Here is a 72,089-nt window from a genome sequence, read left to right on the forward strand (position 1 = left end):
TCCTACCAGCATGGCTCCAGCAACTTCTGCTCCAGGGAAGCAGATCTCAGCTAAGATTATGTGGATTTGCCCACCTCTCCAGATTTTGAGGTGGCAGTTAGCCCTGTGACCTCAGTTCTTCAATAGGTCCAAGAAAAGTCGTTGATTTTTTAGATATTTTAGGGGGAAGGGGCTTTTATCTTCTTTGAGCATAGGAATAACGATTTCCAAGTTCTTTACAAGTCAGGATTGAAACCAGAAGAGATTTATTTTTCAGGAGGTTTTTCAAATTTGAATTAAATTTCTTTGGTGGTTATAGAACCATTAAAGAAATTGAATTTGTAATTTCAAAGCTCCCCAAAAAAGAAATCTTCCAGGCCCAGATGGCTTCACTGGTTAATTCTACTGAACATTGAATAGTCCTATAACTTTGGTTTTTTTTTCAATGCTCCCCCTGAGTGACTTGACTCCTTTGTTGTAGATCCAAACTTCTCTTTCCATTATCACACATTTTGTTTCAAGCTAAAATGTATTTCTAGTTTGTATGTCTACTTGTATTTCGTATGTTTCCAGTATTGACCACTAGAATATGGGTTACAATTGTTCTAGCATTGAACACTTCTTAATTAAGCACCATATTCACTTCATATTTCAGCATATTTTCTTATTCTTCCATTTGAAGCTTTATTTTTCTTTTCTGTCTCTTTCTCTATATACTTGGTGGCTTTGCTAATAGAGTTTGAAACACATACAGAAAGAAACAAATGATCTAGTATACCAATTGAGTTTGAGAGTGCCATGACGCAGCTCTGTTGAATTTTCACCAGCATCAATTTTTTTTTTAAGTCACTAGCACAGGCCAGACATGGTGACTTATGCCAGTAATCCCAAAACACTGGGAGGCCGAGGTATGTGGATCACGAGGTCAGGAGTTCTAGACCAGCCTGGCCAGCATGGTGAAGCCCTGTCTCTACTAAAACTACAAACATTAGCCAGGAGTGGTGGTACACACCTGTAATCCCAGCTACTCAGGAAGGTGAGGTAGGAGAATTGCTTGAACCTGGGAGGCGGAGGTTGCAGTGAGTCCAGCCTGGGTGACAAAGCGAGACTTTGTCTCAGGAAAAAAAAAAAAAGAAAAAAAGAAAAGTCACTAGTACAACTCTTAGTCACTCTCCTGCTTTGCCATTGAAGGGTTGGTTTCTTTAACAATCTATATGTGGCCTTGGCTGCCCTAAATCATAGCTTGTGCCATAATTTAAAAATTATGCTGGGATCTGTGAAGGCAGAAGCCATGTCCTAATCCTTAGCTCCCTGTCTCCCTCTCTGGGCTTTAGCATAGTCAGGCAAAAAAATAAATAAATAAAAATAAAAGAAACAGGAACCTGAGCACAGTTTGGGGTATAGGTACATCAGCTCTGCCCTAGGGCCAACAAAAATCTTGGGAGGTCCCCTAGGCCAGGGTTCCCAAAGCAGGCTGTTCATCCAAGTCACCGAGAAAACTTGTCAAATACAGATTCCTGGCCTTTGGTCCAAGAGAGTCTAATTCAGAAGACTGGGCCTCAGAAGTTTTAACAAGACCTCAGATGTCATTCTGCTACATTACCAGTTTTAGAAACCTACAATCCACTCCATTCCTTCATCTCCAGGAAGCAGGCTACCTGAACAGGTCTCAAAACCTGCAAAAAAGCTTCTTTTTCTAGAGATTTTTTTTTTAGAAAATTACCTTTGGTTACTCTTCCCTGGTGGGATTCAATTCATAAACTTTCCTGAGCAGCTTATTCAGCTCCTAAGAATACTCCAGCCCAGTTCAGAGGCTGGAGTCACTACAAGAGATGAGAAGTGTGCTTATGTTTCTGGGTAAGAAGTGTGAATGCTATTGTGGTATAATGGGTCCCCAGCTCCACAGCCAAGATTGATCGGGAATTTTAAAAGCAGCAGGTGGAGATGCTGCTGTATTCACTGGGACTGGACCTGAGTATTTCGATAGGTGATGCAACTGACCCAGCGGAGCAGGCTAGACCCTCCCAAAAGCAGTGGCTTTTTACATATCCCACTGATACCTCCCTTAGCTCTCATTGGCATATCCCTTCTGGCTCCAAGTCCATTTCTCCAGCCTTGCCTCATTTAGCTCCCAGCTTCTGAGCATGGCACTCCTGGCCCAGCATTCACTGGACAAGCTCCCCTGTCCAGAGCAGAACTTCTGATGATGGTTTTTGCCAACAGATGGAGCTTGTCAGAGAAATGAGTTTTCCATCTTCTTTTTCCAGTCTGGATCAAATTCACAAAAGCAGCACCTGCTTCATCTCTTTTCTGTACTTTGTCCTGCCCTTGGTCTGCAGGAGCAGCTGGTGCCCAAAGGTGAACTCAGTTTGATTACAGAACAGCGTCCCAGCTGCTCTAGGAACCCCAGAATGGAGTTCCAAGAAAGTGAGACTTGTGACTGGCTTAGATGTGTGGCTCTGCTCCAGAGGGCTGTCATTACGTAATACAGACTCAGCCACGCCCTGCTTCCACGGTGGAGCACAGCTGGATAAATGCCATGAAGCAGGGAGGCCAAATTCCATGGGGCCAGGTCATTAGGTGATCTGCCTTCCTCGCCCTCTGGGAGTAGGATATCACATGACCCTGCATGCTTCCAACAACCACTGAGAAGCTGATTATCCTGGATAATCAGTGTAATACCTTTGGGCAGGCAAGTGGCCCTCTCTCTTTCTTTTCTGAAGTTATTTGTCAATCTGTCACCCCACCAAAAACCAGAGTCCTAGGACTTAGCCATTCCCAGATATGACAGTCTGGATTGTGAGGCTTGTTTTCTTTTTATCTCACCCTCAAGACTACAACGTACAGTTGGGCAATCTGTGTGCTGCACCATTCCAGAGGGACCCATTTACACAGACTGAGATACATGATGCAGCGCCTTGATAACCTTAATCCTTCTCACTTCTTGTCTCACCCTGAACCCTTCTGACCCATTTATGTCGTGTGTCTCTACCATAGGTCAGCAAACTCTGACTCACAGGCTAGCCACATGGGGGTTTTGCAAATAAAATTTTAGTGACATAAAGCCACACCCATTCATTTACATCTCTGACTGCTTTTACACTAATACAGCAGAGTTGAGTAGTTCCATCAGGGTCCATATGGCCTGCAAAGCCTAAAATACTTACTATCTGGCCTTGTACAGAAAATGTGGGCTAACCCCAGCTCTAAACAGAAGGAATTCAGCATCTTTATTCTTTTATATAGTTGTCCAAAGCTCCAACCTATACCATCTAGACTAGGGCCTCCCCAAAGCCCCAAAATCACCACGGAGGTCAGACCCACCTAGATTTGTGATAGGCTTTCATCTCTTTGCAAGTCAACCATTCCGGGCTCTATCTCCTCATGGGGATAATAACAGCACCCCTCATGGAGTGTTGCGAGGATCAGCCAAATGGCCTATGAGACCCTCAGCTGTTTTTTCAGGACTTCTTACGTGTGGAGAAACTGAGGGCTGACAGGTGATTTCTCACTGCCGGGGCTATTGAGCAGGTCAGAGGAGAGAGGTCATGAGAATGTAGGTGGCAGGCAGCTGTCACCCACTCAGTGATAGTTGTCCTCATTTCCTCTTTGTCTTCTTCCTCTCTCCTTTCCCCTCTCCCAACTTGCCACCAAGCCTCCTCCCTATCCCTGCTTGAAGATGAGGCCAGGGATCCCTGATAGGCTTGGGAGATGAACAGGGCATTTTTGACAGATGTTTGGGGTCATAAAAGCCTCCCTGAGGGCTGAAGGCTAAAGATAGGAACATCAACTCTCACCCTGGAAAACCCTCACACTGAAGGAGTGACCAGGCCTGAGAGGTCACATTCTCCACCGTAGATCCTGCCTCCCTCAGCCTGTGTCACCTTTGCTTGGGTGATGAACCTCTCTGTTCATGGAGCCCCTCATGGAAAACTAACAGGAGAGGCCTCCAGCTCAGGGTGGCCACAGCTGACCTCAAGTCCACAGAGGGTCCAGGACTGGCATAGGGGTGGAGACTTCTGTTCTTTGGCCCAGCATCTCAATTCCTTGCCATGGCTCTCATCCCTTGTTCTGAAAAATCCAAGACCAACCTCTCTGAGATTTCCCTGCCCACTCAGTAGTAAGGGGGTAAAGAGACACAAAATAAGCACAAGTTCAAAAGTCAGGTGGGAGGAGAACCACTGAGAAGGCTGGGTATGGATGAAGCAGTGTAGGGAGGGGAGTGCAGAGTGTTACATTTTGAACCATAAACCCCAGCACACAAGGTACCAGGTTAGCAAAGCCCTGGCCTTGTCCTATGGGAAAATGAGAGCATCTGCTCTCACTCCCCAAACACTGAGAAAGGCAGGGAGCTGGACCCAGGAGAGCTGCTGACAGCAGGGAGCTGCCTCCTCCATCAAGTTTACCAGCATGGTGAGAGGTGGCTGGGAGTACAGAAGAGGGGTTTCCAAACCTACCAGAATGCTGGCACCTGCAGTCTAAACACACCTGCTAACGCTGACCTCAAATTATTGCCTTCCCCCGGGCCTGATCTCCATCATACTTCTTAGAGGAGTTGGGACAGAGTGAGCCTTCAGCCCAGGGGACACCAGATTTCTCTTTATAGTATATAAACAATTGTGGTTTTGGCCATTACAACCTAGATTTGTGATAGGCTTTCATCTCTTTGCAAATCAACCTCTCTGGGCTCTGTCTCCTCATGGGGATAACAGCACCCTCATGGGGTGTTGCGAGGATCAGCCAAAGGGCCTGTGAGACCCTCAGCTGGTTTTGGTCATTATTTTTTTTTGCTTTTGCACCAACCTAATACTTTATCTCCGTTGTGCTCCTAAACTCTTCTCTCCTACAAATGTCTTCAGGAATTTTAGGCCCCATTTTAGAAATTCAACATAATTTCCTTCAATAATTATTCAGTGAGTACTCACTGTGGGCTGGACATGAGCAGGTGTTTCTACTTAGAGGTTTCAGCATCACCTCAAATGCAAACTAAATTTTCTGGAAACTAAAGACTGCATATTTATTCAAATATATTCAGTGCTTTAGTTTAAGGCAAGCTTGTCAGCCCATGGCCCGCAGGTCACATTCAGCCCAGGATGACTTTAAATACGACCAACACAAATTTGTAAACTTTCTTAAAGCATTATTAGATTTTTTGGCTTTTTTTCTTTTTTTCTTTTTTTTTTTTTAGCTCATCAGCTATCGTTAGTGTTAGTGTATTTTATATGTGGCCCAAGACAATTCTTCTTCCAGTGTGTCCCAAAAGACTGGACACCTCTGGTTTAAGGCATCCTCTCTGTTTTCACACCTTACCACCCCCCATTTTCATGATGACATTAAACCCTTAGGAAAATTCAAGAAATCCTGTACCCATGAGCCCTTTCTTATCAGGTGGCTTTCTTGGATCAGGGTCTCTAGTATTAGAGCCTATGACAAGAATTCTTGCATATTGGGTCTTGGGGGCTCTCAAGAGAAGTGAGAAAGAGAAACAGGCTGGAGTGAGGGAAAGAGCTGAGTAAGGTTGTAGTTTCATCTGGAGCCTAACTTCGGCTAGTCCCACAGGTGCCCAGGAACATGAATTGCACCACAGACTGGGTCCTACCTGAAGGCAAGGGGGCAGGCTTTCTGCACCCACATGTCAGTTAGTCATCAGCTGCAGGGGTGTGATCTCCCAGGTGAGAAAGCACCTATTTAGCCAAGGGCAATTCTGCAGAGAAGGAGACAATTATGAGCCACCAGGGGCCACCTTCCTGACAGCTGGGGGCAGTTGCACCAGCCCAGTAAAGAGCACCAAGGCATCTACTTACAGCATCCATTCATAGGCACCAGAAAGCACATTGCAGAGGGAGAGATGCCTGAATTACTATTCATCCAAGCTGAGCATTCCACAGACAAGAAAACTGGTGCAGACTGGGTGGCTTGCCAAGGCCACTCAGCTCATTGGTGGGGGCGCTGGGACAAGAATCCAGACTTCCTGGCTCTCAGACATGGTTTTGCGGAATGAACCCTGATAAAATAGTAACAGTGTTAATGAATCAATTCTCAATCATGTCATCTTAAAGACGTTCGCTGAGGGAGCTAACATGATGCAATCACCACCCATTTGTACACAGATTTTAAAATTTATGCCAGGATGGTTGTGAAAATATGTACCCCAAATACATTTTTGCCCTTGAGTAAAGGACATTTAAAGGGAAGTACTGTACTATATTTACTTCTCAAGAGAGAAATGTGACTCAAATATAAATTGCTGCGGATGGCAGGACTATGACAACAGTCCAGATGTGAAAGGCAAACGCAAGGGCACCCTGTGGAAAATTTTGTTCTGGAATGTTTAAGCTCTTGTTTTATCTTTCATGGTGCGACATTTTGACCTTTTAATATGCAAAACTGCCAAACCCATTTTACAATGCAAATTAAAAACAACCTGTTAATGGTGCCAAACTATTTTTTTAAAACTGCTTTTATTTGTAGCAATTGATACATTCACTCAGCAAATGAGAAAGCCCAGCCCTGGCCACCGCCTTGACTCCAGCCTTGGGACCCTAGCCCTGGCTACCATCTTGACTGTGGCCATGCAAAGATCTTGAAACAGAGGACCTAGCTCAGCCATGCCTGAAGTCTTGATCCGCACAAACTGTGAGATTATAAATACGTGTTGTTGTAAGTCACTCATTTTGCAATTACCTTTAAATATTGTGTTTACTTTTACATATTTAAAATCAATTTTTAAAAATACATTTTGCTCTAATGAATCAGTATCTAAAACATCCGCTGCCCTGGGTCTAAGATTGCATTTCACTTTTCCCTTACCCTTGACCATTTCTTTTATATTGTTAAAATTATCAAATTTTAATGTGTATGATTTTTAAGTAATTTTTTTTTAGATGCAGATTTTGCTCCGTTGCCCAGGCTGGAGTGCAGTGGTGCAATCTCAGCTCACTGCAACCTCCACCTCCCAGGTTCAAGCGATTCTTCTGTCTCAGCCTCCCAAATAGCTGGGACTACAGGCGTGTGCCACCACACCTGGCTAATTTTTGTATTTTTAGTAGAGACAAGGTTTCACCATGTTGCCAGGCTGGTCTTGAACTCCTGACCTCAAGTTATCCACCTGACTCGGCCTTTCACAGTGCTGGGATTACAGGCATGAGCCATCATGCCTGGCCCTCCCCTCTATTCTTAATGGTATTCTAAAAATCATTACTTTAAGCTTCATAAAGAATATTAAAGACAACTTTTTTATGATTTACTAGGATCATTTTTTGTTTTGTCTTGCACCGACCCCTTTTTTGAGTTAATGCTTGCTTTTTTCCAGAAGAGTTCATGGGTGGTGAGTTTTCTCAGCTTTCTGGGCATGTGCACTGTGCATTTGCACAGGGCCCTGCATTCAGAGGGGTTCCACACTTACTTTAATGCTCTGCAGTTGCCATATTGAAATTCTTAATTTTTTAACAAGGGGCCCCACATTTTCATTTTGCATTGGGCCCCCAAAATTATGTATGCAATGTTGTCTGAGGGTTTGCATGTTCAAGTACACTGTTATTTTGTTCTCACTCTTTTTTTTTTTTTTTGAGACGGAGTTTTCGCTCTTGTTACCCAGGCTGGAGTGCAATGGCGCGATCTCGGCTCACCGCAACCTCCGCCTCCTGGGTTCAGGCAATTCTCCTGCCTCAGCCTCCTGAGTAGCTGGGATTACAGGCACACGCCACCATGCCCAGCTAATTTTTTGTATTTTTAGTAGAGACAGGGTTTCACCATTTTGACCAGGATGGTCTTGATCTCTTGACCTCGTGATCCACCTGCCTCGGCCTCCCAAAGTGCTGGGATTACAGGCGTGAGCCACCGTGCCCGGCCTGTTCTCACTCTTAATGATAGTAAACAGAATATAGAATTCTAAATTCAAAATCATTTTTCTTTGTAAAAATTTAGAACTTCGTAGGTAGTTCCCATTTGGAGGATAAACCATTGAGTGCCAGTCTGTTGAAACTTTCTAAGGCTCCCTCTGGCAATTTGTAGAATTTTCACCTTAGCTTTAGCCAGGGGTCCTTGGAATTCTTAGGAGGTTGAAATTACACTAGGTGATATCTATGCGTAAACTTTCTCCCACAATTGCTGCTCACCACCTGGGGCCACAAGGAAATTCACTTTAAAAAAATGGATTAGGGCTGGGCATGGTGGCTCATACCTGTAACCCCAGCACTTTGAGAGGCCGAGGTGGTGAATTACAAGATCAGGAGATCAAGAACATCCTGGCTAACACCGTCTCTACTAAAAATACAAAAATTTAGTCGGATGTGATGGCATGCACCTGTAGTCCCAGCTACTTGGGAGGCTGAGGCAAGAGAATCACTTGACCCCAGGAGGTGCCGGTTGCAGTGAGCCGAGATCACGCCACTGCACTCCAGATTGGGCAACAGAGTGAGACTCCCTTTCAAAAAAAAAAAAAAATGGATCAGGCCAGGCACAGTGGCTCATGCCTATAATCCCAACATTTTGGGAGGCCAAGACAGGAAGATCATTGAGCCCAAGAGTTCGAGAACAGCCTGGGTAAAAGAGCAGGGCTTCATCTCTCCAAAACTTAAAAAAATTAGCCAGGTTGGTATGCGCTTATGGTCCTAGCTACTCAGGAGGCTGTGGGAAGATTGCATGATGAGCCTAGGAATTCAAGGCTGCTGTGAGCTTTGATTGCACCACTGTATTCCAGCCTTGGAGACAGGGAAAGATCCCGTGTAAAAAAAAAAAAAAAATGATTATTTTCTCTTCTCCATTAAATCAAAACAAAACAAAACAAAACTTAAAGTCTCTCTTTCTGAAATACCTATTAGATGGAAGATAGATCCAGGAAGTCCAAAGTCTCCACCAGTGCTTTCATATTTTCTACTTAGCAAGGTTTCCTTGACTTTTCCTTCCAGATTACCATCTCCAGGCATGGCTACTCTCATCAGCCAAGAGCATTCCTCGGGAGAAGGCTGGTGTGAACTAGTTGGCAGCAAACACCAAGAGATGCTGCCCCAACAAAGGCCATCCAGGTGGGACACCAATAGCATCTGCTCCAATAAGTTAACTGAGCCTTCAGTTCCTTCTCTGTGAAATAAGTGTACCTTTCCCACTGAGTCGTTAGAAGGATTAAATCAAAGAGCGTCGAAAAGCTCAAAGCATGAAATAAGTGTTCCATAAATGTCATTTTTTATGAAAGATGAACAGAATTTAATCACCAGCTTCTAAGTATTTCATTTCAAATGCCACCTCCTGCTTCAGCTTTCCTGATCTCCCAGGCCAGATGCAATCTCTCTCCCTCTCCAACAATACAATATGTTTATTTTGCAGTATAATTAACAAGAGCACACAAAGGAACCATTGACAGAAATAGACTCCTAAATAGCTTATGACCCAGTAGAAAGGAGTCTACACCTTACTAATTTTCATTTCTGGAATCCCTGCAGCATGGAATACAATGCTGGCCTATACCAGCATTTATTTGAGTGCCTTCTATCATAGAGCAACTCGTATTCATTCTTAACATACCTAATTCTGCCTTGCTAAGGCACTGATTGCTTTGTGAGACCTCAGTCAAAACTTGGCTAGACAAATTATCTACCTTTGTCACACCAAAGATCCTGCCCACTCCAACACATGGCAGGCCAATCCTACACTATTATTTACATTTGGCAACAATATGAAGAAAGAAATACAAATAAAAAGAACTCTAAAGGGAATATTTTGGTTCCAGTGTCCTGGCTGACTCCTCATTAGCTGTGTGATCCTGGGCAAGTCATTTAACCTCTCTGGGCTTCATTTTCTTCTTTGGTAAAATGGAGATATATCTCAAAAATACCTAGTCATATCTCTCACTCTCCCCATAAACACATGTTACCCTTAGGATGAAATCCAAAATCTTACAAGGCACAAAGAACAGATGGTAAAAATGAGATGTTTGTGGCGCCTTTTCTAAAAGTACTGTGCTTTCTGTGTCGTCATCTGCGGGATGTCATCATCCTACAATCATCCAAGAGGAGCTTTCTTCCACTTCTCACACGTCAAACTCCCCATGGTATATTCTCTGCCACCCTCACCATGAGGTCACTACTGTTGTGCATCCTTTCACCCCAGTCCTTACTGGGGAGGAGAACTACTGCTTTTCCACAAGGATGGATCTTCTGGGAGCTGTCTCAGGCTGTTATGGTTAGAGTCGCCACAAAAACGTTAAAAGCTCGTATTTGAAACGATGCCAGTTTATTCTTTGTTACTTCTTGCTGCTAAGTCTCTTTCCCAGCAAACATGTTAGAAACCAGGAAGTCCTTACTTTTATATGGGATTCTAATCCACTCAGCAGATTAAAAAGAGCAATTTGGAAGTGCAGTGAGAATGCCCAATGGCTTAAATGCTGAGGGAGGGCCTCAGTCTTTCTGGTAACCAGGAAGTGCATGGCTTTACGTGTAAGGCTCACTGGTATCCACTCTGGGTTCTCAGGTCTTGTTCTTTCTTCCTTAGTTCTCAGATCTATCTCTGTTAGTGGAAGTTGCTTAATAGGTATGTGTGTGACACCTGATTTACTTAATGGTTGGCTCCTGCCCCCACAGGTCAATGATTAATGAACAATGAGGCAGACATCACAGCAGTAATTAATAGTCACAGGGCAGTGACCTCAGAATCCCAGGTCCCACTTCATCAGTCTCTGGACAGTAAATAAGCCTCTTATTCGCGTCATCTCATTATTTCCAAATTCCTCCTTTATCATTTTTTGGAGAGTGGAGGTGTGGAGGAAGCATATCAGGAACATCACCTCTTAGAGTTATTTATGGGTTAGTTTTAGGGAACCATGAATAGTTTTCATCAGCAATGTAGAAGTTTAAAAACATTCATCACTCAAGATTGTTGCTGACTTGTTCATCAGTCTTATCCTGTAGTTGGTGCCCTGGGGTACTGAGTGATGCAGAATATTAGGGTACGTTACCATCTGAATTTGTTAGAACATTGCTAATTTTCCCAATTTAAGAGAATTTGGCGTTTTTCAAGAATTTTGCCATGTTGTTTTTGTTGGCATGGTAAAAATCTGCAGCGCAGCACTAGGGCTATTGGATTACAATGAACCAGCATGGCTCCAACGTAAGTATGAATTCAATCCCAGAGAGGACTGAGTCCTCAGGAACAATGGGCCAAGAAAATGTTGCAAGCTCTGGAGCCACTGATAGGGCAGAGCAATGCCTATGAGGTCAGCAAAACTCAAAGAGAGAAGGGCTTACAAGGAAGCTGTCTCATAAATGAGACAGAAATGGTGGTTTCCAGACAAGATGCTAATTGCAACGTACATTTTCATTCCACCTACATTTGGGGCCTCATTCTTTAAAACTAGTACAAATGTGGCCAGGTGCAGTGGCTCACAGCTGCAATCACAGCACTTCGGGAGGCCAAGGCGGGCAGATTACCCGAGGTCAGGAGTTCAAGATCAGCCTGACCAACATGGCAAAACCCAATTTCTACTAAAAATACAAAAATTAGCCGGATATGGTGGCACATGCCTATAATCCCAGCTACTAGGTACGCTGAGGCAAGAGAATTGCTTGAACCCAGGAGTCGGAGGTTGCATGAGCTGAGACTGCACCATTGCACACCAGCCTGGGCAATAACAGCAAAACTCTGTCTCAAAAAAAAAAAAGTAGTACAAATACAACACCATTTTTTCCTGCATTGGCTAATTCTTATTTACATTTCTAGAGTAAAGTGAGTATCTGTAGACTGCTAGATGTGGCCACAGAAAGCTGATGGTAGGGTCAAGTACAGAAATAAAATGTAAGCATTCTTTCAGCATGGTAAACCTCCATCTAGACAAGTCCAAGGGACACTGGAAATGATTGATTCTCAAAGTCTGTGATCCAGGAGTTCTGCTTCCAGTACAGTGGAATAAGATCCAATGGGGACTAACCCACCTGCTAGACAGTTATAAAGTGGCCAATATCAAGAAACCACCTGAAGATACTAGATAATGAACACAGGCAGAGATTCAGGAAGGGAGTTAACATCTGAAAGAGAGACCAGCAATTTCACAGCTTTCAGTTTGAGGGAAAGCAACTCAGGGTTGTAAGGTGGGGAGAACTGTAGTAGAAAACCAGCAGCCCTTCTAGCTTCAAGAGCCAGAGTACAGAGTTCAGGGTAGCCACAACCACTGCAAAATGAGGGATGAGTCCTGGAAAAGAGAGCGGGAGAGGGTGCCCTAAAATGTGGATATAGTCTCTCCCCAAATTTCTGCCTGTCTAATCTCTCCCCAAATTTCTACAGCTAAGGATAAAGTGTTAATAATTAAACTGAGATTTCAAGTTCCACCAAGAGACAGCATTTGTCGTTAAAGTCCAACCAAATGAACTGCCCGATAAACCACAAAAGAAAAAATTGAACATTCCCGTGTCAGATGTTGAGGGCAGGGGTGCTTGTTAAAATGCAGATTCCCAGGCCCCACCCACAGATCTGCAGATTTAGAATCTCTTGGGGGTAATGTCTCAAGTCTGCATTTGCAACAAGCAGCCTTGATGACTCAGGCACACTAGAGTTTGAGCCTCGATGCTCTGTGAGTTGGTACAATCCACATCTCATGCTCAGATGTTCGCTGAAGCAGGCTGCACTTGAGGGCATGGTGTTCTCACTTTAGCTGCCAAGGAAAATGTGTCAGTTGCTGGCATCTTTGGTGCTGGCCAACTAAAGCTAAGAGGTCATTCTGCAACACAGAGATGCTCCCTCCTTTAGATCATCACTGAAAACTTTGATAAGGAAGAGGCCATAGAGACAGGACAGCTGTCCCTCAGCAGTCTAAACAGGAGAATCAGGGCCTTTCATCGTATTGTCCTCAATATCTGGCCTCCCTTCTCTGCCATCTTGTTCTCTCCATATCCTCTGACCCTGGTGCCCCTCTCACCCCATGGAAAACAGCATGTCAAGTCGTGAACAGATATATGTTAAACATCCATTGGGACATTCATAAGGCCCAACGGAAATATGGTAAGCTGGTTGGCACAGGAATATGAAATACCAGTCATTTGTGTCTGGTATCTTGGTTTCAACATTTTATCATTTCCATTGCTGCGACTTCCAATTCTAAAAACATTCACAGGTTAAAAACTAGGAAACGGTCCATAATGAACATGATAAACAATGCACTTTCTCCCACCCTGGTCACTGTGACTAATATGTCTTATTTCTTTTGAGGAGGAGACAGGTCAGTTTTTCAGACCTGTCCTGGAGACACTGTTCAGAATCATACAATATGGCAAACCAGCTAAAGAAATCTCAGCCTTCACATCTGTTAATCAAGTGACCCTTCTCTCAAATGAATATAATATTTTAATTTAAAAAAAAAGTAGTATTGGGTTATTCTAAATTTTCAAGCAATAGGCACCTCATGGAAACCTTTTAAGCTTTATAAGTGGACATACAGAACATTTTTTAAGGATTAAAAAACATGGTAGAATGCATTCCTTATCCATGTCGCTTAGAAAAACTACTTGGTAAGAAGTTCTAATTTTTTAAATCTGGGAGCTAATCTAATTAAATGATTCTAAAGCCAGGCTACAGCCAGCAAACAGGCAAATAAATGCCAACTAGTTCTAACTTAATATAACATTTTTAAAAATTAAGGATTTTAGGGAAAACAACAGGAGAGATATAATGGTGCATGTGAGATGGGGAGACATAGAAAAACAGGCGAAGCTTAATATACAGAGAGATATAGAGACGTATATATTCTAATTCAGTTGCCCCTTTCAACAAGTTTAAGCAAAAGGACAAATAAAAAGGGCAGTTTTGTACTGGGACTGTGTTTCTTAGTTGGCGAGAACAGACAGACCCGTTATAACTTTATAGTTCTAATACTTAAATTACTGAGACTCACAGCCTACCATATATTCAACACCTGTCCCACTTCTCCTAGTCTGAATCTGTACATCCACACACAGATAACAGCATAGTAAGACCTTTTGGTTATTTTCTTACCTATTTCATACTAATCAAGGTTTTTCTGTATTTTACATTTCCTTTTTTTTTTTTTTCTTTGGAGACAGAGTTTTGCTCTTCTTGCCCAGGCTGGAGTGCAATGGCCACAACCTCTGCCTCCCAGGGTCAAGCGATTCTCCTGCCACAGCCTCCCGAGTAGCTGGGATTACAGTCATGTGCCCCTACTCCTGGCTAATTTTGCATTTTTAGTAGAGATGGGGTTTCTCCATGTTGGCCAGGCTGGTCTTGAACTCTGACCTCAGCTGATCTGCCCACCTCGGCCTCCCAAAGTGCTGGGATTACAGGCGTGAGCCTCCGCGCCCAGCCTATATTTTATATTTTCATTAAAATATAATGAATATATAAGGATCCAAGGTTTACAAAAGCATATCCAACTGAAGAATTGTCCCTCTCCAAAGCTAACCTACTGTTGACAAAGTCATGTACATATTTATTCTCCTCAAAATGTCTATACATATATACGGGTGTGTATGTGTTAAGTATACCTTTGTATAACTTTGTGGACACACTATTCTGTATGCATGTATATATTTACACATGTGTGTGAATATATACAAGGAATATTCTGCATTTTGGTAGTTCTGTTTTCCATTAAAGATATTTTGGAAATTTTCCACATTGCCACTTTTATATAGATATCTACCTCAATTTTTAAGGCTGCATAATACTCCAGCGTATAAATGTAGCATAATTTAATCAGTTATATGATTTGTGACTTCTAATATTACCATATTGCAATGAACATCTTGTGGATATCTTTGCATATTGAAGCTGGAGTATCTGTGGGATAGAAACTTGGAAACAAAATTGCTGTCAGTGGTATGAAGCACTTACAATTTTCCCATATATAGTATTGTTAAATGACTTGTCAAAGGGGTTGTACCTATCACAACCCACTTAGAGTATATGAGAGTATTCCTATTTGCCCTTAGCCTTGCTGATACATCACCCCAGCTGTGCTCTCCTGCATTGTTTTCCCCCTTTCTGCTGGATTATTTCCAAGGGTTCCCTCCAGCTATGACCCACTTTCTGCTCGCTCTTTATGCCTAGAGAGTTGTCCATACTGGCATGCTCCAATCTCTTTTCCCATTCTCTTTTATTCTTTAAATTTCTACTATGGAAATCATTAGACATGCATAAAAGTAAAGGAAATAGAATAGACCCTACAGAAGCCCCTATGTGCCTGTCAACCAGCATCAACGCAACATTCTGCTCATTTTATCTATTTTCTGACAACTGACTTTTTTTCTCCTGGAGTGTTTCCAGGTAAATCCTAGTTAAAATGTCAACCATGAATACTATACTATGTGCCTCTAAAGGTGAGGGCTTTAAAAAAATAGTCACTATCCTATTATTTCACCCAATAAAATTAGTAATTCCTTAATATCATCTGATACCCAGTCCATTATAAACTCTTCTCTAATTTCTTTCTCTTTTTAAATTTCTTTTACTTTCTCGAATTCAAAACTGTACTTTTAAGTTTGTTTTGTTCAGGATCCAAACAAGGTCCTTTAAGTTTCTCCAAGTCTTTAAGTCCTACTAACACTTTTATTTTGCAGCTTCAATTTGTTGAAGAAACTGGATTGTTTGTCCTATGGAATTTCCCACATTCTGGATTTAGCATATTAATGTGTTCTTCAATCTCGTGTGTATGTGTGGTGTGCTTGGAGATAGAGTCTCACTGTATTGCCCAGGCTTGAGTGCAATGCCACGATCTTGGCTCACTGCAACCTCCACCTCCCAGGTTCAAGCAATTCTCCTGTCTCAGCCTCCCAAGTAGCTGGGACTACAAGTGCACACTGCCATGTCTGGCTCATTTTTTGTATTTTAGTAGAGACGGGTTTCACCGTGTTGCCCAGGCTGGTCTCGAACTCCTGAGCTCAGGCAATCTGCCCGCCTTGGCCTCCCATGTAATCCTGTGTGTTTTTACTTATCATTAGATGTAGAGGCTTGATTACATTCAGGTTCAATTTTGTTTGTTTTAGGCAATAATTCATCATGGTGGTGGGTTCTTGCTTTGCAACACATCAGAAGCATGTCTCATTGTTCCTTTGTCAGTAATACTAAGATTGATCACTGGGTTCAGATGTTATGAACCTGAGCTATCCAATAAATGTTTCTCATCAACTTTTTATCTCATGCTTTTAGCAGCTAGATCTGTTACTTCATTAGAGGTGGCAAAATGGTAATTTCCTAATCTTATCATTCCTCTTGTATTTACCTGATTCTTACATGAAGAATTTTCCCTTATCGAAAGAAGTTGGGATAAATGATTCACTTTACCCATGAGCAATTTTCAAAATATTGAATTGGCACCCTAGTAACCTCCAAAGGTGACCAATTAGTTTTTAAAATAGCATTAAGATCTCAGGGCCGTTTTATATATATCATGTTTCAAAATATACTCTTTCTGATGCTCACACTAACCCATCTTTGGTCAATGGCAATCCTTTCAAGTTAGTTAGCTCCTGGGTCCTTTTGACACGACCTTACTCTGATTGCTTCCCTGCTTTCTGACACAAAGTATTTCAGACTCATCTGTCCTTTCTCTGCCCCCTTTCAGTGGGACAGTCTGGGTGGCAAGGGTGGGCCTTACTATTGAGCTATGATTATTTCTAGGCCTTTTCAGTGAACAAAGCTATGCAACATGTATTTTCCAGAAATAAAAATAAATCACATGATTATTGATTGTATTGTGTCTCTTTTCTCTTCTGCTAAAAATCTTGGCTCTTGATTCCAGTGACACAAGTAAATATTTTCTTTATCACATATAAATACCCAAATGACACTACCAATATCATTGATAAAAATAAAACTATTGAATGCAGTTTAAGATTTATTTGTAGTTGTTTGGTCTGTAGTGTATATTCCATTAGCAAAGTACAGACAAAATACTAGGCGTTCAAGTCACTTGAAGTAATTCTTCGGTGGGGCTATACCATCAACTTGACAGACTGTTAAGTCTGTTTTAGTTTTAAGAGTTGCTTTTTCAAAAAATGTTTATTATACAAAACATTGACAAGGCCTCAAAGTAAAAGGTACACAAGATACAGAAATAGTTGCCATCCTTGTATAGCTCCCTACCACCACTAATAAGGGGATCATTTTATTAGTTACTGGTATAACTAATCCTTCTATTGCTTTACAAAAAAAGCAAATACCTATATTTTTTTCCATTTGTCTCTTTGTTATACAACAGATAGCACACCATACATTCTGTTCTGTAATTTACATTTTTCATTTCCTATATACTGGGGATTTCTCCAGATTAGAACTACAAAAATAGTTCACAGTCCTTTCTACAGCTGTGCAGTACTCCATTGTATAGATACACCCTAGTTTCTTCCATCAATTCCCTATCAGTGGAGATTTGGTTGGCTTCTGTAGCTGTTAGAAATTGTGCTGTAATCAAGATCTTTGTGCAAATACCATTTTATATTCTTGAAAGTGCATCTCATATTCTTCGAAGTGGGTCTGTCAGGTTGAAGGATATACTCATTCAATTTTGCTGGTTATTAACAAATACCAACCACAGGGATATGTACTTTTTAAGAGTGCTTGTTTCCCTACTGTCTCAACAGACTGCATTGTCTAACTTGGATTTTCCCCAATATGACAGGTAAGAAAGGTATTTCCATTATTTTATTTTATTTTGCATTTGCCTGTTTATGCATATCCTCGTATGTTTAAAGGTCATTTGCATTTTATTTTCTGTGAACTGTCTGTTCATATCTTTTTGCCTATTCTTCAGGTTCCTCTCAAAGTTTAAAATTCTTCATATATAGGGCTACAATTAGCCCCTTGCGATAAAGGCTGCAAATATTTTCAGCTATCCAAAAAAGTTTGTCTTCTTCTCTGTCACCCAGGCTGGAGTGCAGTGGCTTGTTTACTGTATCCTCAAACTCCTGGGCTCAAACAGTCCTCCCACTTCAGCCTCCCAAGTAGGTGGGACCCAGCCCAGGACTTTTTTTTTTTTTTTGTAGAGCCAGTTTTACTAGGTTGCCCAGGTTGGTTTTGAATTCCTGGTCTCAAGCAGTCCTTCTGCCTCAGCCTCCCAAAATTGCTGGGATTACAGGCATGAACCACTGCATCTGGCTGAAAATTCTTTTTAGTTAAATATATAATTTTTTCTTTTTATTGCTGTTGAATTTTCAGTCCTAGAAAAGTTTTTTTCACTGTCAGATTATACAATAATTAATCTATGTTTTCTTCCAGTTAGGGGTTTTCATTTTTAAAATTGGGTCTTTGATCTATTCAGATTTTATCCTGTGTACTCTGAAAAATTGATTCGATTTCATTTCTTTTCCAGATGGTTAACCACACTTGTCTCAACACCATTTTTAAAGCCTTTTTCTCTATGAATGAGATGCTTCTTTTATCATAGATAAAATTGCTAGACTTTCTCATATTATCAACAGTATGTTATAATATTTAATAAGGTTATCCCTCCTTCCACACTGTTTTTTTCTAGTACCTTCTGGTTATTTTTGTTTATTCCTTCCAGTACCTTGGTATAAAAAAAACTTCTTGCTTTATTGAAATCTGGTATGGCCCTTTAAATATATATTATCCGTACGAATGAAGCATTTCAAAAGTGTTCTCCAAATAATATACTACAACCAATCCTAAGCAATTTTTTTTTTTTTTTGGAAAATTAGTCTTAGAAGAAAAAATATAAAACAGAAGTTATCTTAAGGAAATGCACAGACACAGGTAAAGCTATGTATGGTGGCTACAACACCCAGAGAAGACTTCCCTAATAACAACAGCAGCATTTACTGAATATTCACTGGGTCCATGGTCCTGTAGTTAACTATTAAACAGAGACTGGTCCATATAAAAGACCCAAGAAAATATACAGCTGTCTTGTTTTGGCTATCACAGTAAAATTTATTCCATAAAATAAAAGCACACTGTGCATAAGTAAGCAAAGATCAAACGCTGTAATAGATTTTTAAGAAAACATTTAGCACCCACTGTATTATTTAAAATGTGAAGATTGTGAACTTCTCTTCTAGTTCAATCTTCATAAAATTACACATACTACACCTCAGGGTAAAATCTAACTTTAAAAAGAGTTGTAACATCTTTCAAATAAATCCAATTCAGTTTGCAGGAAGATTAAGTTTCACTTTATATTTGGGCATATCTTTTTCTTGAATCACTTGGCACATCTGTGGCCAGAAACTCTATTTACTAAGTAAACCAAGGAACTTCTTCCCTCCAAGGGCTGGGACAAAGATTCCTGCACAAAAAGCTTCCTGTGTAAGTGAAACCTGTCATTCTCCCAGCAAAGGATAATTGAGATTAGAGAGTATATAAAACAAAAATACAAAAATATTACCCAAATTATTTGTACCACATACAGGTTTGAAACCTGGCCATCTAAGATACTAACTAAAAAGACTATTATTGTTCTTAACTTAGAGAAATCAGACAACACATCATGATTCTCATGTTGCCTTCTTGCACTAACCTAATCTGACAAGTGAGACAAATTGTTCATTGGGAAAATGTTTATACTGTGCTTCAGTATAATTTGCTTATTCTTTAGTAGGCGAGAAATGTTGAAAATAGAACATTCAGTCTTTCTGGCAGTTAATCAACAGTGATAAAACCTTACATTTCCTAACAACTACAAATTCCCTAATTAACCATTTTAAAAATGCAATAACCAAAACCATTAAACCATTATTTGCTCTAGTTCATTGTTATTTATTTACATAGCTACCTTTCTCCTAGACAAGAAACGTTAGCCAAAGATGCCTTGTTGGTGACAATCCTATTCAGTTTTTATTTATTTATTTAGTGAAGGGTTTTCTCAGCAGCCAGTTACCACATGGAGCTTTTTCACAGTTTCAAAAAAGTTTTCCTCATTTTAAAACTGCAAAAAAATGTACACTTGATTGCATTTCCAAAAAAAAAGTTCAATCAATCTTTTAGCATTTTTGTAATATAACTTCAAATATGTAATGATTTAATTAATACAATACTCTTAATAAAACAACAACAAACCCAAGTGCTAAGGCTAGACACAGTGGCTAACACCTGTAATCCCAGCACTTTGGGAGGCCAAGGCAGGCAGATCACAAGTTCAGAAGTTCGAAACCAGCCTGGCCAACATGGTGAAACCCTGTTTCTACTAAAAATACAAAACTTAGCTGGGCATGGTGGCATGCACCTGTAATCCCAGCTACTCAGGAGGCTAAGGCAGGAGAATTGCTTGAACCTGGGAGGCGGAGGTTGCAGTGAGCCAAAATCGTGCCACTGCACTCCATCCTGGGCAACAGAGTAAGGCTCCGTCTCAAAACAAAAAACAAAAAACAAACAAACAAACAAAAAACCCAAGGGCTAGCTCATTTCTGGTGCCATAAGACATAACAGCACCACTTGTTTTTATATTTTAGTGATTAAATGTATACAGTTTTAGCACCAATCTATGAAAGTTAGATGTTAACAAAAATAAATTACTTGGCTTAATAGGAAGTAACAGTCTTAATAACCCCTTAAGTGAAGAAATTTGTTCCACTTGCTGCATCAAAGTAGAAAATAATAGTATTAAAGGGGGAAACAAAGGACAGCCTTTTAGTTGAGGCTTTTCAGTACATGAATCGCTGAATTATTGAAGTCATGTTCCTTGGAAGTGTAGAATTATACCACATATAGAAGGTTCCAAGGAGCTATGTTGTTATACACTGTATGTCAGGATAGTCCACATTTAAGATGCTGAACATGGCTTAGCAGCCTTAAATATAAAAAGGAGGAAAACCCGAAAAAGTTATGCTAGTGATCAACTCCCATCCTTTAACCAAAAATCTGTCTTGTCACTTCATTTCAAAAACAAAGTGAAATATTCTAAACAACTGACAAATTTTGACATAAAAACACATTGAATTCAGATTATCAGTTATTAGACACCATAAATACATGATTAAGAAGACAAAATAAAGTGCACCTTTACAGTATAACAAGAGACTCGGAAATCACTTCCTAAATTGGCAATATAGATTGCAATATAGAAAGTATCTGACTAGCAAAGTTAGATTAAAAAATTTTCAGCTGAAAAATTAGTTTTTCAGTACATCAGAGGGACAAATAACCTTTTATTTGAAGGTATTAAATTTAGAGGCTTGTATATTTCAATTTTGTGTAGGAGAAAGGAAAGCCATTCTTCTAGAAGGCACTAACTGGTTTAAATGTGCGAGTGAGTTCATAAAGAAAACACGTGCAAAGTATAATCAAGAAGGCTGTCTGGTTCTTGTGTTGTATTCATTATTCTTCAGCATAGACTATGCATTATTGCTGAACAATTGTATCAGTCACCAGGTTTTCCCATAAGAGCTTTAGCGTGTTCAGTCCACAGTGTCGCAGATCTCCTTTACTTTCTGGTTGAATTCTTCTGGTTGATCTGCATATACATAATGTCCTGCCCCAAGAATAGCCTGGATAAGAAAAAGTATTCAGATGGTTAGTGAGTAAAAGCATTTAATAAAACACAATGATATATACTCAAAGATACTTAGTAATAAAAGTGAGAGCCACTATGTTTAAATAAAACACATGATAAAAAGTAATAATCTATAGTAAATGTTAAGTATTTCCATTAAAAGGATCTGAGAATAGAAAAATCTACTGAATCTTAGTACAATTTTAATATGCAAAAAACACTAAATTGACCACAAATAAATGGCCAACAGAGAAACTAAAAAAAGTGAGAGTGTGCTGCCTTGCGAGGTGGGAATTACCTGAGCTACTAGACCAGTACCTCTGTCCATCTCTCCTAATGCTGTGGTTCTAGGGACAGGAGTTCACTCAGAAAGGTGGTTCACTGTTTGTACATGAAGATGTGCGCAGGCCAAACACTGCATCCATCACATATACCCCGACTGAGGTTGCAAGTATAGCTCAGTTGACCTGCAACACGAGGATGACCTAAAAATCTCTTTTAAGAAAGATAATAAAACAGACTTCACCTATATCTAAAAAACCAAATCAAGCCACACACTTACTATTGTCTTCACATATGAATGTGGTCGTAATGACTGGATGCTGGTGCCAGAATTGCCATCTATGCAGGATCGGGCGCCAAAGATCACTGAAACTGGAATGTCAGGGTGCATTTTACCAATTCGCTGGAGCATTGGCCTTTTTGCCCATCCATAAGGAATAGTCATATTCTTGAAAGCTGTCTCACCACTTTAATGACAAGGAAAAATCACAATGTATGATTTTTGGGAATGAGTATGCATTGCACTGTCACTTCTATCAAAACACATTCATACTTAGCTTTTCCAGCACTTAAGAAAACCCTCAGCTTAAATAGAAAATAATTTACAAGACAGTTTAAGGAACAAGTTAGATAAGCAAGGCTGCTGTATGAACTAACTAAGTTTTCTTCTAAATCAAAATGTACAACCCCAATTCTCCATTATTATTTACTGTGGAGATAGCAGCTAAAAATATGTTTTTTCACCCTTACTTAAACTGATGTAGAAAGAAGGTAGCTTATCCCCAGGTTCATGGCACCAGCATTTCACCTGCAATGCCAAAACCATTATCAAGTTAAGAAGAAACTCAGATGATGTATTCTTGGGAACTCTCAGGATAGGTCTATTTTGCTGTTGCTCCACTATTCTTATAGAACTAGACATCATTCTAATTTGCCTTTTATGAAGAATTCAAGTCTCACCACAAGAAAGGTAACAAACTAGGACTACACGAACACATGTAATCATGAAATGAGAGCACATGAAGAGTAAAACTTAGACCGATCAGGAAATTGAATGAGGTTCCTGGGGCAGACCCCTAAAACAAAACTGTTGAAACAAATCAATAAAGTGTGTAGACCGAATCCACCAGACCTGACTGTCTAGCAAGTCACAAAACCTCAATCTCTTGAGGACCTTGAACCTCCAGCCTCCCTAACTCTTGGCAGAGAACCTCTAACCTACTTTATTAAAAAGACTGAGACTACAGCTACACCTATAAATAGCTGCCATGGCCTCAATCTTTTTAATAAAGTAGGTGTACATATTTTCTGCCAAAGTGAGGGAGGAAATAAAAGGGAGGGAGGCTGTCTCTGCATCTTGCCTCTTAGCCTTTCATCCAAACCTCAGGTCTTAGAAAGAATGAGATATCACTTCTCTGTCTTCATGTATGCTCCATGGCCCACCTATACAGAATCACCAGAGTATTTGTTAGAGATGCAACCCAGAAATGCTAATCTGAGTCTTAGAAATAAGCCTCAGGAGTCACATTTTAACAAGCACCCCCAATAATTCCAGTATACAACATAGCATGGGAACTGTGGCCCTCATCTTTGCACTCTATTCTTGATGCTCCTCCTAGAAACTTTAGGGCCTTAAATTCAGCCTCCTCCTAGCTCTCCACTGTCGTCAGGCTCTGTTTTCTCCACTGGTACTTTTCACCCAACATTCATAAGTCATATTTAAAAAAAAATACATTTGGCCCTCTTGCTCCCTCTGGCTACTATGCTCCATTCTCTTTCTCTCCTTCTAATCACTGTCAAAATACAGGCAGAATCCTTCACTTACTCCTCACCCTCTACAGCTGCATTTCTAATGCAGACCTACAGATGTTTAGAGTTGTTCAGGAGTACAACCATCAAATTAACTTGAAAAATACTATACAGGATCTCCCATTCACTTGGGAGATTCAATACCCTTCAGTGTAGTAAAGGTTATAAGAGAATTAATAGTAAAGACAACCACTTACTTTTGTTTAATCCAGCACCCTTTTCTCTCTCTCTCTCTCTCTTTTTTTTGATGGAACATTTATATTCAGTTTGGGAAATACTTCTTTAAATGTGAAATTCCTTAACTCTCAACTCAAACCATCTCCTGGAGATGCCCAAGACCAATGCTTCCTTAACTTATTCATAAGAATTTGGGGGGAAGCGTGAACATCTTACTTTTTAATCTCCCATCAGAACTCAGCACATTTTTTTATACAGGAGGTACTCTAAGAATAGATGAATAAATTAAGACATATTAGACATTTTGTCCTTTTAAATTCATTTAACTACTGATAAAAATCTTCTGAAACACTGATATATTTTCAAAAAAAATAGTATAAAACACACACACACACACACACACACACACACGGTAAATTTACACTCCTAACCCTCACCTTGGAGTCTGCACATTACAGTGGTAGATGTATTCTGTCACAGTATCGTCCTCAAACATTGAAGAATACTTCCGTTTGAAATCAGGCCTTAAACGCTGCACTAGACTTAAACCTATTTAACAGGAAATTAAAAAATGTATGTTTTAAATTATAATTAACTTATCAACTAAATAATATAGAGTTTTAGTGCTTGCCTGTGTAATGAATGTTATGTGCACACATACCTATAAATATATATTGCAGGTGGGAAAAAGCACACATTCTGATAGCTGTCCTCCTCAAGTTCCCCAAGGAAATATTAATATAAAAATTAAAGAGTATCGTATTTTGACTTACAGATGTGCTTTAGGGCCTCAAAAACATTTACGTTAGAAGGCCAACGAGTAGCTCATACATAAAATTAATGTATTAACTTGTATTTCTTCCATAATTATAACACATTAGCATCTAAATGAAGTAAATTGGTATATATAAACTTTTCTGTATGAAAATACATTCAGTTTCTTCTTGGGACACTAGGAAGACTCCCTGCTATGGTCATCCATGGTGGCACCCACAACCCCACTCTAGAAAAAGTCCAGGGCAAAGCCCCCAAGGGAAAGAGGATGAAGAGCAGAAGCTTTCTTCTAGTCACAATTTTTCATTCTGAGGCCGCAGAGACTGACTGGTCTCCCTTTCTGCTGCCACTACCCCATGACTCCAGCAAGGCTTTACTTCTCTACTTGCCCTTTAATCCCATCTCTGAGGAATTATACAGCTCCACCAAGAAATTCTGTCATGCAGTTGATTCTGTATCATCGCCCCACCCTCAAGTGCAAGCAATAATGGGAGGCTGAGGGCATGGCTTTAAAGAGCCTCTCCTAGGTGTCCTCCCTTGCCCATCACTGTCTCCTAATTTCTCTTCATACTTTACTTTTCCCATAATTGTTATTTGTGTGCCTGTGATCTAGTAAAATCCATTTATATTTCAAGACTATAAAGACTAAATGAAGCTCTTAAGTAGTTTACCAGAGGAGGACCAGGCATATAAGGAGTGGCTCTACTGGGGAGGGCTGAAAGACTTCAGGTAGGCAAAATGTGCCATCTGCTGAGGCAGTAAAGTGTGGTCACCAATTCAACCCCCCTACCCTGCTCTAAGTCCTGCAGTTCCACTGCTCTCCCAATCCAAAGAGAAGGCACTAGGACCAAAAGGGGCCAGGGCTGGGCAAAGGAGAACAGAATTTATAGTCACCTGCATGACAGTTAATCCCATACCCTCATCCACACCCCCATGCCTCTTCTCTTTTTTTCTAACAGAACCCATTTTTTTTTTTTTTTTCCTGAGACAGGGTCTTGCTCTGTTGCCCAGGCTGGAGTACAGTGGTGCGCTCTCAGCTCACCACAACCTCCACCTCCCAGGTTTGAGCAATTCTCATGCCTCAGCCTCCCCAGTAGCTGCGATTACAGGTGTGTGTTACCACGCCTAGCTAATCATTTTATATTTTTAGTAGAGACGGGGTTTGCCATGTTGGTCAGGCTAGTCTTGAAGCCTGGCCTCAAGTGATCTGCCAACCTCAGCCTCCCAAAGTGCTGGGATTACAGGTGTGGGCCATGGCAGCTGGCTAGAACCCATCTTTTCTGTAGTATCAATTAGGCAGCAATGTGCCCAGGAAAGCAGGCCCTGGGAACAAATCATGACTGATTAGTCATAGAAATTTCTTCTTTGCTGGTGGAAGGACTAGGAGTGTACAGAGACATAATGGGAGGTCGGCTGGGGCCTTCCAGGGAGAATTTTCTTCCCTGACAAAGCATTATGGAGAGAAGGACCATTTTCCATGCTATTCCTTCTTTTTGCTCAGGATGCTGTTTTGTGAGATGGTGCTTAATGCCATGGCAGGCATCAAACCCCATGAGGAAAAAGGTCAAGAAAATCACAGACACAGACCCAAACCTTAACATCAATGAGCAAACAACTAGAACAAGTGCTAAAACCTATCTCCAGATTGCTTCTTAGGGAAATAATAAAAAGCCTTAAATTTAAGCCACTGGGTATTCAATTACTTACAACTAAAAGTACTCCAAACTCATACAAGTTGTACGGGGGAAAGGCCGAGGGTCAAACCATCATTATCTGTGACAGTGAGGGAAGGAAATTCCCATGGCTATGGGGCTAGACAGAGCAGCTGAGAGTGAAATAAAAGTCAATCAGGAACTAAACACTGGTACCTCAAAATATGACCAGAAATATGTATCAGGAGTCTCCAAAATGTTGTGGAAAAAATATCTTTCCAACATTCTGGATAAGGGAAATCTGTGAGTATGGTGGTATCTTTTATCCCCAGGGGATCTACCAAATGGTATCATCAATTGGCCAAATGCTCTCCAATGCTCACCAGCAGGGTAACATGCTACACTTCTCCCAGGTGCTGGGCTAGCAGAGCTCCTTATATACTCCCCAAAACACTCTGCTTGCCTGGCTTTTTTCAGAGTATTCAGGACTGACTAAGGGCATCCTCAGCATTCCCCTCCTTCTCGCTTTACTAATTACTTATAATGTTTCAATATAAAGACTCCCCTTTGAGGAGAAAAGCCTAGTTACAATCCTCTTTGTGCAAGACATGGTACTTATTAAAGGAAGAGGATAAAAAGGGTTCAGTCTTGTTTGTTTTTAAGATTTTGACTAATGATAGTGAATACTCCTCTACTGATAATCTATAAACATTTTGCTTTCTTAGTACATAAGCACTCACCAAAGGGTCCTGCAATCCTTAGGCCAGCTAAAGGGTTAAAGGGAGTCAATATTGCTCCCAAGGCTCTGATCCAAACTGGAATTGGTCTGTCTTGATCAGCAAGGTCTGGTCGTTCAGGGAAACCCCAAGGCTCCACTAAAATGAGATGATTAACCCTGTTGGGGGAAAGAACAGATTTAAGTTCATTTGGTAAAATCACCCTAAGACTATAAAGAGCTAACATGATTTATAAAATAAAGGTAGAGTAAACCACCTTCAAAAACCTTCACGTTAAAGACTAGTGGCTAAAGAGTCACATCATGCTCTTATTCTGTGTAAACTTATGTAGATCACTAGCCACTCAGAAAAATCCAAAGACTCTATGTATGTCAAGGTTGACAAAGCAAAAATGGCTCAAGATCACTATCACATTCTTATAAAATAGCCTCATATACCAAAAATCATCATCTCCCATGAATCAAACATCCTAAAAATTTAAGAGAAGTTAAGGATTTAAAGTGGGTTCAAAAGTGCTTTAAATGAACTTTTCATAAACACAAAGATAACGTAAGGTGGACTGAAAATACTCCCTATTTTGGGATTCTAGAATTGTTGAAAAGGAACATGTCTGTCTACCTTACCCATGGTATCACGCTATACTGACATTAGATTCTGTTCCCAATTCTTCCCCAATTTTCTTCTTCATTGACCAAGAGATAGAAAATCTTCAGTACCACTTCATATAAAATTATTTCATATTGTTAATAATTTTAATATTTCCATCTTATGAAACTTCTTCCCACTGAAGGAAAACCAGAACTATCAGCAGTACTTCCACGTAGCTGCATCATGCTTTATACTTCATAAAGGTTCTAAACGAAGTACAAAGATCCTTCTGACACAAAACAATGTTCAGCTGTAACCAAACCAGCCAAGAAATGCCAGCTAAAAAATCTCCCAAGGATAAACTGACAATGATTCTAAAGTCTTTTCCTAAGTTATAACTGAAACAGAAAGGCAAAGAAACGAAAACATGGGCACAGATGGTATTATTCCTCATATAAAATCTATTCAATTATTGTTGTCAGTATACATAATGAGTTAGTAACAGGTCCATACTCTGATTGCTTTTTTTTTTTAAACACAGAAAGCTTGAGAGCACAGAGCTCTATGATTCCTTGGGGAATACTGGGTCCAATCTTTCATCTCAGACCAGAAGGAAGCTAAGATATACTATGTGGCCTGCTCTGGTATATAACATTAGTTCATGTAGAACTAAGGCTGAAACCCACATTTCTCTACTCCAGCATGCTAACAGATGCCAATAAGCAATTTTCTAAACATAGGCTAATCAACATAGATGTATTAGTAAAGGTAAAACTTAACCTTTATCAACTCTCAAGGCCAGTCCTAATACTATATTCTATATTTCATAGCGCTGAGAACATAGGTAGAATATAGTCATAAAGATGTATGAAGATATGTGATAAATGAGTTTCATATAATTATGAAGTATACCTTCACAGTCTAAAAATTTCATATGAGAATATTTTATAACAGCATATCAGAAAGAGGTTGGAAATGAGTGTTTTGCTTTGTTTTTTAATGGCAAAAACTATCTCTTATATTTTGACCACCTCCTGAATTCCTTCTATTACAGCCCACAATAAGATCTGGGGAAGGGGAAGGGGAAGGGAGAGGCCTAACAGAGGTATGAGTGGAACTAACAAGACAGACACCTAGTTGAAAGCAGCAAAGATTCATGTTAAGAAACAGTCACTATTTTTCACTATTGACTTACCTCCTAAGGAAAAAAATGAACTCTTTATTAAAACATACCCTACCCTAAGCAAGTGTTAAATTTTTGTCATAAATTTGTTAATGAATCTTGCTCAGTCTGCTCTAGGCTCTTTCTGACCTGCTAACTCAAAAACAAGGAGGACAAAGAAAAACTTGACGGAAGTCTCATCTATCTCTAGGTAAGTGACTGTTTTTGCCTTAGTTCTGGCTTGCCTTTAAAATATGATCTTCAAAATTTAATCCCTAGGTGAAAATGTCAGTTTAACAAATTATGCAAAGTATATATACTAAGGCAGATGACCTCTTTTGTTTCTTTTTGAAAAGGAGCAAACTGTCCCTACAATTGCTCAATTCTGTCTTCATAACCTAGCATGATGCTTAGCACATGGCAGATGCTTGGTAAACATTTGGGTTAATATGCTTTTCTACATTTTCTTTTGGTCCTAGTCTATTAAGGATATACAAATTTTATAAAGCATAATCATAGCATAAGCATATCCAGCTAACTATTTCTAGATGACATCAGAACATCACTGCTATTTATTAATCTCATTATTGGGTAATAAAATCCATTTAGGTGGTCAAGAACCAGTCTAGTTTTTTTTTTTAAATAAAATTATATTGTTTGGAATAGAAAAATAAATCATAAGCATTGAATATTGGCCACAAAATTGTATTAATATATGTATGCGTGGGTGTCTGAAACAAGTTTTGTGGGGTGATACACTTAAATTTTTCTATTCCAAACAATACAGAAGGGCCATAGTCAAAAAAGTTTGAACACAGTTTTTTAAAACTCTACAACATCTAAACTGTAGTTAACTGTAGTTATATATCATCTGCTTCTACATGTAAAGACCCCAGAAAATAATTTTCCTTATTTTTGGTTGTAAAGATTTTAAATAAGATAGACCATGCAAAGCACTCAGATTGGTGGCTATCAAATGCCAAGTATTCAGTAAATGTAAGCTAGTTACAGTAGGGTGAATAGGAAGACTACAAGAGTAGAATTAATTCCAGGGAAGATGGAAAGACAGGCTTTTATTCTTCAGAAGAGCCTGATCACTGGTTACTATAATATTACACCAGACCAAGGTCCCAGGCTATCTTCTAACCTCCTCTTTTAGTAAAAATATTATCTCCTCACTTGATAGGAGTTACTGGTTTTAATGTACATCTGAACTATTATAATTTATCTAAACCCCACTCTTTTATATTCCAGAGAAAGCTCCCTGCTGGGATTGTTAGTTCACATCTAGGGTAAAGAATGGGTCCAACCAGACAGCACATGTGAGTCATCCTATTAGACATCCTTGTCATGAACCAGAGACTGGTTTAAACCACAGGAAAAACAAAGAATCAGCAGAGCAAGAACAACAGAACAATGCATCAGTTTTGAAATATAAAAAGGCATTCTTTCTAATGTTAGTCATTAGAATTGGCCTTGAGTTTGAAGATGGTGAGCAGATTATATCCTTAAGGGCAAAGCAGTGGACAACACCTGCACCAACACACTGGTACCTGATTTCACTTGGTCTAAATGCTAACAAGGGTAGATAAGCCTGACCTTCAATGGGATTTACAGACAACCACCAGTCAGAAATACTGCAATAAGAACAATCATCAGGCCAGGCCTGGTGGCTCACACCTGTAAACCCAACACTTTGGGAGGCTGAGGCAAGTGGATCACTTCTTGCCAGGAGTTCGAGATCAGCCTGGCCAACAAGTCAAAACTCTGTCTCTACTAAAAATACAAAAAATTAGCAGGGCATGGTGGTGCAACCTGTAATCCCAACTACTCAGAAGGCTGAGGCACGAAAATCACTTGAACCCAGGAGACAGAGGTTGCAGTGAGCCCAGATCGTGACACTGAACTCCAGCCTGGGCAACAGAGCGAGACAATGTCTCAGGAAAATCAGACCTAGAACCAAAATGTATAAGGGAGTCTTAAAAAAATGATCAGAAAGAATTCTAGTCAATGCACAAAGGAGGCATTTGCAAAATGAAGGTAGCCCAAGGTATTTCCCATTGGCTCCAAGCCACTGGAGGGAGAAAAGGGAAGGGTCAGAGAACAACAAACTAAATACCTCCAACTTCAAGTAGAACAGCTTTTCCTAGAACAGCAGGGGGGCCAACAAAAATTGCTCAGCTCAGTTCTGTACAATCAGAAGACAGAGCCAGGCAAAAGAAAAGTGTTCAAGATAAAATTATCTAAAAACCTTTTGCAAGAGAAATAAAGACTAGTCATAACCTATCCTACTTGGAATAGATCTCTTTGCTAAACACTTTCTAAGTTAAAGTTACTAGAATCTCATTTTCCTTAGTTTATAACAAATATCTTCAAAACACAGTGTTTGTATGGGGTCCTGGGCAGCAGGGACCAGAAGGAAAGGAAAATTAAGAGAGAAAATTGGGCTGGGTGCAGTGGCTCATGCCTGTAATCCCAGCACTTTGGGAGGCTGAGGAGGGTGGATCACCTGAAGTCAGGAGTTCAAGACCAGCCTGGCCAACATGGCAAAACTCCACCTCTACTAAAAATACAAAAATTAGCCAGGTGTGATGGCAGGTGCCTGTAATCCCAGCTACTAGGGAGGCTGAGGCAGGAGAATCACTTAAACCCGGAAGGCGGAGGTTGCAGTGAGTCGAGATCATACCACTGCACTCCAGCTCTGGGCTGCAGAGCAAGACTCTGTCTCAAGAAAAAAAAAGAAAAAGAAAAAACTGGGCAGATATATGAAAGAAAGGTAATAGTATACATGGCTATTACTGCTTTACTCTTCCTTATGACTTCCTTATGAACAGAAGGTTTTACAGAATGGTAGCCCAAGATACCTCACACAGTGAGCGATCCTACATATTAATCTACTAAAGAAATTATAGATGGCATATCTAATTATTAGACATTGTGGCAAGAGAATTGAGATGAACTAAAGTTATTTTTTGGGAAGAAGCATGGGGGATATGCCTTCATTTAGAGTCATCTACTAATCAGTTCATAACTTCTCTGCTCACCAGCCATCTGCCCTTCCAGAATGGCCCCGGCATCTGCCTAGCATACGGCCTTCACAATTTCTGTCCCACTGCCTAGAATGCACTTCTGTTACCTGCTATTCCCCTTTGAGACCTCAGCCCAAGCTACACTTCTTTAGGTACCATACTAGACCTCAAGACTAGGTCAGGTTCTCACCAAGAGTTCTCTCAGGAGTTCACCACCCACCTTTCCGCTACAGCATTTGACACAACTGTCATGCTACTTGTGTGGTTATTTAATTTGTGTACCTTCCCCCAATACACTGTAAGCCTTATACACAAAGGGATTCTAGCTTTGTTCCCCACTGCCCACCACAGAGTCCAGCACAAAGGTTATACCAGGCATATATATGATGAATGAACAAAGGACATGATGAAGCACAGGGTCATTATTTTAATTAAGGTATGTTAATACCATCTGTTTTTAAAAGAACTGCTAAAATTTATAATGTGACTGGAGCTCAGCTGCCTCTTTAGACATTTTGTCAAGAAGAGGATTAAAACAAAATGGCTCAAAACACAAAGTCACTCAGTATTATTTGAACACAACCAACCTACTGGAATATGATATTAAGAGTATTTCATTAACCACCAATATTTCAATGGAAGAATCATCCAGGTACTTTTACATAAAGTATCACAATTGTTTAATATTCAGTTTTTAATCAGCATCAACTTCTGATGAAAATATGGAACCACTGCCACAAGTTAGGCTATAAGATGACCTTTTTGGACAGCAGCACTTTGCTGCTCACAGAAATGATCCACCCACACTGACCTAATGTACCAAAAGTTGGCAAAAATTGATCAGCTTTTATTTGTTCTTTAGAGTAAGAATCCTGATTAAACAGGCACATTAAACTAGACATTTTCATCCTTCTCCTCAACTGTCCTATAAAAGTAACAAATGGAAAAATGCAGCTGCCCATAATTTTGACAAGGACTGAAATAGGTATGAGAGAGAACACGAAGTCCCAACAAATAAAATAACATTGTTTTTGTATTTTTTCCCTCCATGCATAAAACAGAAGTAAGGAGCCGTCATTTTACTTAAAAGAAAAAAATAAAAATTATATTTGCAACACCTGAGGAAGCAAAGGAAAAGGTAACATTCTCAGCCAGGCGCAGTGGCTCATCCCAGCAATTCTGGAAGCAGGAGGATCATCTGAGGCCAGGAGTTTGATGCCAGCCTGGGTAACACAGTGAGATCCCCATCTCCACACAAAATTTAAAAAGTTACCTAGGCATGGTGGCACACCTGTGGTACTAGCTACATGGGAGGATTGCTGAGCCTAGGAGGTCAAGGCTGCACTGAGCCATGATTGTGCCACTGCACTGTGCAACAGAGTAAGACTCCATCTCTAAGAGAAAAAAAAAGGTGACATTCTCAAAGTCCATTATCGAAAAAAGAGAGAGAGACAAAAGAGGCACAGTGAGTGTAAGCAATGATCTGAATTTCACTTGATCTCCAGACCACTTTTTCCCTCCTCTCACCACATCCCACCAAAAGTCTTTCTGAAACTCAAAGATTCATTTCAATCTCATGACAGCATAATAAAAATGCTACTGGATCAAAAACAAGCTGGATGAGGCACTGAGTAGGCAGTTCAGTACCTGCTTGTTGATACCAAGCAGATTGCTCTGTTGCACCAGAGAAAATGTGTATGTGCTGCAAAGAAGCTTCTCTAGCTCAGGTGAAACATTCCAGATCACACAGAAAGCAACGCTGACAACTACCCCATCTGCTTAGTGGGAATGCCAACTTCAAGAAACACCAAACACTAAACCTCACTTAATATGAAGTTTGCTATAATGGTGAACACTTATAGTACTCGGTCAGCTTAATCCTGTTTAATGTTTGGATCTGTGAGTCTACTGAACTATTAACTATTAGATCATCTATGTAAATTTGTACAAATTTGCCCAACCAGGATCAAGCAGAAAAAAAAAAATCCTTTTAAGTAAAAAATTAACAAACATAAGCAACATTATTAGTAATATGAATATACATGTGGATAGCAAGACCCAAGGATACCAAAGGAGATGATGCACCTTGCAGAAAACACAAGAGATACTCATTTTTCCCTGTCCTCTCCATTTAAAGAGAAGGGCTTCCAGGGAAGCCATCCTGAAAAGCAATGAAGGAAAAAAGCTAGGGAGATTGTTAATTTTGGTCTTCCTATATTATGTGCTACAATGGGGTATTATCTGGTCTATTAGGATGGGAAGAAAAAAACAAACTATAAAATTTTACTTTTATTTAGTAGATTTAACACACTTCTAAACTAAAGTTGTTGGTTTAAATGGCTGGTCAATTTGTTTAATTCTGTAAAATATTCATATGTTATATATATGTAAATGTTAGAAGAAACACTCTCACTAATATCTTTCTCTCACACATACATATAGAATGATCTCTTCATTTCCACTGTTGTTTTTATGCTATAATAACTTAAGATGTAGACTAACTAGGCAAAAGGCATAAAATTGAAATATCTGCCTGCTTATGCTTGCATATCTGAAACTAATTTTTCCCCCAACAATAAATTAGAAAGGTATGATATGACCAGCTCCTATCTCTTGATACTTCTATGCAAAATGGAAAAAGAACAGAGAGAAGAACATACGATTGCAAGCTAAAAGTTGAACTTAGCTTATAATTCTCTTTCGCAAAATCACCTATTCAAGAAACATTTACTAGGCAGCCATTATGTGCCAACCATGGTGTTCTGACTGACTGGACATAATCACGATTTGATATATTTGCAAATCCAGAAGACATTATTTTGACGTTAACCTGTATTTAATAATTTAAGTTTTATGCCGTTAAGAACATAAGCTTGAATATTGAACATGATCTGTACAGTTCAAAATTTTGTTGGCAACCAGCCAAATTTAGGCAGGCTAATTATTTCAAGCATGCTCTTATCCATCTACTGCTACAACTTATTCTCGGTCCTGACACAGTACTCTAGTTTTGTTTCTAGCATTAGATGCAAACATTCAAAAACCAATCGCTAGCTTTGTTTTTAGATACCTTTTGCTATTCTCATTTATAGATGTTTTTAAAGTGTTGATTCCCTTCTGAATCCCTGAAGCCCCCCTATTCCTTTAGAGAAGTTCACAATTGCAAATGAAACTCTTACCAACTGACCTAATCGGTAGAGAGCTATGAAGGGTTAGGATTCTAAGACTAACCACTTAATGACCAAGGTCTATCCTACAGAGTTCCGTGTCACATCACCAGAGAATAAATACCACAAGACAGACACAAACATAATAAACACCTGACAAAAAACAAAGCAAGTTCAACTCCCACAAATAGCCCTGTTGACTTGTACCAGAAAAGCATCTACTTCCTTCTCCTTTCACCATAAATACAGATAGGTGTTTGTCACTAAGAGTAGGACACAATAAAAGAAAGTAACCCCAAAATGCCAACCAGGAGAAGAAAATTTGGGTTTCTTTTTAAAGACACAGGTCAGCCAGTTGACAGGACTGTTACCGTCTAGCACATATAGGACTATGAGATCAGAAAAATCAGGTGTAAATGCTAAAGTTTAGATAAAGACTCTATAGAGAAAAAGTGGCTGTTCCAGAGGAAGAGAACCTCAGGTACACAGGGCTGCTGCTTCTCACATCAAATTCTGTGCTGAACACACACCTAGAGTTACACAATGGGGTGATCTTATAGGCACATAAGATGTAATAAGATGGTAATTTCACAGCACTCTGAAATTACCATCATCCCATGTCTCACTTACAGACCTCAAAGTCAAAATCAGTTAATCCAATGGAAAAACACATTGGCAACACAAAAATGCTGTATTCCTTTTTTGTTATTTCTTTCCAAAAGATGAGCAAAACAACAATGAATTTTTCTCCTATTTTCTCAGCACTTAAATGCGACCTTCTCTCAGAGTAGTAACACAAATAGTAGAAAATAGCATTTAAAAATAAAGTAAAGAGGCTGGGTGCAGTGGCTCACACCTGTAATCTCAGCACTTTGAGAGGCCAAGGCAGGTGGATCACCTGAGCGCAGGAGTTCGAGATGAGCCTGAACAACACGGCAAAACCCCATCTCTACTAAAAATACAAAAATTAGCTGTGTGTGGTGGCATGAACCTGTAGTCCCATCTACTCGGGAGGCTGAGGTTGGGCCCGGGAGGTGGAGGTTGCAGTGAGCCAAGATCACGCCACTGCACTCCATCCTGGGTGACAGGTGGGATTCGTCTCTTAGAAGAAAAAAAAAAGATAAAGAAAGAAGATGATGCTAGAAAGACTTTGAGGCAAATACTCATTAATTCTATGTTTTATAATGAGAAAGCTTAGGGCATGGTATAATAAAAAACCCTGGGATATATACTATGAAGTTATATTTTCTATAGTTTAGATAAAAGAAAACTAAAGGTTAGAGGGTAAGTGATTTGCTCTAAGTCATAAAGCTAGCACTAGCACCTAGATCTTCTAACCTTCTGGTTTCCCCTTACACCTTACTATAACTTAGAAAACATTAGCCAAAGCCTGCTGGATCCACAGGTTTAATGATAATAATAATAAAAAATTATTTTTACTTGTGGCTTAAATTATACATTAAAGTTTCTACAATTCTAAGCTTAACAAACAGAAAGTCCTTTCCCAAGCCTATTAAAGTGTAGCATGTGTAATAGGAAGATCTGACATCATTATGTCAGCTACTATATTGGTCATCAGTTGTGGTTTGGTCTATAGGGTCCTTTAAGAGAACATCTGTCTTGTAATGCTCAGACATTAACAACCACCAAAGATGGGAACTAGAGTCTGGTACTAGGAAGCACAGTTATAATCCCTCTCTTCTGTCACCATCACTTACCTTGATGGGTACTTCAGTGAGTAAGCAGCAGCCAAGAATCCACCTAGGTTGTGCCCAAGCAAGATCATTTTGTCCAATCTTAGGGCACATCTCCACTCTTCAATAGATTCCACAAACTGATTCTCCACTTCTTCTGCGTCACTGTCAAACCTGGGTCTACTACTTCGTCCAAAACCCAGTAGGTCAAAAGCATAGACAGGTCTGTTGGTGCAAAGATCTCCAAAGTTCAGTGCCCAAAGCCCAAGACCTCCTCCAAAACCATGAAGAAGGACAAGCGGAGTCTTATTTGAAATATTATGAGAGAACTTCAGTGTCCATATTTTATTTCCATTAGATATACAAACAGGTTCCTTTTTGTATGTGCAAGGGACACCTAATGAAAAATAAAAGGGAAATTCTGTTTCATTTTATTACTTCTGAGAAGAGTATTCTCAGAGCAACCAAAATATACAAACCATCTAGTATCCAATCTCATGATTTTAGCCTTTATTGTCAGCTATTTTTAAAAAGCACATATTTTATTGAATAATTCTAAATGACCGTGTTTTATACCTAAGGGGGAGGGCCTACCTCAGACAAGCCTCAAGTAACCTGTGGTCAAGGTCTTTGGCAAGTCATATTACCTTCTGACTTCAAATGAGGGTATTATACTCCTAGAAGTGGTGAGGAACTTAGTGGTTACTGAATCCATTATTTTAAGGTCTCTAGCTTTACAGACAATTTGTAGAATACTGCAAGTGTCCCACAATTTCAAGGTGGTATTCTTTCGTTAACTTTGAGTTGAAGTCAGACTCAAAGGCGTTATTTTTCCTTAAAAAGTAATCATGAATTTAGGAATGGATTAATGGTATCTATATTAAACACGTAAGTGAAATCTTAAGTCATTTCAAAGTTTAGTAAAAAAAAAAAAGTTGACAGACTATTGTAGGAACTCCTCAGTATGACACACTTGGTAATTTGAGTCCAACTCTAGCAATCTCTCAGGAAAAGCAAATAATCACAATGTTATAGATCAAAACTCTTTTTTTACCTTCAATGCTGTGGGACTAAATACTTTAAACACTCCAAAAAATTGCTTAACAATGAAACTAAATTTAAAATTAATTTACATTTAATTATTAACTGAGTGCTGCACTTTAGATATACTCCTTAATTATTTATGCATATTCATATGCGGTAGACAAAACACTGGAGAAACAGGAGTTTGTGCCTTATAACCAAAGAAATAATCTCGGGTTTTGTATCCACAAAGTGGCAGCAAAGAAGAAACCTAACATTCATTCAGAATATTAAACAGAGCACATGCCCTCAAGATGGGGGAAATGCCACTAGTTTAGAAAAGGGGATGCTTTGGTTTACATGCCAACCAAACCACTTCAGCATTTTGAATACACACATCTGTATATTCCCATAAAAACCATCTGTAACATCTATTACAGTACTCATCCCACTATATTAGTAGCTTACTTTCATGTCTGACACTAAAGCAGAGACTAATTCACACTCCTATTTGCATCCCTAGAACCAAAAGGTAGGGAATCAACATGCTTGTTAAATGCATGAATTGAGAATCTAGCACCCCTTTTTATCTCCTGGTAAGAATTTTTTTATTTTAGTAAATCACAATGACAACTTTTTCAGTTTTGTAGAGAGCAAGTTTACCAAAGTATATAGAATAGAAGTTCATTCTCTTGTTAAAAACCCAGGTAACGACCAGGCACGGTAGCTCACGCCTGTAATCTCTGCACTTTGGGAGGCTGAGGAGGGTGGATCACCTGAGGTCAGGCCAACATGGTGAAATCCTGTCTCTACTAGAAATACAAAAATTTGCTGGGCATGGTGGTGGATGCCTGTAATCCCAGCTACCTGAGTGGCTGAGGCAGAAGAATCACTTGAACCCACAAGGCAGAGGTTGCAGTGAGCCGAGATCATGCCACTGCACTCCAGCTTGGGTGACAGAGCAAGATTCCACCTCAAAAAAAAAACCAAAAAATCCATGTAAGACAGCTAATTATCCTTTCCTAAGGATATATCCAGTTATGGTCACTTACTCCTGAATCATTAAAATGCACAAACAAATTTATTAGTGGTAAAGAGAATGAAAAACAGGCATGGGGCCGGGCATGGTGACTCATGCCTATAATCCCAGCACTTTGGGAGGCCGAGGCAGGTGGATCACGAGGTCAAGAGATCAAGACCATCCTGGTCAACATGGTAAAACCCCGTCTCTATTAAAAATATAAAAAGTAGCTGGGCATGGTGGCGCACACCTGTAGTCCCAGCTACTTGAGAGGCTGAGGCAGGAGAACTGCTTGAACCCAGGAGGCGGAGGTTGCAGTGAGCTGAGATTGCACCATTGCACTCCAGCCTGGGTACCAAGAGCGAAACTCCATCTCAAAAAAAAAAAAAAGAAAAGAAAAACAGGCATAGACAAACATCTGCACACACATACAAAGTAACACATAAATATGAACTGCACTACTGAATCCACTCCTTTAAATAGTATCAGCAGAACAAAATTGCACAATAAATACCACTGCTTAGAACTATAACCACAGATACCTTGGAATGTCCTGATGGTACAAGTTTGGATAAATTTCAGTGCTCATAAGAAGGAAACAAAAAAGGCTTCCACACCACTATAAATACAGAATCCTAAAATGCTAGAACTAGAAGGAATTCTAAGGACCATCCTATCCCTTCAATTCACAAGAAATGAGAAGCTGAGCAAAGTGACTTGTCTAAGATCTCGTAACCACCAGTGGCAGATCTAGGCCTAGACCAAGTTACTTGGGTCCAGGCTAGTATTTCTCCCACCATACAGGCTGCTTGCTCTGAAACACCTAGAACCTGTTCTCAAAGCACAGTCTCAAGCATAGTCGGAGGGGGGGGTTGTCCCTGAGACTTAGAGGAGATCCAGGAAGTCAAAACCATTTTCATCGTAACACTTACAAGACTAAGACTTTGTCTTTTTCACTCTCATTCTCTAATAGGTATACAGTAGAGTTTTCTAGAAGTCACCTATGTGATTACCCAACAGACTGAAAGCAGAAGCAGATACGACAATCTAGCAGCCTTATGTCAAGCTAGACATTAAAGAGATTTGTAAACATATAAACAATGTTACTCTTCTCATTACATATTTTTTAAAACTATTTTTTTTTGTGTTTTTTGGTACAAACTATTTATTTTAACGTGTAATGGTTTTTTTACTTTTTTTTTAATTAATTAATAAATTAACATTTTTTATTATTCAATTTTAATTTTTAATTGAATTAGAAATGATAAATATTGATAATAAGCCCAAAAACAAAGCTCCCTGGGGTCCTTTCTAATTTAAGAGTGTAACAGGGGCCCAAGCCCAAAAAGTTTTAGAACTCCTAACCACGAGCCCCTAATATTTTTGTACTTGCTAATGACATGGAAAAGGAAAATAGTTCTGCTGCAAACAATAAACACACCACAGAATCTTATCTTCAGTTTCAGGGCAATGAGATAACGAGATATATTGGACCTATCTTAGTACACAGTTCATTGTAACTTAAAAGAAGAAAGCCTTACATTTTAACATCTTCTCTTCAGCTTCTTTAAGGTGTAGTGTAGATGTAGGGCACCATGTGGGGAGCCAACCAGTTAGCCATCCTGACCTAGAGCACAAAAAACAAAATGCAAATAGGTGAGTTCATGCTCTTCTCAACTCCCAATTGTCACATGCTCAGAAGAAAAGCAGCACAGGAAACTTACTACCTGTGTGATGGTGAAGCTATGTGTGACAAAAGTGACCTATTATGTACGTAGCATGGTGGTAAAGTACTGGGATACAGATATTCAACTTCAGCCTGTGTACTTATAAGTAGATCTCAAAGTCCATCTTATCTTCATAGTCAGATTCCAAATAAACAAAAAGAGGATAAAATGGACAGAACAAGAAAACACAAAAAATGCAACCCCCACACTGTAAGACAGCATCTTATTGGAGTAGAAGTGCAAAAAAGTTAAAGACCATGAGTAGATTCATTTGAATGATAGTTTCAAAGTGAATATAAAAGGTACCTCTGTGGGGGTTGAGAAAAGAGACACCTTATTAAAATCTTTTTTGCAGGGAAAAAGGCTTCAAATCTCGTAAGAGTAGTCACATACCCCTAACACAAATGTGGGGGTCTGACCTGTGTACAGTCTAGTTAGGGTGACCTGGTTAACCGTTAATAGAAATATAAAAAGCTTTGGATTTCAGCAAACAGTAGATGAATAGAATGACCAAAGCATCTGTCAGAAGACAGCACAAGAAAGAACAAAGATGCAGATCTGAGGCAACTAGTGAGGAAAGGCATAGGGAGGCTGGAACTGACATACTTTGCTTGTAACCAACAAAGGAGAGGGTGAGCCTTCAACTCCTGGCCTGACAGCCACAAACCAAAAGCGTATTATAATAACGTAGAGCCTCAGCAGTCATTTGACAGCAAGGGCTCAGCACATGGCTGGTATTATTTAAAATGAGAACTTTCTGATGAAAAAGAAATGAATTAGAAAAGTGAACTATGGCAGAGTCCAGATGAGAGGTAAGGGCTCAAACCAAGGCTTTGGCAATAGGGATAGAGACAAGAAGATGTGGTCGAAGAATATTTAAAAGGAAAACAGGTTGGATTTGATAATTGGTTGGGTATAAAAAAGGTATAATAAGAGTTCCCAGCTTCTGTCTTAGGGTACCACTATAATGATAGACAACACAAGAGTAAGAATAGGTGTGAGTAGGAAAATGTGCTAAGTTTTGGAAGGGTTGTGATTCAACATCCAGCTTTTCTAACATTTGTAGGTTCATCCTACAATATATCCCTTCCCTGTAGAATTTATATGGATATTATGTATAACAGGTGCTCAATAAATAATGTTTGCTGAATGATTAAGTCACTCATAATCCAGGGTATTCTCAGTCCAAATTATCCCCATTTCATAGATGCAAAAACTGAAGTTCTGAAATGTTAAGCACCAAGTCCAAGGGTATACAACTAGTAAGTAAATGACACAAGTAGAGATTTGAGTTTGATTCTGAGCGATTCCGAAGTGCTTTCTTCTCAAATGACTACCTTTCTTAAAATGTCTGAAGTGTTGCCCATTACCTACTGGATAAAGTCTTTATTTTTTTAGACCTGCACAGAAGGTACTTTTCAATCCATCCACAGCCTACCTCCATCCCAACTTTTCTTTCATACATTATACTTTTTCCAGTACCTCATAGCTCTCAAATTTTCACAGGATTATGTGTCTTTATGGCTTTGCACAGCTCTTATAAATTACCAAGTCTCAGGTAGTTCTTTTTTTTTTTTTTTTTGAGACGGAGTTTCACTCTTGTTACCCAGGCTGGAGTGCAATGGCGTGATCTTGGCTCACCGCAACCTCCGCTTCCTGGGTTCAGGCAATTCTCCTGCCTCAGCCTCCTGAGTAGCTGGGATTACAGGCACGTGCCACCATGCCCAGCTAATGTTTTGTAGTTTTAGTAGAGACGGGGTTTCACCATGTTGACCAGGACGGTCTCGATCTCTTGACCTCGTGATCCACCCGCCTCGGCCTCCCAAAGTGCTGGGATTACAGGCTTGAGCCACCGCGTCCGGCCTCAGGTAGTTCTTTATAGCAGCATGAGAATGGACTAATACACAGGCCATTAAAATAAAAGAATCTTGTGATTTTTAGAGGTTAAAAATAATAAACTATCATTAACACAAAACTCTTTTGTCCTTGACCAGGCATTAGGTCTGTATTTAACCATAAAAATATGAAGCAGTACCAACAAGAAATTACTTACAACTCAATTTCATCCACTGACTTAAACATCTCTCAAACCATATCACAATTATTTGCCACAGAGAATCAATTAAAAAAAAATTACAGTGAAATGAACTATACTATTGCTCCAACTGATATTACAGACAAATTGGGGCAAAGAAAACACAAATGTATCCTTTGTTTCATCTTTTTTTAAAAAAATGACATTCAAAAAATAATTCAGACTCTGAACACCTACTATGTACAAAGCACCAGAGTTTAATAAGTTACATATCAGCCTGTAATGGAAGAATCATGCCTACCTCCACCAACTTATCACTTTCCACAAAACCAGCTTTCAAACAACAGGACTGTCTGTCCATGGATTTGCCTCCTAGTGACCAGCTCAACTCAGAGAAGGGGCAAAACATGTTTTCATGTTTGTAAGCTTAGTGCATTACATTAAAAAGCAGGGATCTTCAACCATAAGAATAGGCACCAACCCTCTTCAGGTTTTCATAGAAGTATTTTCATCAAAACAGTGATTTTTTTTAAAGTGGGTTTTTTCCTAAAGTATATTTAAACAGAAAAATACATATTTAACAAAACATAGGAAGATATTTTCACTCTTAATGGAATTGTAAAGATAGCACTCTTCCCCTAAGCCCTGACAATGTTTCTGTCCAGTTTTACTTTAACCAGATGATTCAATGTTTTACAGAAACTATCCTCTACTTCTTTCTTAGAGACACTCTACAGGATTGAGTGTTATGTATACAATAGGCTCCAAGGAACATTTCCAATGAGTAAAACACTAGGGCCTATTTTTTTCCATCCTTTAGTTGATTCCTGTTTGCTCAAAGGTCCCATATCTTACCTTGCAATTTCTATTGCTTCAACCCTCTAAAACTTACTCATCCAACTCTATCTCGTCTTTGGGGTAAATAAAGAGACCCTTTGCCCCTTCCCCAGTGTATCCTATGCCATTCAGTGTTGTTCAGCATTCCTAGGTTTACTATATAGAAAACTGGAACTAAGGACACAGGACTGAAGCTTGTCAGCTATCACATAAGCTGAGGTCACAAAAATTCAAGGCAAAAAATAAATTCACACAGCCCACCAATAAAACAGTAAACTAGATTCAATGCCTCTTCCTCATAGCTTTGGAAAAAAATAGACAAGCAAAACCTCACTTCTCTATTTTATTTAAGGAGATAAACAATAAACACTATCATCTATCACTGAGGTCTAAATTCAACAGTGACCAAAGTGTCAACTGTAATACAAAGAAAAGCCATTCACCACAGGGACTATAGCTTTCTAGTAGTAAGCATCTATGACATAGGGAAAGCTTATCAATGCAAGCCAGGAAGTTTTCTACAGAGCCTCATCAGTTGGGCACTTACCTTATTGGTGAGGCAAAAGATATAAGCCCTAAAGCATCTAATTACGGAATTAAAAACGAAAAAATAAAAGGATTCATGTTTTATAACCACTGTAGTGCAAACTGAAAATCTGTTTAGTGAGCAGACTTTTGAGGAAGAAACATTTTAAAAGATCACATCAGAGGTGGCAATTCTAAGGAAAGCCAAGTAAGATGTGCTTAACATAGTAACAAGAGTGTATTTACCTAAGAATTTGATTTTAAGTATCCTGAGCAAGAGACTGACAACACTTTTCCACTTAACTTCTTACCTAACCTTTTAAAAAAATATATTACATCATACTATACTCCATATCATCAACAAGTAAGTTTTCTGGTAATCTCTGTGTTGTTATTTAATATATCTGACTATCTATAGTATTACTAAACCCGTATTGCATAACCTATAAATATTATGAAACAGTGAAAGAGGTTTCTAAGTATTCTGAAGAAAATATGCAGAAATCTGGCCAGTTTCCACATACTCTTGGCCACTTAAATAACATTGCTAATTAGGTTATAAGTAAAGAGGATTTCATTATATTACAACTTTGTTTAAAATGACCTCCATTCCTATTCTGGTACAGTTAAGAGGCAAATATCATATAAAATTATTATTGCTCTTGATAAACTAACCTAAGCACAGTATTCTACCTCATTTAAAGAAGCCATGAAGCTTTGATTTTTAAATATCCAAATTAATTAGAGGTATGAATATATATATATATATATATGTTTACATTTGTATTTATCTGAAATACTTCCTCAACTAACGACTAAAACCTTCCAAATTGGGAATTGTAACACTTGGGTAAATAAAGACCTTTCTTGTGAATTGACTTTTTAAATCCTATTCTTGGGAAAGAGAAAGAGAAATGACAAAAAGAATATTTGGGAGGCTGAGGCAGGAGGATTGTTTGAGCTAAGTCAGGAGGTCAAGACCAGATGCCTGGCACATGCCTGTAGTCCCAGCAACCTGGGAGACAATAGGGGGGTGAGGGGCAAGTTGCTGAGGTGGGAGGATTGCTTGAGCCCAGGAGGTTGAGGCTGCAGTGAGCTGTGATTGTGCCACGGCACTCCAGCATGGGCAACAGAGCAAGAACCTGTCTCTTAAAAAAAAAAAAAAAAGAATAGGGTCTCATACAGCTACAATTTAAGTGACTATCATGCCATTTTATTTTAGATAAATGATATTTAAGTGATTCAAATGATCACTATCAGATCAACGACAACACAGGCCGTCTAATATATGTTAACACATTAATTAACAGTCTTTTAGCCGCCGCCCCCTGCCACCAACTTCTAACCTGTAACTTTTAAAGACTCAGAGTTGTAGTATAAGTGTTTTAGACAAGCCACATGCTGGTAACACTTATCTCCCCCTTGTTTCCTACCTTCCTTCATACAGTAAACAAACCATTTTAGAATCACTTATATGACCTCATTATCAAACATACTTGAAGAAGCCACATGTGTACTCTACTTAACAAGTCAGTGACATTTCTTTGCATCAGTTCTAAAATAAGTTCATTCACAAAATAATAAAGGGATTAAAACTAAAAATCTTAGGTCTTAAACTGAACAATCAGTTTTAATAAAATCATCTCTCCCCATAATTTTTTTAATAACTCAAAATCAGGAGTGGGAATTACAGAACCATGAGATTAGACTAATAATCTAACAATTAGTCAAGGCAATGCTTAAGCCAATATAATGTTTCAAGAGGAAGAACTGAGCTTTTTATATCGTTTAGGAGCAGGAAGGTAAAAATAAGGTCATAGCCTGGACATGTTAAATTTTGAGGAATCAGGCATAAACATCTGACAATTAGAAACATCACCAGAGTACAGAAGCAGGCTCCAGAAAAAGAATGAGATCTGAGTCATCTCCATAGACAAAATAGTTCAAGAAGTTTGCATAAACAAGACAAAATATAAAAACAAGGATGATGACAGAATCTGGGAAAATGACTACATTTAGAGAATGAAAAAAAAAAGAGAGAGGTCTCAGGTAAGGTAAGATAAAAGGCAAAATGTAATTAAGACCTAGAATGTTTAATAAGAGTTTCAAAAAGTAGTAGCTATCATTAACAGTAACAAACACCAAAAAGGACCCAAGAAGAAGAACTGAAAAAACTAGGCGGCCATTGGGACGTGGCAGTGAAAAGGTCTGTGATTTTTTTAAAGATGTCACGTGGCAATGGTTTGGAAAGGAAAGAAGGGAGCAGAGAGAAAGGCACATATCTTGCCAGTTTTTAAAAAGATTAAATAGAGAAATCCACTCTCCTATCTCCAAGGCAAAGACCTATATTCACATTCTAATGTAAACCCAGCAAGGAAGCTGGCAAACAGACTGAATCTGGGAGGGGAGAGAAAAATCCCTTATTTATACCTTATTTATAGCATTTGATTATTTCCATGGTGTAAATACTCCCACCATGGCCAATTTCAAGCTGCCAACAGTTGGCAAAATTCCTGAAAACATAGCAATGGATTGTTGGTACAAATCAACTCCAGCATACAACTACAAATCACCTCTTTACGGTCTACCCTGCAAATGGGCAATTCTGTGACAGCTTTCTCTCAACTGACACTTAATCATTCTCTAGGACAACTTAAAGCAATTCACGGAAGTCTACCCTACTCTCATTTCCTTTAGCTTTCTCAACTGTGCTGCAACTGAAAGAGGGTGGATGTTGAAAGCAAAATGGATCCCCAGGATGCAGGTCTTCACTAAGTGCTACAAAGTAAAAGACAAGAATCATATTCTCCAAAAAGCCATCAGGTGACCATTTTATAACTTTCCTTTGTTAATGTCATCTCCCTATCTAAACGAGCCAAACATCCCACAGGAGTCCCAATTCCAGTGACAGGCAGCAGAGAAACAGGATAAAGCACCTTAGATTAAATCCAGACACCTCAAAGGGTTCCAATCCAGCCCTACTACTTGCTGGCAAGCTGTTAGCAGCCTTTCGAGAGGCAGTTTCAACTGCAAAATGGGAACAATAATACCCAGCACACAGGGTCAACCTTAGAATTGACAGGATTACTGCTGGGGAACACCTAGGAGGGGTAGAGGCTTAACCTTCTCTGCTTGCCTGCTTGGTACATTCAGGACATACCAGTATAGTCGCTGGACAGTGCTAAAGCGTATTGCCAAGAATACCAGGAAAGCCCACCTCTGTCTAGAAACTATGGCTGATCAGCTGCTAAGGATTTTTTAATCATCTACCTCCAGTGACCTCCAGCCATCACTCAAAGCCAGAAAACCCTTTCAGGTTGTGTCCTGGACTCCCAGGCCCCACAACACCAAAACCAAAGAGTCCACCTGAAAGTAGTGTCAAGAGTCAAAAATGTTGTGACAAACCAGATGAGAACACAACCTACCAATTAGGTTCCTACTGCGTCTACGTAACACTCAACAGGAAGTTCATCAACAAACCTCAACAGTGGACTCATTCACCAAATAAACAAAACTCAAGAGAGTAACTTTGTTTCTAATATTTCACAAGTTTCCCCCATACATCTTTCCAAATATCCCTGTCTTCATCGTACACATTTTATCATTTAGGTTATGTTTCCTAGGCAAATTCAGATGTCTGAAGCAGAATCGACATCAAAAACTTGAATATATATGGGGGAAGTGTAGAAGTTTACTTTCCAATATAAATGACAGGCCTTGAGAAACAAGGCAATAATCTCCAAAACAATATAATTATTCCACTCATTAACTCATTAATTCTTCTATTAACAAGTGCAAGAGTCATTTAGGTGTAGAAAAGAATAAACTCATTATACCTGTATATCAAGAAGTTTCACATTAGACATCTGCCCTCCAACTTCCAGTTTCCTATATGTGTGTTCTTCTAAAGCACATGCAACACAGACTTCTACAGTAAAGCCGGAATAATCCCAGAAGCGCAAACAAGTAAGGGACAGTGGAGCTTTGAAGACAAAGACCTTCATCCGAAAGATGAATTACCACATTTGAACGTATCTCTATCTTAAGGGCTAATTTTGTTTCCATGAAGCATCTGAACCCACAGCCATACACCCACTTCCCTAATTCCTTCTCCCCCTCCCTCCTTCCCGGCACCCCCGCCCTCCCGCCGCTCTCCGCTCGCTGCTCGCTGGGCGAATTCCGGCCTCTTTCTAAACCTCCCCCAAAGAAGCGCCGCCCCTTCCTCCGGCTTGGGGAAGGATCGCCCAGCGGCCGAGGCTGGACAGAGCACAGGTAGTGCCTGAAGACAGAAGCCGCGCCGGGAGGCGGACAGAGTGACCCAGCAACTTCCCGCGCCTCGCAGTCAGGTGCAGTACCGGCCGGGCACCGCCCGCCGGCCGCACAGGGGCAGGCCGAGTCCCTTGGCAGACCCGAGCCGGGGCGGCTGACACAACAACCGGGAGGACCCTCCGCGCGGGGTCAAGGTGGTCTTCCCGCGCGGCCAGAGTCCGGCTCAGACATCTCGGGGCCCTGGCGCTGACGGGAGCCTGTCCTGGGTAGAGCGGCGCCGGGACGCCTCGGGGCGCCGCGCGGGCTCTTGCTGGGGCGGGTGGAGGAAGCGGCCAGTCGTCGCCAGGCGGGCGGCGAGTCCTTGGTGCTGCCCACTGGGCCCGAACCCCGCCCGCGCGGAGGGCGCGCGCCGGAGACACACGAAGCCCCCTTGCCCACTGCCGGCAGCGCTTACCTTTCACCGGTGTCGGCCGAGTCCACCTCCTCCTCCTCCGCCGCCATAGCCCCCGCCGCGCAAGCGCCGGGAGTGCCTGGAAGCCGGCTGACAGGCCAACTGGGGCGTCCCGGCCGCCGCCGCCCTTAAAGCCGCGCCGATGCCCGCGCATGCGTCGTCCTCGCACGCGCACGACCCGGCGGCGCGCCGGCGCTGACGCGTGTCTGGCCCTGCCTCCCACCCCCAGAAGCGTCCTCCTCCCTGAAGCGCCCCGGTGTGAGCGCTGGGCGGGACAGTCAGCCCAGAGGGACTGGTGAGACTCACCCGGCAGAGATAGGAGGTAGCTAATTTTAATAATGACTGTATTCATGCATCATCCGGTCGGTGTTGGCTGTCAGGTGGCACCCTGGGGACCGAGGCGCGCCCAGCCCTGGCAGAGCCTAGCTAGAGTCCGATAGATAGTGCCGTAGCGAATGAAATGCCGTAATCGAGATGCTGTGCGACCCCCCTGCCAGCCCTTCCCCGCGGGTGGCGGGGCCAAGGGGAGAGGGCAACTTTCTGGAGCCTTCAGTCATTTGAGCACCGCTCTAGGTGCTGGGGTCACAGTAGTGGCCAAAACCAGCAACTTCCCTCCCACCCAGCTCTCTAGATGCCTGGATGGTGAAAAGAGTCGGCATTTAGGTACTTAGAGTTATTGAGGGGAAGTGACTAACCTTAATGGCACCATTTCTTGACCTGTTTTCAAGTCGTTTAGCCATCAGGTACAACTTGCTTTTTAATTCTACCACGCACTACTACTCATCCATTTGTGTTTGATGTGTGTCTACTATGGACCCACTCTGTTCTAGGTGATTGGAAACAATGGATTTAAATATGGCTCCTGTTTTGATAGATCCTACACTGATGTATTAACCTTTATTTTAGACTCAGTTCATTCCTCTCCTTCCCTCTCCTCCCTTTTTCTCTCCTCTGAGCCCCATTCTAAACCTGTCTTTATCACTCATATAGCACTCAGATTCTCAGCCTTGTGTAATTGTTATAGCATTTTAATAAACATTATTGAGTATCTTTCCAGCTACACAAGAAGGTCCTCTGGGATAGGGATAGTATCTTCTGTAATTTAGAGAGGGGAAAGCCACGTATAAATTCTTAAGCATAGTAATAACTAATAAATTCTTTATTATGTTTGATCCAATTCATAAAATATTTTAGGAAAGACCAGAACATATAAAAAACATTTTTACAGGAATTAATGGTTGTTTCATGAAAGGGCCATATATGCAAAGTGACCTCCAAATGCAGAAGGAGCTGAGAAACTAAAGAATGAGGCAGACAAATCCAGCTTGTCAGTAAAAGGTGATTTATTAGGGAACTTATGGACAGAAGCATGTTCTTGGACAGCAGCAAGACAGGTAAATCTCTGCTGTTACTCGCGCAGACCAAGGTTGTTTTGACCTAACAGCAGGTGAGTAAGTATGTGCTCTGATATAGTTTGGATGTTGTCCTCTCTAAATCTCATGTTGAATTGTGATCTCCAGTGTTGGAGGTGGGATTTGATGAATTTCTCATGAATGGTTTAGCACTATCCACTTAATGATGTCCTTGCAATAGTAAGTTCTTGTGAGATCTGGTTGTTTAAGAGTGTGTGGTACCTACCCCTCACTCTCTTGCTCCTACTCTAGCCATGTAAGATGCCTGCTCCTGCTTTGCCCTCTGCCATGAGTAAATGCTCCCTGAAGCTCTCCCAGAAGCCAAGCAGGTACCAGCAGCAAGATTCCTATATAGCCTGCAGAACCGTAAGCCAATTAAACTTCTTTTCAGGCCAGGTGTGGTGACTCACACCTGTAATCCCAGCACTTTAGGAGGCCAAGGTGGGCGGATCACGAGGTCAGGAGTTCGAGACTAGCCTGGCCAAGATGGTGAAACCCCGTCTCTAAAACAAAAACAAACAAACAAAAAAAAAAACTTTTCTTTATAAAATTACCCAGTCCCAAGTATTTCTTTTTTCTTTTTTCTTTTTGACGGAGTTTCAGGCTGGAGTGCAGTGGCTCAATCTTGGCTCACTGCAACCTCTGCCTCCCAGGTTCAAGAAATTCTTCTGCCTCAGCCTCCCGAGTAGCTGGGATTACAGCTACCATGCCTGGCTAATTTTCTGTAGTTTTAGTAGAGACAGGATTTTACCATGTTGGCCAGGCTGGTCTAGAACTCCTGACCTCAAATGATCTGCCTGCCTTAGTTCCCAAAGTGCTAGGATTACAGGCATAAGCCACTGCACCAAGCCATATTTCTTCATAACAAAGAACAGCCTGTCACATGCTCTTATACAAGGAATGATAGATAAAGTAGAAAATTTGGAGGCTTTCCCAAAACTGGGGTTACTCAGAAATCGACATGGTGGATTAGCATCCAAGATGGATTTACTTTAGCCTCCACGATAGTGTTGCCAGACACTTGTAGTGTGTTTGCAGAAACTGATCCTCTACTGAAATACGCTAGCTTGGCTGTGGCGAATACATTTTAAACAATCCTGCCAACTCCCATTTTACCCACCCTGAGCTATGTAGGGCATTCTGTTCCGAGAACTTTGTAGTCTGAGACACCTGGCATCTTTGTAACCAATTTTCTGAGAAACGGGTCCCACTGGCCCATACATCCTGTGCCTGCAACTGTGTAACTGCCTTTCCCACATCCCGAGTGAAAAACAACTTTAAATAGAATTTTGTTGTTATGAACCCCCCCAACCTGCTCCTTCTGCTTCTGTAATAATCTGCGTACTGCCCCCTGACCCTAAACTGATAAAAAATGTTGACTGCCCTTTGTTCTGGGCTGAGAGGTTTGAGCATTAGCTGACTCTGGGTCACAGACGCGGGCATTAAAATGGACTCTCAACAAACTCAGAGCGTGGTGCTTCTGTTTAAACTCACATGGGTAAAACACTACAATCCCACTTCTTAGTGTTTGTTGAGAACCCTAGTGCCTGGAACACAGTCCAAGCCCAGTGGTACTGAGTCCAGTAATGAAACCCTAGGATTTTGCAGCAACTCCTGCAGCACTTTGGTCTTTATGGACCTGGAGTCTGCTCTCAAAGATGCTTGTGCCTGCTGAACAATTTAAAAAAAAAAGAGAGAAAGAGACCATTGATCCAATGCTAGAGTTTATGCAGCAACCGACAAGCAGTGCATAGGACTATAGGACTTCATGCTCTTCCTTAACTCTAGGAGTAGCTCTGGCCCAGGCTTCACCTTGCTGCTAATGAAGGAGTCATCTTCAACAGTGGCAAGAAGTCCAAGCTAGAATTGGCCATTCATCCATCCGCTGGGTGTTGCCAGCAATGATGGAACCCTGCAACTCTGTCCTGACCACCATGCCACCCTGGGGCCCTTGGACTGTATGGTCTTGGGAGACAATGAACCAACAAATGCCATTGCAACCTATATCCCAAGGGCCCCACGTACTTAACCACTGATTGGATCAGACCTCCTCCATCACTACCTCCCTGAAGTTTGGTGGTGCCCTGAAAGCAGGCCTCTCTAAGTTTAAGGCCAGCTCGGTCCCCTACCTCCAAATTAACTTCCTTTTTGTGACCTACTAACCAATTACCTGATTGAGCAGTGCTTATATTGGTAGATTGCCAGTACCTACTTTGTTCTCTCCAATCAGATGGCCAGATATGACACTGACCAAACAAGTTCAGAGTCTGCTGTGTGTGTTCTGCCTTAGGGCTGTGGCCTAAAGACTAAATGCTGCCATTGTCCCGCCAAGACCAACTGTGCCATACACTTGGTTGATGACTGGTGCCCCACTGGGTTCAGGGTTGGCTTTAATTTCCAGTCCTCCAACAGCAGTTCCCCAGGTGCTGAGCAATACAACAGCCATCACAGGGGCCTGGGCCTTTATCACAAGCCTGCCAAGAGACAAACCAGAATGAGAGTAAGGGCATGGAGAAGGAGATTTTTTTCTGAGGGCTTCAATGGCCTGGCTGCTTTGTAAATATTTTTTGGTTTTGGTAGAGACAGGTCTCACTGTGTTGCCCAGGCTGGTCTCAAACTCCTGGCCTCCCAGAGTGCTGGTATTACAGGCGTAAGCTACTATGCCCAGCCTGTAAATGTTTATAAAGAAATGCTGTAATGAAAGAAAGCAAATGTGGTAGGGAGATAATAAGAAGGACACAGGATGATTAGGGAAAGTGGTAGCTAGGTCAAGGGAAGGGCCTGAACGTCAATCAGCTGTATGACTTTTCAAAAAAAAAAAAAAAAAAATCCCATGACTTTAGGGCTTCTCAGACTCTAATCTGCATGCAGACTTCCTGTGGGTCGTGTTAAATTGTAGATTGACTCTGTAGGTCTGAAGTAGAGCCTGAAATCTCTATTTCTAACTAGCTCCTAGTTATGCCTGTGTTCCTGAGGCCAATCAGCAGACTACCCTTTAGGTAATGAAGCTCTAGAGCAACCTGTCTGCTAGAACATTCTGTAATGATGGAAATGTTCTAGACCCACACTCTCTGATACAGTAGCCATTAGCTACATGTGGTTGTGGAGCATCTGAAATTTGGCTAGTGTGACTGAATTTTGAATTTTAATTGTTGAAATGTGGAAGTCACACAGTGCTAATGGCTACCATACTGGACAGCAAGGTCTAGATCTCTTAATCCTCATCTATAAGAATGAGAGTTTGGGCTGGGTGTGGTGGCTCACGCCTGTCATCTTAGCAGTTTGGGAGGCCAAGACAGGTGAATCACTTGAGCCCAGGAGTTTGAGGCCAGCCTGGGCAACATGGCAAGACCCCATCTCTACTAAAAGTAAAAAAATTAGCTGGATGTGGTGGTATGTGCCTTTGGTAGGTCCCAGTCTGGTAGGTCCCAGCTCTACTCAGGAGGCTGAGGTAGGAGGATCCCTTGAGCCTAGGGAGGGCGAGGCTGCAGTGAGCTGTGATCATGCCACTGTACCCCAGGCTGGGTGACAGAGTGAGACCCTATCTCAAAAAAAAAAAAAAAAAAAAAAAGTTTGAGACTAGATAATTCCCGAGGTCCCTTCTAGCATTCTGTGGTTCCAAGTTGTTTTTGAGGCGTATATGGGGAGGGTAGGGTGGGGGGAGGACTGACAGATATTAAAGTCTGGAGTAAGGCATGAGAGGTTGGGAGCTCTACATAGTTGATTGGAGGAGTGAGGAAGAGGAGCATGGTGCCCTGGGAGCTGGATCCTAGAACTCAGTGGTAGAGCTGTCCTCCAGAGACAAGAGACTCTGATTAACTAAGGAGCGTTAATTGAACTCTCAGAACCAGAATAAAAGATCTTCTTCAGTGGGATACAAATGCCAGGCCATAAAGGAAAATAGTGATTAATTCAACCACATCAAAAGCTAAGACATCCTGTGAAAAAAGGCGCAATAAAACTGCAAAATATGGAACAGACTAGAAAATCTATTTTGAACATGTTGAGAAACCAAGGCTTTAATATATTCAATATGTTAAAAAAAAAAAAAAGAAAAGAAAAGAAAGAAAGAAAGAAAAGAAAAGAAAGCAGATGAAAAAAGCCTTCTCAGAGGAGAAAACCTTCAAGCCATAAACAGCTGCAAGATGCTCAGACTCATCAGTGATCAATTCAGTACAAATTCAAACTCTGATTACATCAATGAAAAAGGCTGATGCTGCTAAATACTGGCAGGACCATGGAATCAGTAGGGAATGTCCCTGTCCATTTGGTGGAAGTGCAAATTGGCACAGCCATTTGGAAATGGAAAATTAATGTACTCTGTGGCCCAGGAATTTAACTTCTAGGGGTCTGACCTTTTTCATGTGCATATAGAGACACATAAAAGGATGTTTGCTTCAGTATTCTAATAGCAAAAAAAAAAAAAAAAAAAAATACATTAATAAGAATGCCTGTGATTAAATAAATTTTAGTACCTCCATAATATAGAATACTATGACAGCAATTAAGAAAAATGAGGTAGATCTGTATGTACTAATATGGAAGTATGCCAGAGCATATTGATATGTGGAAAAAGCATAATCCACAAAATATCCAAAAGTTGGTTTCTTGGGATTAATAAAGTTGATAAATGCCTGGATAGCCAATAAGAAGAAAAAGTACAAATTGACAATATTAGAAGCAGAAAAGAAGATATCACTAGAGATCTTACCAAAAGATAGTAAGGCAGTACTACAGATAGCTTTATGCCAATAAATTTGACGAGTTAGATAAAATAAACAAAATCTTCTGAAAACATAATTTACTAAAACTGACTAGATGAAATAGAAAATCTGAATAGCTCAATATCTCTCTTTTTTTAATTGAATATGTAATTTTTTAAAACCTCCCACAAAGAGAATTGTTTTTTAAATACAGTCCCCAACTTATAATGGCTCAACTTACAATTTTGTGACTTTACAATGGTATGACAGTAATGCACATTCAGTAGAAACCGAGTACCCATACAACCATTCTGTTTTTTACTCTCACTGCATTATTCAAATAAATTGCATGAAATATTTAAGACTTTATTATAAAATAGGTCTTGTGTTAGTTGGTTTTGCATAACAGTAGGCTAATGTAAGAGCTCTAAGGACATTTAAGGTAGGCTAGGCTAAGCCCGGATGTTAGGTAGGTTAGGTGCATTAAATGCACTTTGAACTTAACAATATATTCAATTTACAGTGGGTTTATCAGAAAATAACCCCACGTAGGTCAAGGAACATCTGTAGTTCATTAATTGGCCCCTTATGGTGGAATAAGATAGCCATAAGTTCTTGCTACATCTCATGTTGATTACCGTTTATTTTTCCTTCCCTTGAGTCTGAATTTGTGACTTGTTTTGACTAAAAGCATGTGGCAGAAGTGATACTGTGTCATTTTCAAGGCTGAAACTTAAGACTCTCTTGCTCCTTGGGCCGGGCGTGGTGGCTCACTCCTGTAATCTCAGCACTCTGGGAGGCCAAGGCAGTCTGATCGTGAGGTCAGGAGATCGAGACCATCCTGGCTAACACGGTGAAACCCCCATCTCTACTAAAATTAGCCTGGCTTAGTGGCACACGCCTACAGTCCCAGCTACTTGGGAGGCTGAGGCAGGAGAATTGCTTGAACCTGGGAGGCAGAGGTTGCAGTGAGCTGAGATCACACCACTGCAGTCCAGCCTGGGCAACAGCGTGAGACTCCGTCTCAAAAAAAAAACAAAAAACTGTTGCTCCAGAGTTCACCAATTCATCTATTTCCCCTAAAGTCAAATACCGTGGCAAAAGTCTGACTACCCTGAGATCACCATGCTATAAGGAAGCCTTGCTAGCCACGTGGAGAGAGAAGCCATGTGCAGAGCAGCAAGGCACCAGACTTGTGAGTGAAGTCTTAGAATTTCCAGCCTACCCACCACCTGAATGCAGCTGAGTGAATGGCCCCAACTATCATGTAGATTAAAATGTCTGCCCAGATTAGCTTGAATTCCTGACCCACAGAATTGTGAGAAAATAAAATGGTGATGGTTTTAAGCCATTATAGTTTAATTTAGTTTGTTAGGTAACAATAGATCATCAGATCACATTCACATCATGTATTGATAACTCCTTACCCCACCAATGCGTAATGCCACTATTTCATCTACTAAGTTATGTGGTTAATTTAGTCCAAAATTCTTTTCACAAAGTCTTTTTTAAACTATTTATATTGAGATAATTGCAGATTCACCTAAGAATAATACAGAGAGATCCCATGTACCCTTTACCAACTTCACCTTGTGGTAACATTTTGCAAAATGATATTACAATGTCCCAACCAGGTTATTGACACAGAAACAATACATATGTGAAACATTTCCATCACCACAGGATCCCTCCTGTTGCCCTTTTACACCCACACCCACTTCCCTTCCGCACATACAACCCAACAAACTAATCTGTTCCTCTAATTTTGTCACTCCAACAAATTTATCTAAATGGAATCATTATAGAACAGAATATGACCTTTTTTTTTTTTTTTTTTAAGACTGGGTCTCACTCTGTCTCACAGGCTGGAGTGCAGCGGTACAAACGTGGCTCAGTACAGCCTCAATCACCTATGCTCAGATACTCCTTCTGCCTCAACCTCCATGTAGCTGGGTCCACATGCTTACCACCACCATGCCTAGCTATTTTTTTTTCAAATCATTTTTTGTATATACAGGGTCTCACTTTATTACCCAGGCTGGTCTCAAACTCCCAGGCTCAAGTCATCCTCTCACCTTGCTTCCCAAAGTGTTGGGATTACAGGCTTGAGCCACTGTACTTGGCCCAAATTTAACCTCTTGGGATTGACTTTTATCCCAGCATAATTCTTTGGAGATTAAAATTGTTGCACATATACGTAATTCATTCCTTTTTCTTGCAAAGTAGCATTACATGGTTTAATGTACCCATAGTTTGTTTAATCAATTTTCTGATGCAGAACATTTGAGTTGTTTCCAGTTTTCAGATATTACAAATAAAGCTGCCAAAAACATTCAGGTTTTTGTGTGATTCCAAGTTTAAGTTTCTCTGGGATAAATGTCAAAGAATACAATTGCTGGGTCATATGATAGTTACATGTTTTGTTTTTTAAAAACCACCAAACTATTTTCCAGTGTAGCTGTACCATATATTCCCACCAGCAAAGTGTTATCGACCCAGTTTTTCCACATCCTTGCCAGCCTTTGGTGTTGTCTCTTTTATTTTGGCCATTCTGATGGATGTGTAGTGATGTTCCTTTGTGGCTTTAATTTGTATTTCCCTGATGGCTAGTGATGTTGAGCATCTTTTCATGTGGTTATTTTCCATCTGTATATCTGTTTCAAAATGAGATATTGATTCATGTATTTTGCTTATTTTCTAACTGTTGAGTTTTGAGAATTCTTTATATTCTGTAGATACCAGTACTTTGTCAGGTTTGCAGTATGCAAATATTTCCTGCCATCTGTAGCTTGTATTTTCATCTTCTTCATACGGTGCATACTTTTTCAGTAAAAGTTTTTAATTTGATAAAATCCCATTAATTGATTTTTAAAAATGGATTATGCTTTTGCTATCAAGTCTGAGAATTCTTTGCTTAGCTTGAGGTCTTGAGGATCCTATGTTTCCCCTATGCTTTTTTCTAAAAGTTTTATGATTTTACACATGATGTTTGAATCCATGATCTTTTTTGAGTTAATTTTTGTGGACGTGAGATGTTTGTTTTTGTCTGCGGGTATCCAATTGTTCTAACACCATATATTGGAAAAACAATAGTTCTTTTTTTTTTTTTTTTTTTTTTTGAGACGGAGTTTTGCTCTTGTTGCCCAGGCTGGAGTGCAATGGCGCGATCTTGGCTCACCGCAACCTCCGCCTCCTGGGTTCAGGCAATTCTTCTGCCTCAGCCTCCTGAGTAGCTGGGATTACAGGCACGCGCCACCATGCCCAGCTAATTTTTTGTATTTTTAGTAGAGACGGGGTTTCACTATGTTGACCAGGATGGTCTCGATCTCCTGACCTCGTGATCCACCCGCCTCGGCCTCCCAAAGTGCTGGGATTACAGGCTTGAGCCACCGTGCCCGGCAACAATAGTTCTTAAATCATTTTGAATGTATTAGTAGGTAGACTCTTATGCTCTTATTTAGTATGTGAGATGTGTAAAAGATGGTCAATATTTTTCAGGGTAATGAGACTCATTGCAGTTGATACAGAGATGTGATACTCAAATTCTCCTTCAAGGAAGGATTTATTGCCCCAGCTACAGTGGGTATTTTGGTGGAACAGCTTTCAGCTTTTAGTCCCTTCCAGGAACACATTACTATAGAAAGCCACCTCACCAAGGTCATGCCCTTCTAGGAAAGGCTCACGTCTAATGATGAATGGATGGATAGAGGCAGGGACTTAAAGGACCAGCCACTTCACCTTAAACTGGGATGATCCTTTTTGAGTCATTTCTGCTCCAGAACTCCCTGTGGCTGAGGCTATCAAGACATCGCAGTTCAACTTCCCTCTACCCAATCCCACTTTCTCCCTTCCTTCCCACAGGTGTTGATTGCAGGGGCACTCCTGAACATTAAACTCTGTCTTGGCCAAGCGCGGTGGCTCGTGCCTGTAATCCCAGCACTTTGGGAGGCCGAGGTGGGCGGATCACCTGAGGTCAGGAGTTCAAGACCAGCCTTACCAACGTGGTAAAACCCCATCTCTATTAAAAATACAAAAGTAGCCGGGGGTAATGGCACATGCGTGGAATCCCAGCTACTCGGGAGGCTGAGGCAGGAGAATCACTTGAACCTGGGAGGCGGAGGTTGCAGTGAGCTGAGATCACATCATTGTACTCCAGCCTGGGCCACAAGAGTGAAGCTGTCTTAAAAAACAACAACAACAACAACAACAAAAAACCTTTGTCTCAGAGACTGCTTCCTGGAGAACCCAAATTGTGACATTTGTTTTCATTTCTATTTAATGCCAAGTATGAAATATGTCTTAAGTGCTGAGAATGGTGAGGTCATAACTTGGTCTTTATACTATGATTATAGGAGGCAGTCACCTCAGGAAAACTTTCATCAAAAAGTGTACACTCCCATGGCCAGGCATGGTGACCTGTGCCTGTAACCCCAGCTATTTGGGAGGCAGAGGCAGGAAGAATACTTGAGGCCAGGAGTTACAGGCCAGCCTGGACAATATAGTGAAACCCCATCTCTACAAAAAACTAAAAGTAAATAAAAAATGTGCTGTGTATGGTGATGCATGCCTGTAGTCCCAGCTACTCTGGAGGGAAGATGATCACCTGAGCCCGGTTCAAGATTACAGTGAGCTGCGATTATGCCACTGCGTTCCAGCCTAGGTGACAGAGGGAAATTCCATGATAAAAATGTGTGGGTGACTATCCCACATATGAAGGTAGACATGTGGGTGAATATCCCACACATGAAGTACAGCAGGGCTAAATCTTCCCATTAAATGTGATCAAAAATTAGTCATAACCCTTGAAATAATCCCCAAGCTTATACCAGCTCCCATTCTGATGTCCTTCACATACTTTTCTGGAAACCCTGACTTATTAAACTGAGAAGGAAGCCATATAACAGGCTTTTATCTGATTGTACAATTTCAAGTTATGGTGTCATTAGGGATAGGAACAGAGAAGAGAGAGGAAAGGAAGAGGCCAAAGGGACTAGCATTCAATTTCCAGTCATGTTCCCCAGCCCCAGGAAATTTAAAGTCACGATGATTTGGGTAGACAATTTTAATAGTGTTCTTTTCCTCCGCTTTCCATTTCATTTAATACAATAGAAGAGCCCTGAATTTTTATTTTCAGTAGAATCAATGTTTTTTTAAAAGGTCTCTTCCACCCTATTTCAGATCTTTGAACTTTTATTTTTCTTCTGGTTGTTTTTTCTTGGTAAATTCATGCCAAAATAATAGGCATCGCCATAAATCAGGAAAAGCATTGCCCTCTAAAATGTTGACATTGAAAATGTCATTTGCCTTTCTGTATTTGAGTTTCCAAGAGCAAAACCCATCTATTGTCATTATATATGCCACTGAACGTTTGTAGCAGGGTCAGGTTTATACAGAAGCAGAAAAAAAAGCACTCATACCCATAATTCCCTCTGACGTTAATGTTGCCTGTTTATTCTCTCCCATCCCGTTTTGAAAATGCATCCTTCGGTTGAATACAGCGCACTGAATATCCATTCTGTTTAGTCTGCACTTGTGGGAGAAAACAAACAGCAATTGGCATCTTGGCTCTATTACATTTTCTGACAAGTGGGAACTAATCTGTTTGTGAGGCAATAAATACTTGGTTTTAAGTAATTCAGCAAATTGGCTTATTTAACCTTAGCTCTGCAGGGATGCATAGAAGGAAGAATTTTCACCCATCATTGATTCTACACTGAAATATGCTATGATTATCTATGCCCACAGCTGGAAGAACTTTATGATGGTATAAGTGAATGAGCAGTTAGTGAAAATACTCTTCTAAGTCAGTGCAAAACTAGAAATGATCTTATTGTTTACCTACAAGGCTAGAGCAGGCTTTTATTTCTTCATGAGAGCTGATTGTCAAGTATTCAGGAATTCCCTGAGCTCCATATTAAACCTTAGAACTTTGAAATTGGGAGGATTTATACCACAGAAATTGTCAATCACTTCAAATCAGGGCTTTTTTATTTTTCTTGAAAGCCAGTTTATAAATATACCACTCTCTAAATTAATGTAGGAAAGTTACAGAGGAGATGGCAGGCAAAAAACTTAAGATTTCACAGGGAAAAGTGAATAACACAAGTAAACTAAAAATACACAAAGAAATGGATGACAAAGGTGTAACTTTTTATGAACTTGCACAGATGTGGATACGTGTATTTAAACATTTGAAAGATAGAGACCTGGTTACTAGACTAAGCAAGTATGGTAATGATTTATGAAAGTACATCTGAAATAAGGTTTTTTGTTTGTTTGTTTTTTGTTTTTAAATTTTTGAGACAGGGCTTCACTCTGTCACCCAGGCTGGAGTGCAGTGGTGCAGTTATAGCTCACTGCAGCCTCAACCTCCCAGGCTCAATCAATCCTCCCACCTCAGTGTCCCAACTAGCTGGGACAGCAGGCATACACCATGCCCAGTTACTTTACTTATTTCTTTTTTATTTTTTGTAGAGACGGGGTCTCACTATGTTGCCCAGGCTGGTCTAGAACTCCTGGGCTCAAGTCATCCACTTCAGCCTCCCAAAGTGCTGGGATTATAGGCATGAGCCACCACACCCAGCCTGTTTTCTTTTTAGTTGAAGCATGCTGTACAAATCATAATGATTGTCACAAATCATAATGAACACACCCACATAAGCAGCATCCAGGTAATCAAGCAAACTTTGAGGAAACAAAAAGATACTCTTTTGTGGAAAGTAATGGATTAGGCATTCCCAGCAGGTATGCAACAGGAAGATGACTTGCAGTACCATAGCAGATATATTTGAGCTTCAAGATTTCAGCTGTACAATAAACCCTCCTCTGAATTTTTATTTTATTAGATGCTGCAAATCAGTTTATAAAGACTTTTTAGCTGTGCTGATGAATATATGTAATAGCTAAATTTAGGGCTTTAAAAAATTCCTCTCCTTTGAGATTTGAAGGTGTTGCTTAGCTACTCTCTCCTTTTCTTAGTGAAGTCTCATTTAATGTAATTTCTTATGCTGCAGGTGGGGGAAATGGGCTATTAATGAATATCTTTCTGTCAGGTTCGGTAGCACATGCAGTGTACATATTGCTGTTACTTTTGTATTGTTAACTCCTTAGTCTCCTAAAACTAGAGATTTAAACCATTTTTTACATATATATATATATATATATATGTGCATTTTTTCTTGGCAGAAAGTTTTATGTGGACACAAATTATAATTATTATAACACCTGTAGTTATACTAAACTGTTTTATTTTTATTGTAAAATTTTTTTTCAGTACCAGACCACCTTTAAAACAAAAATTATACAGTAGCATGAGATTGTGCTAAATGGTTTTCCAAAATAATTAAACCCTCAGTATTGAACCCATCCTTTAAGCCTATGTTTTCTTCCTTGAGTATCCTAGAGCTTCCAGTTCACTACATCTGAACCTGGGCATGGACCATTGGAGGATCAACAGAGTCCTTGTCAGTGGTGGCAATTGGTAATGTTTTCGTCATATCAACTTTCACTGGGATTAGTCCTGTCTTACATGGAGTATAATAATTTCATAAGGGATGTGTCCTCTTATTTCTTTATAATTCCTAAAAGTAGTTAGAACTATGTCGTAATCACACACTGTGGGGACCAAATAAACTTTTTTTATTGATCAAGTTATAGCTCAGGTTTAAATAACACCAGCAAGGAATTCAAAATTCTACCAAATTAAGCCCATTGATCTTTACATCATTCTTAATAGTTAATTTTATTTCCATATATAAATGGGAAATCAGAGAATAGAGAGGTTCTATTTCTTACCAACAATTATACAGAGAGATGGTAGCAGGAGATAAAGGGTCTTTTCTCTGTTTCTTTGCTGGAGTATATCGTATGCCCTAGTATGATGGCAATGACTATCCCATGAGTTGGTGGTGAGTTGATAAATGCTGTCTCACCACACACTCCTATTGCTTAGGCACACTCCAGGAGTTGTGTTTCTAGCAGTGATAATGGGTTTGCATCTGTTGTAGGGCAGTTGAGTTAGCAGCGTGGCTGTCTATGAAACTGACAAGACTAATTTTGTTGGCCCTAGTATGGAGCAGTAACCACTATGCTACCAGCCATAGATCTACTTTGGTCCCAAAATGCAAATGTCACCAGCCAGTCCCATTGTCACCCAGCCCATTTAAGTAATGCTGTGGCTAGTAAATTAGAATTAACCCCTCAGCTATCAACTAAATTTGTAAATCAGTTATACACTTGGACCATTTAGATATAAGAATGTTGAATCCACTTGCCCTATTGCATTTGTCACAAATATTGGATTATAAGGATTACTTTTCACCCCAATTGGAAACTTGGAAATCAACTTCATCCTGGTCATATAAACATTATGTAAAAATACCACCAAATTCTGATTTTGTTAAAAAAATTAAGGTTCTTAACCATAAATCTTCCAACCTATTATGAAATTAGGAATTATCTCCAGATTTATTTGTTTATTTATTTATTTATTTATTTAAGACAGGGTCTTGCTCTGTCACCCAGCCTCATCCTTCCGGGCTCAAGTGATCCAGATGCCTCCTGAGCATCTGGGACTACAGGCATGTGCCACCATGCCTGTCTAATTTATTTATTCATGTATTTATTTGTAGAGATGGGATCTCACTATGTTGCCCAGGATTTTCATGAACTTCTGGGCTCAATTAATCCTCCTACCTTAGCCTCCCAAAGTGCTTGGATTACAGGTGTGAGCCACCATGCCTGGCCAATCTCCAGATTTAGACCATAGAATTTCATTTTAAAATAAACTAAAAAGACTTGGTCTCTGGTCCAAAATGTAAATATCTTAGAAGTTGCCACTCCATCCAAACAGCAAATAAAAAGCTGAATAATCTGAAAAATCAACAGTTATTCTTAGTTGCATCAGAGAAGGTCAAACTGCTGCCCCCATAATTGAAAAAATAAGCAGCAAATACAGAAAATCACAAATTAACCGGACCAGAAACCTAGGAGCACAAACCCCTGCAGGAATTAGAGTAGGAAAACCTGAACTGTAATTGACAAATCGCTGGAGACTCTGTGAACAATTCTGAGTTAAAAACTCCTGGGAGACCCATTCATGGGGGGCCCTCACACTTTCATGAGTTTTACCTCCAGGAATGCTACCAGGTGCTCACAGAGAATATTGGTGACATACTCCCTCATGCCTCCATCAGCAGGGAAAAGGAACCATTTTTGAAATAAACTGGAGGATTCTGTCCCTTTTAATAAGGCCTTTCCTCAGGAGAAACTATTTTATCAGAGCCTAATCTCATGGGTTTTTTTCAGAGACTAATTGACCTGGGGGAAGGGAAATACTCTGCTCCAGCCTTCCAGTCCCACCTAAGGGAGGAAAAAAAACTGAGAAGCACTGGTGAAGGTTGCAGTCCAGGGGCATAGGCTCATCAAAAGACCACGACCTAATCATAGGACTATAGAACACTTGAATAAGTTATAAATGTACATTACAAACTCTTGGGCAACAACTTAAAAAAAATGTTTTTAAAGAAATACAATTGATATGCTTAGGAGAGAAAATGTAATTATGTAAATGTAATTAATGTTCAATTAAAATAATAGGCAGAAAAAAGTATGGAATATAAAAATAGGAACACAGAAAAGAACAACAAATAGAAAACAGTACCAATCATGCTAGATATTAATATAGCTATATCAATAATGATGTTAAACATCAAGGGTCTATAGAGAACCCAGAAATAAGGCCAAATACTTACAGCCAACTGATCTTCAGCAAAGCATACAAAAACAGAAATTGGGGAAAGGATGCCCTGTTCAATAAATGGTTCTGAGAAAACTGGCAAACCACATGTAGAAGAATGAAACTGGATCCCCATCTATAACCGTCTACAAAAATCAACTCAAGACAGATCAAATACTTAAATCTAAGACCTAAAACAATAAGAATTCTGGAAGATAACATCAGAAAAAACTCTTCTAGACATTGGTTTAAGCAAAGAATTCATGGCTAAGACCCCCAAATCAAATGCCACAAAAACAAAAATTTTAAAATGGAACCTAATTAGACTAAAATGCTTCTGCACAACAAAATAAATAATCAGGAGAAAAAACAGCCCAGAGAGTAAGAGAAAATATTCACAAACTATGCATCTGACAAAGAACTAATATCCAGAATCCACAAGAAACTCAAATCAGCAAGAAAAAAACCAATCCCATCAAAAAGTGGGCTTAAGGACGTGAATAGACAATTCTCAAAAGAAGATATACAAACAGCCAAAAAACATATGAAAAAATGCTCAACATCACTAATCATCAGGGAAATACAAATTAAAACCACAATGGGATCCCATCTTTCTTTTGCAAGAATGGCCATAATTAAAAAGTCAAAAAACAATAGATGTTGGTGTGGATGTGGTAAAAGGGAACACTTTTTCTCTACCGGTGGGAATGTAAATTAGTACAACCACTATAAAAAACAGCATGGAGATTCCTTAAAGATCTGAAAGAACCATCTTTTGATCTAGCAATCCCACTACTGGGTATCTACCCAAAGGAAACTAAGTCATTATATAAAAAAGATACTTGCATACACATTTCTGGTGCTGTAGTTGGCAATTGTAAAGATATGGAACCAGCTTAAGTGCCCATCAACCAATGAGCAGATAAAGAAAATGTGGTATATTTACATCATGGAATATCTCTCAGGCATAAAAAGGAATGAAACAATGTCTTTTGCAGCAACTTAGATAGAGCTGGAGGCCATAATTTTAAGTGAAGTAACTCAGCAATAGACAACCAAATATCATCTGTTCTCATTTATAAGTGAGAGCTAAGCTATGAGGATGCAAAGGCATAGGAATAATACAATAGACTTTGGGAACTTGGGGTCGGGGGAAGGTCAGGAGTGGGATGAGGGATAAAAGAGTACCTATTGGGTACAGTGTATACTGCTTGGGTGGTGAGTACCCTAAAATCTCAGAAATCAGTAATGAAGAACCTATCTATGTAAAAAAAACCACCTGTACTCCCAAAACTATTGAAATACAAATTTAAAAAAATAGTCTAAGTATGCTAATTAAAATACGTGGATTGGACCAAGTGGGGTGACTCATGCCTGTTATTCCAGCACTTTGGGAGGCTGAGGTGGGCGGATCACGAGGTCAGGAGTTCAAGACCAGACTGACCAACATGGTGAAACCCTGCCTCTACTAAAAATACAAAAATTAGCCAGGCGTGGTACCTCACACCTGTAATCCCAGCTATTCAGGAGGCTTAGGCAGGAGAATTGCTTGAAGCCTGGAGGCAGAGGTTGCAGTGAGCAGAGATGGCGCCACTGCACTCCAACTTGGGCAACGGAGCAAAACTCTGTTCTAAAAAAAAAAAAAAAAAAAAAAATGCATGGATTGTATTTTAATGCATGAGGATTAAAAAACAAGAAAGGGTTAAAAAAAAAAAAAAAAAAGACCCAACTAACTATACATTGCTCTTAATTAATCCACCTTAAATGTAATTACACATATGAATTAAAAGTAAATGGATGGAGAGAGCTATACCATGCTAACATTAATCAAAAGTATACTAAAATTAAAAACTGTATATATTCAAGGTGTACAATGTGACGATTTGCCCTTCTGCCATGTGAAGACACAGCATTCAACCTTTCCTCCATGTGAGGATGCAGCAAGAAAAGCCACCCAGGAGCTCTCTTGGAAGAAGGGAGCAAGCCCTTTCCAGATATCAAATCTGCTGGCATCCTGATCTTAGACTTCCCAGCCCCCAGAACTGTGAGAATAAATTTCTATTATTTATAAATTACCCATCTATTTTACTATATAGAAGCAGGAATAGTCTAAGACAGAATGGACTGAGACTATTGATAGATAGCTATGGATTGATTGACAGATACATAGATATAGCTAATCTTTTCCATCATATCTTGTCAGTGTAATTGTAATCTTTATTTGTTGAAAACAAATGAAAAGAAAGCAATTATCACTCTAAAGAAAATATATAGAATACTGGCTAAATCCCCAAACAAGAGAAAATTAGGTCTCACATTAATTTTTAGCTATTTTAACAACTTATGGAAAACTAATTACTAGGTTTAGTTAAAAATTAAATTCCCCCAATCCAGAATGAGATACTTCATACTCCATGTAACTGTAATTCTTAATCTCTTCTTTTCCAGTTGTTTGAATCATCACTATAATTTTGCCTGGATTCAAGTGGAAGACTTTTTATTCTCTTGAGAGAAAGAAAACAAAGGGACATTAAGTATTCTTTGAATTGTTCTTTAGTGCTTCAAATATAGCTTTTATTCAAAACCAATGTTCGTACTTTGGATAGCATATAAATCAGGGTTTGAATTAAAGTCCTTGTAGAAATGACAGAAATGTAGTATTTTAAATTTAAATGTTCCTTAACGTGTAAATGACTTAAAATTACATTAATATATTTTTTTGTCATCTGCATGTTCTATAGCTCTTTTGGAGTTATTAAAAGTGTATTGAAAACAAACAAAAACAAATATCTAACATAAAAGCACATGCGGGCTGACTCCATTTTCGGCCTCAGCCCACTTGTACCCAGGTGAGTAAACAGCCATGTTGCTCACACAAAGCCTGTTTGGGGTCTCTTCATTCAGAGCGTGCATTTTAACATTTGGTGCCGGAAACCTGGGACAGGAGTACTCCTTTGGGGAGATCAGCCCCCTGTCCCCGTTGTTCCTCTGTGAAGAGACCCACCTAAGACCTCAACACATCAGGTCAGATCAGCCCAACAACTCACACTTAGCATGCCAAACAACTCTCTTGCTGCCTTCAGATCGGGTAAGCAGTCCCCCCTCTTTCTCTCTCTTTTCCTTTAGAGAACAGAAGACAAGTCTCTCCCCCTCCCTCTCCTTCAAATCCCAAGGAGACAAGTCTCTCCCTCTTTCTCTCAATGATGAACATTGATGCAAAAATCTTCAATAAAATACTGGCAAACTGAATCCAACACCACATCAAAAAACTTATCCATCACAATCAAGTAGGCTTCATCCTGGGGATGCAAGTCTGGTTCAACATACACAGATCTATAAATGTAATCCATCACATAAACAGAACCAAAGACAAAAACCACATGATTATCTCAACAGATGCAGAGAAGGCCTTCAACAAAACTCAACAGCACTTTATGCTAAAAACTCTCAAGAAACTAGGTATTGATGGATTGTATCTCAATAATAGGAGCTATTTATGACAGACCCACAGCCAATATCATACTGAATGGGAAAAATCTGAAAGCATTCCCTCTGAAAACTGGCACAATGCAAGGATACCCTCTCTCATCACTCCTATTCAACATAGTATTGGAAGTTCTGTCTAGGGTCATCAGGCAAGAGAAAGAAATAAAGGTATTTGAATAGGAAGAGAGGACATCAAATTGTTCCTATTTGCAGATGACATGATTGTATATTTATAAAACCTAATCATCTCAGCCCAAAATCTCCTTAAGTTGATAAACAACTTCAGCAAAGTCTCAGGATACAAAACCAAAGTGCAAAAACCGCAAGCTTTCTTATATACTAATAATAGACAAACAGCCAAATCATGAGTGAGCTCCCATTCACAATTGCCACAAAGAGAAAAAAATACCTAGGAATACAACTAACAAGGGATATGAAGGACCTTTTCAAGGAGAACTACAAATGACTGCTCAAGGAAATAAAGAGAGGATACAAAGAGATGGAAAAACATTCCATGCTCATGGTTAGGAAGAATCAATATTGTGAAAATGGCCATACTGCCCAAAGTAATTTATAGATTCAATGCTATCTACATCAAGCTACCAATGACTTTCTTCACAGAATTGGAAAAAACCACCTTAAACTTCATGTGGAACCAAAAAAGAGCCTGCATAGAAAAGACAATCCTAAGCAAAAAGAAAACAAAGCTGGAAGCATCATGTTACCTGACTTCAAACTACACTACAAGGCTACAGTAATCAAAACAGCCTGGTACTAGTACCAAAACAGAGATATAGACCAATGGAACAGAATAAAGAACTCAGAAATAAGACCATACATCTACAATCATCTGATCTTTGACAAACCTGACAAAAACAAGCAATGGGGAAAGGATTCCCTGTTTAATAAATGATGCTGGGAAAACTGGCTAGCCATATGCAGAAAACTGAAACTGGACCCCTTTCTTACACTTTATACAAAAATTAACTCTATATGGATTAAAAATTTAAGCATGAGAGCTAACACCATAAAAACTCTAGAAGAAAACCTAGGCAGTACCATTCAGGACATAGGCATGGGCAAGGACTTCATGACTAAAACACCAAAAGTAATGGTAACAAAAGCCAAAATAGACACATGGAATCTCATTAAGCTTAAGAGCTTATTCACAGCCAAGGAAACTATCAATAGAGTGAAACAGCAACCAACAGAATGGGGGAAAAATTGCAATCTACCCATCTGACAAAGGACTAATATCCAGAATCTACAGAGAACTTAAACAAATTTACAAGAAAAAAACAACTCAGCAAAAAGTGGGCAAATGATATGAAGACACTTCTCAAAAGAAGACATTTATGCAGCCAACAAACATATGATAAAAAGCTCATCATCACTGGTCATTAGAGAAATGCAAATCAAAACCACATTGAAATGCCACCTCACACCAGTTACAATGGTGATCATTAAAAAATCAGGAGACAACAGATGCTGGAGAGGATGTGGAGAAATAGGAATGCTTTTACACTGTTGGTGGGAGTGTAAATTAATTTAACTATTGTGGAAGACAGTGTGGCAATTCCTCCAGGATTTGGAACCAGAAATACCATTTGACCCAGCAATCCCATTATGGGGTATATATCCAAAGGATTATAAATCATTCAGTTATAAAGACACATGCACATGTATGTTTACTGTGGCACTGTTCACAATAGCAAAGACCTGGAACCAACCCAAATGCCCATCAATGACAGGCTGGTTAAAGAAAATGTGGCACATATACACCATGGACTACTATGCAGCCATAAAAAAGGATGAGTTCATGTCCTTTGCAGGGACATGGATGAAACTGGAAACCATCATTCTCAGCAAACTGACCCAGGAACAAAACCAAACACCTCATGTTCTCACTTATAAGTGGGTGTTCAACAACAAGAACACACAGACACAGGGAGAGGAACATCACACACCGGGACCTGGGGGGTGGGGGAGGTAGAGAAGGAATAGCAGGTGTGGGGGGATTGCGGACGGAAAGCATCAGGAGAAATACCCAATGTAAATGACGGGGTGATGAATGCAGCAAACTAACACCATGTCATGCGTATACCTATGTAGCAAACCTGCACGATCTGCACATGTACCCCAGAACTTACAGTATAATACATAAATTTTTTTAAAAGGCCAAAAAAAAAAAAAAAAGAGCACATGCTGAAACCTCTTTGTAATTGTATAATTAAACACCCCCAAGTTGGGAAATGTAAAATTGAACATTTCATACAACTGTCAGTTCCGTGGTGTTGCATACAATGAGAGCATTATCCAACTTTACTTACAAATAACTAGTTGAATAATATAATTACATTTGAACTAGCTAATTGGATCTCAAAGTTGAGGCTGTGACCAATCAGTAAATCCTGAAGATTGTGCTAACTACTCATATTGTGTTCTTGAGCAGGAGCAACATGTTTTTAGAAAGGTGTTGACAGAGAAGAAGGTAAATGAAAAGTAAGGCAAGAGAACCGTAAAGAAGACAAACTTGTTGAGTTCTCTGTAATAAGTGCCTTAAGATCACCAATGCCAGATGACCAAGATTTTTCTTTAAAATCAAGAAGATACTGCCTTTTCCCCTCATACTCAACTTTTTTCCATTAAAATACATATACAGAAAAGTACACAAAATATAAATATTCAGCTTAATGCTTTATAATAAAATATAACACGGTCACCACCCAGGTAAAGAAATAAACTATTCCAGCACCCCAAAGACCTTTATATACCCCCACTTAATCACTACTGCACCTCTCTAAAGTTAACTATTCTCTTAACTTCTAATGCCATAGTTTAGTTTGGCCTGGTCTTGAGCCTTATATAAAGATTCATAAAGAATGTAAACGGGCCGGGCGCAGTGGCTCATGCCCGTGGTTCCAGCACTTTGGATATGAGGTGGGTAATTATGAAGTCAGGAGTTCAAGGCCAGACCAGCCTGGCCAACATGGTGAAACTCTGTCTCTCCGAAAAATACAAAAAAGTAGCTGAGCATGGTGGTGGGCGCCTGTAATCCCAGCTACACAGGAGGCTGAGGCAGGAGAATCATTTGAACCTGGGAGGCAAAGGTTGCAGTGAGCCAAGATTGCACCACTGCTGGGCAACAGTGCAATACCCCATCTAAAAACAAACAAACAAACAAACATAAACTTTGGTGTCTGGCTTCTTTCACACCATATTCATCCTTACAATTGCAGTTCCTTGTAGATGGTCACATTCATTGCTGTAGACTATCCCATTATCCGCAGATACCACAATGTACTGATCCATGCTATTGCTCATTCTTTGATGATTTGTTCTGTGACATAGATCTGTCTGAATTTTTTTTATATTAGATTATGGTCTCTATTGATGACCTATCCATTCCCATGACCTTTAAAAATACTTATTTAAGATATATCAATTTTGATTGTTTAATTTCTCTGAAGTAGCTATTAAAAGCTGATATTTCCAATATAACTTGTACTATTATATTTATTTTATATTATTTTCAAAGACTGTTTAAATGACAGCAGACATGTGCTCCTGCAGTGGGTTTTATCTGCTTGAATGGAGGACTAGCTGGCAAAAGAGAAAGAAGAAAACTCAAGTTTAATGTACTTAGAAAATATTTATTTATAACCCTAGGGAAAAAAAAAAGCATCAAACCATCCAGACTGAATACACATCTTAAAAGAAATAACTAAGGGCTATATAACTTTCTGAGATCTTTTAAGTTTTCTACACAATAAATAAAAACATAGCTGCTTTCCAAGAGGGAATTTGGGAGACATTGAAGATTTCTGTTTCAGTTTGGTTCTTTGGCATAATCTATAGTAAGTCCCTCTGGCCATCTTAAACAAAAAAATATATATCTGAAGGATATCAGGGGTGACAGAATGGCTAGGAGGTTGGATAATGGGACCAGAACAAAGACTATCCTGGCGCCTAGAAAGACATCACATAGCAAGAAGAACATGGGCAGATGCCGCCAGTCAGATTGGTTAGTTTTCTGTCCTTTATTCCTCAGTTCAAGATTCATATTCCAAGAGTGGAACAAATAATTGCTTTAACTTGGGTCAAATGCCTTCCCTTTAGCTGGGCAGAGAATTTCAGTTACTGTCCCATAAGATGCTGTCTGACAATTTAAAGGTAAAGCTAATAAACGGAACTGTCCTGATCCTTGTATATGCTCATCTTAATAGCAGGTGTGGCTGAGATTGTGAATTTGTCTTTGAGTTAGAGAACTAAGATAACAATTTTATGGCAGAAGGAGCCTTAGAAGACAGAGCCATGGTCATGGTCATGCTGAATCACTAGTCTCTACTTTTTTTGTTGTTTTCTGAAA

At 39.9% G+C, this 72,089-nt stretch overlaps 1 protein-coding gene and 1 long non-coding RNA gene across 6 annotated transcripts; one reads left to right on the forward strand and one right to left on the reverse strand.

The window, feature by feature from the left end:
• Positions 1-20,815: 20,815 nt before the first annotated feature.
• ABHD5 (abhydrolase domain containing 5, lysophosphatidic acid acyltransferase) lies at positions 20,816-48,547 on the reverse strand. 5 transcript variants are annotated; one of them, XM_032298097.1, is made up of 7 exons: positions 48,387-48,547; positions 40,081-40,166; positions 36,520-36,892; positions 26,859-27,013; positions 24,130-24,241; positions 21,987-22,173; positions 20,816-21,419 (listed from the first exon to the last, which is right to left on the reverse strand). In XM_032298097.1, exons 1-7 carry the CDS (start codon positions 48,431-48,433, stop codon positions 21,330-21,332), a joined length of 1,050 nt encoding a protein of 349 aa, XP_032153988.1. In that variant the 5' UTR covers positions 48,434-48,547; the 3' UTR covers positions 20,816-21,329. The 5 variants fall into 5 exon arrangements, 4 of the variants coding, with proteins under 4 accessions (XP_032153988.1, XP_032153990.1, XP_032153989.1 ...); XM_032298099.1 differs by lacking the exon at positions 48,387-48,547 and adding an exon at positions 47,500-47,760; XM_032298098.1 differs by lacking the exon at positions 48,387-48,547 and adding an exon at positions 42,603-44,411.
• On the forward strand, positions 41,619-42,449 carry LOC116564775. Its single transcript, XR_004275083.1, has 2 exons — positions 41,619-41,824; positions 42,135-42,449. It is a non-coding gene; the product is annotated as an uncharacterized LOC116564775 (long non-coding RNA).
• Positions 48,548-72,089: the final 23,542 nt, after the last annotated feature.

The sequence above is a fragment of the Sapajus apella genome, unplaced genomic scaffold (genome assembly GCF_009761245.1).
Source record: "Sapajus apella isolate SASKATOON/1434 unplaced genomic scaffold, GSC_monkey_1.0 scaffold38, whole genome shotgun sequence".
Taxonomy (NCBI): domain Eukaryota; kingdom Metazoa; phylum Chordata; class Mammalia; order Primates; family Cebidae; genus Sapajus; species Sapajus apella.

Bases quoted from the DNA above. Each gene is read 5' to 3' on its own strand.
- ABHD5 (XM_032298097.1), bottom strand. From the start codon at position 48,433: ATGGCGGCGGAGGAGGAGGAGGTGGACTCGGCCGACACCGGTGAAAG. The intron at 22,174-24,129 runs GTGAGGGTTAGG...TTGTCATTAAAG, and splicing joins TGTAATGTGCAGACTCCAAG to TGGTGAGACAGCTTTCAAGA. The intron at 21,420-21,986 runs GTAAGTGTGTGG...TTTCTTATCCAG, and splicing joins ATTCATATGTGAAGACAATA to GCTATTCTTGGGGCAGGACA.